The sequence below is a fragment of the Bufo gargarizans genome, chromosome 4 (genome assembly GCF_014858855.1).
Source record: "Bufo gargarizans isolate SCDJY-AF-19 chromosome 4, ASM1485885v1, whole genome shotgun sequence".
Lineage (NCBI taxonomy): Eukaryota > Metazoa > Chordata > Amphibia > Anura > Bufonidae > Bufo > Bufo gargarizans.
Window position 1 is genome coordinate 503673513 of NC_058083.1, and position 72089 is coordinate 503745601.

The following is a 72089-nucleotide window of genomic DNA, read 5'->3' on the forward strand; positions in this document are numbered from 1 at the left end:
CGTTACCCTGTATTATACATGTGTAATGACAATAAAGTTAAATCAAATCAAATAATATATTACAGGCAGCTCAGTCCTATTCTGAGTGACAAAATCAATATGTTCTTCTCCCCCCTCCCCCACCATATCAAAAAGTCAACCACTTGAATAGACTCTAGATGCATAAATTGTAATATTTTTTTAATTAATAAAGAAAAAAAGGCATTTGTTCCCCATCGTTCCCTACAGGCACATCCCTAATGCCAAACTATTAACTGTGGTCTCCCGTCACATCAGTGGAGCCCCCACTGATCTAATAGTTACCACTGACCCCGTTAACTATGCAAAACCAGACGTCTCCTTTATAGACCCTCTATAACACAATTCCCACCCTATTAAATTGTCTTGCCTTACGATGACATCCCCATCTTGAAAATAAAGCTGCAGGAACCCCTAAAATAAAAGCAGATCTAGGCTTACATTTCTCCGACACCATCTGCAGATATATGGCTGTCCATCTAATATTTGGCCCCGGTGGTCTACCAAAGTGGAAGCCGGTCTTACAGACCCTGAGATAACCCCTTTAATTGTGTGAATCCCATGGTTACAGGTAGCCCCCTAACAGCACACCTCAGTACCTATGCTGATTTATTCTAGTTTTGACCGCCGTCAGTACCAAGTATAGGGAAGTGTCTACCGGGGAAATGAGCAACACTCCTATCAGGACTAGGATGACAATGAACGGCTCTGGGGGACATTGCACAATGATAAATGCATTAGGAGGCAGATGTAAGGAGATCAATAGACTGTAAGGAGCCTGCCGCCTCCCTGATAAGAAAAAAGATGGTGGATGGGCGATGTGCAACAACTGTTAAAGGACAAGAGAAAAAAAGAGGGGGATGTGTAAACTAGAGGGTGACAGATAGGAGGGGGAGGTGTAACTTCTGCTATGGGTATTGTGACACAGTGAAGGGTATGGTGATGATCTGGGAGGACAGGTATTTTCCTCCCAGTGTGTGCTGCTGGGCTAATTTGCAGCCAGGTGGGGGCAAACACCAGACTGGATTTTAAGTGCCGGTCGGGGTTTTGACAACACCTAGCTGTCCTCAAAAGACAGCTGGGCCTCAGCAGCAAAGAGTCTCTGTTTTAGGATCTGAGGCATGGTGCCGTGCTAAAGGGCTGAGAGCGGCACGCTGGGAAACAGGCCCCCTAAAGCCTGCTGTGGACCACTGGGGATAAAACGGCCAACAAAGTTATATTTTTGTTCTGTGGACTTTGCATTGTGTGAACTAACACCAAGACTGTACAGAGTCGTTTAACTTTTGCCTTATGTGTGAATAAACACTGAAGTTTTGCTTTACAAACTTGTTTTCGCCTCTGTACTGCGTCCGCTTACCCTACCTACCAGAGGGAATCCCAATTGGTGGCTTGGAGCGGGCACATGCAGTGAGGCTGGCGTAACATGGCCGAAATATATATATTTTTTCGGGTACGGCTGGATGTCCTGGATTAAACCAGTTAAATTTAAACCTGTGTCACGTGACAAAATGGAGGCTGTAATGAAAGCTCTTGTGGAGGCTGACCAAAACCAGCAAGAAACAAACCAGCAGCTGTTACAACACGTAAATGGTTTTACAGACGGCAGGAGCATCCCAGAGTGTCCATGATGTCTGGAAAGCAGTCATTGCGGCGATCCCCAAGATGACACCATCAGATGATGTCAAAACCTACTTGGCGATGTACAAGAAGGTGGCCACAAGGGAGAATCTACCTCGAGAGCAGTGGGCTGAGGTCGTCGCTCCATTCCTGACATTCTATTCCCAGCGGGTGTATTTCGACTTGCCAGACGATCATGCGGCCGACTACCAGAAAGTCAAGGGTGAGATTCTGGCAAGACTGGGCGTGAATGTGTTGGTCCGGGCCCAGCGGGTGCATCAGTGGGGGTTCAACGCGGCTATGAAAGACTATCCCACCGCTCTGGTGTCTCTAATTACGGGGGCCGGCAGGTGGACTCACGAAGTGGCAGTTGCCACAAACTTACACTATGAACTTATAATCGGGAGAGACTCCCCAGGTTTCCCGGCACTGTGGCCTGCTACGAGGGTGACTGGTGCCCATGAGTCAGGGGTAACTCCAGCAGAGTGGCCTTGTTCCCGAGGGAGGCCAGAACCCTGGGAACCCGAGGCCAAAGGGCCAGTGGTAGGGGTGACCGCCACTTCAGTGGAAGAGGGGGAGACAGCCCCACTGAGTGTAATGGTGGAAGACGTGGAGGACTTGTCGCCGGGGCCTGAGCTGGCAGACCGCAATGTCTCCGGGGATAATTTTGGTACTGCACAACACCGGGACCCAACCTTATCCGGAGCTTGGAAAAGTTTATTAATGATAGATGGTGAACCAAAACAACCGGGGGCTGAGTCTATGTTCCCCTGTTTTGTGGTTCAACAGGAAATGCTGTACCGGATAAATCAACTACGGGGTGAACATATTGAACAGTTGGTGGTGCCCAAGGCGTATCGCAAGCTCATGTTGGAGTTAGCCCACCAACATGTTCTTGGGGGACACCTGGGCCAACAGAAAACGCAGGACGGGATTCTACAGTGTTTTAAGATAAGATAAGATGCCTGTATAATACAATGTAATACAATGTACAATACAATGAAATGTTGTTTGGAGCAATCCTAGATGCCATGGACAGGGGAGCAAGAACTGACATTTAAACTAAAGCATTACACTAGAAAAAACTAAACATTGCACTAGAAAGCATTACTGTTCACAGTTCACAGCATATATATATAGCAAGAGCAAAGTAGGAAGTGCTTATGAGTATATATATACACACTGATTCAGACACCACTGCAGACTGGCCCAGTGTGTTCAGAGAGGTAGAAGAGTATTGCAAGTCTTGCCCAACCTGCCAAATAACCAGCCCCCAGCCACATTTCCATAGTCCCCTGGTCCCTCTCCCGATTATTGAGGTTCCATTCGAGCGGATCGCTATGGATCTCATAGGCCCAGTACCGAACTCCACTAGAGGGCACCAACACAACGATTTTCCTGGCCTATGCCACTCGGTACCCCCAAAATCATAGCCAAAGAGTTAATTGAGATGTTTTCCCGAGTGGGCCTACCTAAAGAGATTCTAACCGACCAGGGGACCCCTTCTATGTCAAAAGTCATGAGGGAACTCAGTAAACTGCTACAGATAAAACAGTTATGGACGTCCGTCTATCACCTGCAAACGGACGGCCTGGTAGAGAGGTTTAATCAAACCTTGAAAAACATGTTAAAGCGGGTGGTGTCTAAAGATGGGAGGGACTGGTATCTTCTACTGCCCTATCTCATGTTCGCAATGCGAGAGGTGCCCTACTCCTCTACTGGGTTCTCGCCCTTCGAACTGCTGTATGGCAGACATTTTTGTGGTTTGTTGGACGTAGCCAAAGAGGCATGGGAACAACAACCCACACTGCATAAAAGTGTGATTGAGTATGTCACTCAGATGCAAGAGTGGATGGAGACAGTGTTGCCGCTGGTTAAGGAACATATGGAGGCAGCTAAGCGAGCCCAGAGTAGAGTCTATAATCGCCAGGCTCGGGTTCGGAATTTTACCAGAGTTTTGGTTTTGGTACTGACCCTGGACAATAAGTTCCTGGCCAGGTGGCAGGGGCCCTACGAGGTTCTCGAGAAAGTTGGAGAGCTAAATTACAAGGTACACCAGCCAGGAAGGCGAAAGCCGGAGCAGGTTTACCATGTTAATATACTAAAACCTTGGAAAGATAGGGAGACCTGTACTAAAGACAGTCCGCGGCCGGGTTTTCTAGCGGAAGAGGTTCAGGCCCCTCTGTCTGATGCAAGGGAAGCGGTTGCCACAGTGAAAATTGCTGACAGCCTCTCCTCTTAACAGGCTCAGGAGGACAGGGAGTTCATTAGTCGGAACACAGATTTGTTCTCAAACCTCCCTGGACACACTTCCGCAATCCGGCATGACATTGTCACTGAACCTCAGGCAAAATTCCAGTTAAAGCCATACCGGGTACCCGAGGCTCAGTGACAAGCCATCTCAGAGGAAGTGCAGTGAATGCTGGGGCTAGACGTCATCGAGGAGTCAAAAAGTGAATAGGCCAGTCCTATAGTCTTAATACCCGAGCCGGACGGAACGTTACATTTTTGTAACGATTTTCGTAAGCTGAACGAAATATCTAAATTCAATGCATATCCCATGCCCCGGGTGGATGAGCTAATCGAGAAATTAGGACAAGCCCAGTATTTTTCTGTTTTGGACCTCACTAAAGGGTACTGGCAGGTGCCCTTAACGGAGGCTGCCAAAGAGAAAACTGCCTTCATCACGCCTGAGGGGCTGTATCAGTATAAGGTGCTACACTTTGGTCTGCATGGCGCCCCCGCCACTTTTCAACGTCTAATGGACATTGTGATTCGTCCACATTGGCGGTACGCCTCGGCTTATCTGGATGATATTGTCATACACAGTACCGACTGGGAAAGTCACTTAACCAAAGTATCGGCTGTAGTGGACTCCCTTCGGAAGGCTGGACTAACAGCTAACCCAAAGAAATGTGCAATAGGGTTAGAGGAGACTAAATACCTAGGGTATGTCATTGGGCGTCATCAAACCCCAAGTAAACAAAATAGAGGCGATACGGAATTGGCCCCGACCTGTCACTACTAGGCAAGTAAAGTCATTTGTGGGGATGGTGGGCTATTATATGAGGCTCGTCCCCCAATTTGCTACGATAGACGCGTCATTGACAGGACTCTTGAAGGGACATAAGTCCGTGATGGTTCACTGGGATGATCAGGCGGAAGAGGCGTTCTCCGCTTTGAAGTCAGCCCTGTGTGGGTCCCCGGTTTTGGTGACCCGACTTCAAGCGGGAATTTATAGTACAGACGGATGCCTCCGAAGTAGGCCTCGGTGCTGTACTGTCCCAGGAAGTCAACGAGGAGGAGCATCCCGTTGTCTTCCTCAGCCGTAAGCTTCACCCCAGCGAGACCAGGTACAGTATAGTGGAGAAGAGTGCCTGGCTATCAAGTGGGCACTTGAGTCTCTCCGCTATTATTTGTTGGGGAGAAAATTCCGCTTGGTGACCGACCACTTCCCTCTCAAGTGGATAAGCCAAGCCAAAGACAGAAATGCCCGGGTCACCCGATGGTTTCTTTCCCTACAGAACTTTAAATTTACAGTGGAACACAGGGCAGGCCAGTTACAGGGCAACGCAGATGCCATGTCCCGAGTACATTGTCTGGCGAGTGTTCACTCCCCCAGGGTTGAACAAGGGGGGGTATGTGACACAGTGAAGGGTATGGTGATGATCTGGGAGGACAGGTATTTTCCTCCCAGTGTGTGCTGCTGGGCTAATTTGCAGCCAGGTGGGATCAAACACCGGACTGGATTTTAAGTGCCGATCCGGGTTTTGACAACACCTAGCTGTCCTTAAAAGACAGCTGGGCTCAGCAGCAAAGAGTCTCTGTTTTGGGATCTGAGGCATGGTGCCGTGCTAAAGGGCTGAGAGCGGCACGCTGGGAAACAGGCCCCCTAAAGCCTGCTGTGGACCGCTGGGGATAAAACGGCCAACAAGGTGATATTTTTGTTCTGTGGACTTTGCATTGTGTGAACTAACACCAAGACTGTGCAGAGTCGTTTAACTTTTGCCTTATGTGTGAATAAACACTGAAGTTTTGCTTTACAAACTTGTTTTCGCCTCTGTACTGCGTCCGCTTACCTTGTCTACCAGGGCGAATCCCCCCAGTATATACCACAGGGCGGGTAATACAGAGACGGCAGCAGTACAGATGAGGTTTACACGTACAGTAGCCATATTGGATTGAATATGTTAGGCGCTATATCTCGGTATACTTTTTCTTATAGGAAAGCATAGTCTTTGAGAGATACCATAAAAAGCATATATTAATGGTATACATTTTTGGGGTTCTGTGAGTGACGTATGCCTATACAGTGGCACATGTAAAATAAATGGAAAAAAAAACCACGATCTACACATCTGAAAAAAAAAATATATGAAATGTAAACAGAGCCGAAAACCGACAGCTATGGTCATTCTGCTCTGTATCTGTCAGGAGATCTTCTCCTCTTATCGCTGGCAGCGCGGCTCCTTATCAGGGGTGACTTTAAGAGAAATGTTTGGGTGTAGCCCCGTATCTCCACATTACATTGCACTTTCTTTGTGTGGATTTGCAGCTCAGCATTTTCCAGCAAGTTGTAAAATCAATATGGAGACTTGTAACGAGGGATTAGAGGGTGAAAGAGTCAGAAATGGCAAATTACTGTCCCGCGTGATTGAGGGTCGGGAACACAAGTGTCATGGATGAAGTGATGGAGCGGCTCGTAGAATTTATTGTGCAGATCCAGGGGCTGACGAGGCATATGGCTCAGGTGTGTGGTGCCAACGTATAAGTCCCTCAATCAAACCTTCACCCCTGTTTAATGGAAACCTGTGAAAAGCGTGAACAGCTTTTGATAATTCCTACTTGGTAGAAAGGTCCGTTGCCAATAAACCAATCATGTGCTGCGATCATCTGTAGGGAGATCTGGCACTAAGTGGTTACGTTCCCTACAGCGCCACCTCTGGTATTACACTGTACGCATGCACATCATTGGGTTTTCTGTATAATGCAGGTCAGTAGGGGTCCTCCAGTCTGAGAGAGGCTCTTTGTGACTTTTTTCTATACCATATGCAGGGGCGGATTGGCCATATACTTTACAGGGAAATTTCCTGGTGGGCAGATGCCCCAGGGGGCCACCCAAGCCCCCATCTCTGCCGCTAGGTGGGTACATAATGAGCTCTTAGCGGTAATTAACTCTGTGAGAATCATGTACCGGCCAGCAACATGCCCTCCTGAATTCAACTATGTCCCACATCTTACCTCCTAAGCCCCCTGCTCCATATCTTAGGCCTCATGCACACGGCGGTTGTTTTGGTCTACATCCGAGCCGCCGTTTTGGCGGCTCGGATGTGGACCCATTCACTTCAACAGGGCCGCAAATGATGCAGACAGCACTCCGTGTGCTGTCCGCATCTGTTGCTCCGTTCCGTGGCCCCGCTAAAATAATATAACATGTCCTATTCTTGTCTGCGCTTTGCAGACAAGAATAGGCATTTATATTGAAGGCTGTTCGTACCGTTCCGTGTTTTGCGGATCCGCGATTTGCGGACCGCAAAACACACCATGAGGCCTTATTTAGAGACAACTGGAGAAAAAGGACAGAAAATGGCACCTATTGATGGCCACCACAGATTTTGGGACAGAGGGACAGCTTTTTGGGCAGTGTATTGTGCTGCTGTGCGGTACAGTATATGGTTCTGCTAGGATGGTATATTGTGCTATGATATTGCTACCCCCGCCTACTTTTGCCCCCCTACAACATGGGGCCACTTTAAGTTCCCAGTCTGCCCCTGACCATATTATATGTTCTTTTGTGCTAGCAACTGTATAGGAAAGCACAATAGACTATACATTTCTATACAATAAAAGAATAAAATAAAAAAACTATCCCTGTACAGCACTGCAGAATATGTCTGTGCTATAAAAATATAATCCAGTCTAGACAATCCTCTGTGAGCTGAACACATCAGCTTCACAGATTTCTCTTCTGTTGGTTTGTTACAATGTATCAATGAGCTTCACAGATTTCTCTTTTGTTGGTTTGTTACAATGTATCAATGAGCTTCACAGATTTCTCTTCTGTTGGTTTGTTACAATGTATGAGTCAGGGGTGGACTGAGAACTTAAAGGGGTTCTGCACTTTCATTTAACTGATGATCTATCCTCTGGATAGATCATCAGCTTCTGATCGGCGGGGGTCCGACACCCGGGACCCCCGCCGATCAGCTGTTTGAGAAGGCAGCGGCGCTCCAGCAGTGCCTCAGCCTTCTCACTGTTTACCGCCGGGCCGCCCGCCCACTGACGTCACGACTTGTATCAACTAGAGTGGGCGCGGCTAAGCTCTGTTCACTTGAATGGAGTTTAGCCGCGCCCACTCTAGTTGATACAAGTCGTGACGTCAGTGGGCGGGCGGCCCGGCGGTAAACAGTGAGAAGGCCACGACGCTGCTGGAGCGCCGCTGCCTTCTCAAACAGCTGATCGGCGGGGGTCCCAGGTGTCGGACCCCCACCGATCAGAAGCTGATGATCTATCCAGAGGATAGATCATCAGTTAAATGAAAGTGCAGAACCCCTTTAAAGTGGCCCTGGAAAAAAACTAACTAAATGTGGCCGATGTTGTAGGCAGGTCCAAAATGATAGAAGGCAAATAGGAGGGGCCAACACAAGTAGGTGAGGCCAGCAGTACCATAATGCGGCACAAAATACTACCTCAGCCAAGCCGAATACTGCTGTTCGGCACAATATACTACTCCAGCAGGAGTCCCAGGACCAAAATAATCACAGCACAAAATACCTTCCCGGAAGCTGCCCCTCTGTGGTGAAGGTCAGAGCAGCTTACCCCCTGCAAAGGGAAGACGCAGGCCCTCGTCCCTGCTGGACGAGTCTGCAGAAGTGAGAATAGAGTACCCCCTGCAAGGGGAAGGCTGTGTTCCAGCCAGCAGAGCCTGTCTGCTCTGTTGGGCCCAGAGGCCAAAGCTGAATGCCTCCAAAGCCAGGAAGAAAGATTCCCTGGATAAAGACAAAAAGATACAGATCAAGACAAAGACAGAGTCGGACTACAGAAAGCTAAGTTGCAGCCTACAGAAGAAAGGAAAAGTTTCTATTTAATCCAGTTATCACAGCAGAGCTAGAGAAAGTGACAGGTGTAGCAGAGCTGAATGTGTTTGCCTGCCAGAATATATGCCAAAGCCTGCTGGTAACCAAGATAAAGTTGGAAGATTGTTCCCTGATGCAAGTTTATTCAAGTAAGGCCGAATGCACATGGCCGTGTTCCGCGGCCATGAGCGGTCCGTGGTAACACGGCCTGGATTCCTGCTGAGAGCAGGAGCGCACGGCGTCATTGGTTGCTATGACACCATGCGCTTCATGCCGCCGCTGCACTACAGTAATACACTTGTATAGATCATACGAGTGTATAACTGTAGTGCAGCGGCGGCACGAAGCGCACTGCGTCATAGCAACCAATGACGCCGTGCGCTCCTGCTCTCAGCAGGAATCCAGGTCGTGTTACCACGGACCGCTCACGGCCGCGTGCATTCGGCTTAAAGCTGTTTCAACTTCAATACAAGTCTGGACTCAATTTATTCTACTAATCCCTCAACTGTTAAACCTATTTGACCTGCTTCAGACGACTACGCCTGAGGTTCCAGGATATTCAGGTAGGAGCACTGTGACACGTGCACAGCCACATCTAAAGGGACATTCTAGGCTATCCTTACACCACTCTGGCATTCCTACACCTGGGTTCCACCATTACCACCTACTTAGGGGGACTTAGTCCCTTTTGCTGAAATGCAACTGGCGTCATGACAAAAATCTCTATAACATTAAAGGGACCCCCTTGTCGGCTCGTTGCAATGACTTATCTTGCCTTTGGCTGTGAGGAGGGCCTAGGTGGCTTCCTGGGCATCGGCCAACCAGGAAGGTTCCCTGTAGGATCTGTGGCCAGTCCACCCCTGTTAACAATGCAGAGAAAATGTATCAGTCCAAACCATTTTGATCACAGAGGATTGCCTAGACTGGACTGGATATATTGTATCAAGTTGTGGATGTCAACATGAATAATTTGTCTCACCTGGAACATTAGTGGCATATGGCTAAGATATGCCACCTATCTCTAGAATGGAAATCCCAAATCGAACAACAGCACATGCGTGGCTGGCCTCCGTTGATTTCTATGGGACTTTCAAGAGCACTGCTCTCAGCTGTTTTTGGCATTCCCGCCCATGCAATCTTGTTCACTAGGATCTCAATTCTAGAGGTCCCAGGGAGACTAAGCGATATGCCACCAATGTTTGAGGTGTTTAAAGGGGTTGTCCCGGTTCAGAGCTGAACCCGGACATACCTCCATTTTCACCCAGGCAGCCCCCCCTGACTTGAGCATCGGAGCAGGGCAAAGGCATTTTTTTGAAGATCCGGTGACGTATCGGGCTCTCCATCGAGCTGCCAGGAAGCCCGGTGACGTCACCGGCACTGATGGGCGGGCTTTAGTGCTGCCGTAGCCAGTAAAACGGCTAGGGTAGCGCTAAAGCCCGCCCATCAGAGCCGGTGACGTCACCGAACACACCCCACTGCTGGGCGGAAGCTTCCGCCCGGCAGTGTGTGATTGTAAACAAAAGAGCCCTTTCCCTGCGCGATTTAACGCAGGGCAAAGGAGAGCATCGGAACATGAACGGCTCCGATGCTCAAGTCAGGGGGGCTGCCGGGGTGAAAATGGAGGTATGTCTGGGTTCAGCTCTGAACCCGGACAACCCCTTTAACTGAGAAAATTCAGAGATATTGAAGCACAAAGTACAGTAAAATTCCATTAATCTGGCAAATGATGGTCCAGAAATCCCGATAGCTTGTGACAGAAATATTCCATATGTCACGTTATTGCAATACTTCCTGGATAGTGTGATATATTGCAGGGCTCTGCAAATAAAGAATAAGAAGCAGTGTAAAACTTGTGTCATTATCTATACTGTCCATATGTACAGTCCGCTGATGGAGGGCCATGTGACCAGGCATATCACCTCCACGTGATGTCCATCCAAACACACTGCACCTGCTATCTGCCCTTGTTCTGTTGGGAGTTTAGTGCAGTTTGTTTCAATGGAGGAGACATCACATGGAGGTGATGTCCGTTCACATGATCCTCCATCAGCGGCCATTTTATGGACAGGACCTCTGTGTGGTCAGCACAAAAGACTTTGTAAACAAGGAGGACATACCTTATGAAATATAGAAAATGGTGCAGAATTTCAACAAAGGCTACATTAGTAAGTGTCATATAATCATCTCACAAACACATCGGTGAACAATAACCAGTAAGTGGCCAACCCCTTCTAGTCCAAGTCTGTAATAAGGCTGCAGGAACATCCACATCATGATATGTTGGTGCCCCTGTCCTAGAGCGGACATTTTCATGCCATATAGGAAGCTGTCCTTTTAAAATTCTGGTCTGGGGTATGACAGATTATTGGAATGTTACTGTATGTTAGGAACTCACTTTTTTTATTTTTTTTTTATTAAACAATGAATAAGCATTTTTATCCGCATAAAACTGGAAACTCCCTTTGAAGCCGAACTCCAGCCACTGCTGAACCCAGTGACCTGCTCATTACAATAAAGTATGTCTCTTACCGCCACCTAGTGCTCAATTTTTGCATACCATTTGTTTTACATTTATTGGTCGGCAGTCACACAAACCTCCAGCTGTTACCGCCTGTCAGCAGAAAATAAATGAAGATGTAGGAGAAAACAGATGCTAACCCCACAAAAGCAACGCTGAAAAATACACTGCAATATATGAGTTCTTTTTCCCCCTCTTTTAAGGGCACTAATATTAGTCTCAGATCAGTGGGTCCAGTAATTACATATAATCTCATCATCTGAATATGGTACTTAAAATAAATATACTAATAGGAAAGTCAGCATATATACACTCCTCAACACTGAAGTTGCAACAACAAGAAAGACAAGCTGTAAGGTTCTGCAAATCAAGAAAACAGCAGGTGTTGCCAAGATCTGGAGATGAGCACATTTTGAAGCACCTAGCTCCAATCTGTGGCATAAAAATCAGATTGACGGCAAAGTTTTTTAGCCACATAAAACTAAAATATTCAATTAAGTCACATAGGATGATTTTGGGATGCCTCCTTTTCATCGACGTGCCAGTTATCCGCACTTGTCACAAATTGAGAGGGACAGAATCCTTGAACTGAGAGGCCTTGGTTTATCACTTCAGAAGATTGCTATTTGTATAGGCCAAGATGTGGGCACTGTTCAATGTTGCATGTCCCGAAGGTTGGGAGAACGACGACAAACTGGAATGACAGCAAGAGGTGCACAGAGAAGAACTTCTGCATGGACGGATTGTCTGTTTAGTAGAATGGTGTGTAAGGATCCATTCTGTACTGCAAGTGAAATTGAACATCACATCCCAAACCTAGGGCGGTAAACAGTGTCTACACAACCATCAGAAGGCGTCTACATGACATTGGGGTACAGGTGATCCATGGACCTGACGCCACCGCTCTCAAAGGCTATCATGGTGCACAGCAAGACAGCAATGGAGGCTGGAACGGAGGTCTATATTCTTCAGTGATGAGTCTTGCTTTTGCCTTGAATCCAGTGATCGCCTGAGATTGGTCTGGAGACCACGTGGCCAACGCCATGAAGAGTCCTTCACAGGGGAAAGTCACACAGGTCTTACTCATGGGATTATGGTGTAGGGTGGCATAATGTACAGTAGATGGACCCTTGTCTGAATACCTTTGTAATATGATATAGCTCTACAATACGTTTACTTACATTGCAGATACTTCACTTTACCTTTTTGTAATCAGTTTGGGTTATTTTTCCAATTTTTATACAGATCTTTATAGATTAGATGGAGATATCTATTAGCTTATGCGTATCTCATTTGTATGGCCTTCATTTGGGTGGGCAGACCTTAAAGAGGCTGTCCAGCTTTCAAACCCTTTTGGCAAGTCCCCCCCATACTAGACCTATGGAGGGGCTCACTTCCGCCTCCTTTGGTCCACTACTGTGTTTCCCACGTTCGGGTCCCAACGTTTCCTAGTTATATACCACTTGGGGTACAAGTCCCTGCTATGGCCAGTGATTCCAATTTTTTATTTGAAATTTACAAGTTGGAACCGGTGTGCACTAAACATAGCGGTGGTGGACTGAATGAGCCAGAATTGAGCGAAGGGGAGCAGGTAAAAACGCTACTCTCCATAGATCTAGTACAGAGAGGGGAACTGCCCCAAATTGTTAGAAGGTGTGAATCGCCAGGACTGCCTACTTATAAGAACCCATCTCCATTCCAGTCCAACAAAATGGACTAATCCCCAGGAAGTCTCTTGAACTATCTCCATGCATACTTTTTTCCTCTCATTCGCTTTACGGTGAATCTTCACTTTCTTCATACTGTGTAATTTTTAGGTCCAACATTCTGTGTTGAGCTATTTTATTCGAATATGTTTGTAGCGGTTAGGACTCCATTTTTTCTAACCTGGATCTCTGAATCAAATAATGGTCGGATGCAGCCACCACTAGAGGGCGCTTCAGACATGCTGTGTTGTTTATTGAGTTCAATGTATTGTATGAAGATTATGCGGTAAACTTCTAAGCTCCCCCTAGTGGGGTTACAGGTAACCAGAACATTATCATTCTATGGCTGTGAAACCTGTATCAAAGCAAAACTTTGTATCAGAAAAAACGGAACTCTACTGGCCATAAAGAAATATTAAGAAATTAATCAGACCTAACCCTGTGAGTTATAAGATTAAGAATCAGTTCTGTTCTCACATTATTCTAATGGAGGGAGCGGTAACTGAAGCTCTCCATTGCCCTTTGACCCTGAGACGGACAAAATAAGATGAGTAAAATGTGTGTATAGTTTTAAATACCTACACGGCAGTAGAGTGCCATGGTATAATGGTAACTAAACCATATACACTATATATAGTATGGGAAATTAACATTTATTTCTCAAAGAGGTTTTCCGGGAACCAGTAGGTCCCATAGACCCACATTTATTACACATAGCATGCTTGTAGAAGAAAGTTTATATACTTACCATCTCCAAGTTGAGTGGATCGGCTTCCTGGTCAAGTTTCGCTCCTCTCCTGAAAATTCTTCTTCTGCCGACGTCACATCCTTTACCAGGCTTTTGGCCTGGGCCATGGATGGGACGTCACTTCTCCTGTGGATGGGGCCATGGAAGAGACGTCCATCGCTCAGGGTGGAAATCTGTAAAGGCTGTGACGTCAGTAGAAGCTAGATTTTCAGAAGAGGAGTGTCATGTGACCAGGGAGGCCAATACATTAATTTCAGAACGTTAAGTATATTACAAACTTTATCCTACAGGCATGTTATATGTAATTAAGGTGGGTTTGTGGGACTTGCTGCATCCCAGAAAAACTCTTTCAGCACCCTGTCAGTAGGCTGCCTGTAAAGGCTCAGCGATCTGTATCACTTGTAAAGATTAACCAGTCCCCTAAAATGGCTCCAGAATGTAGCAACATATCAAAATGTGAAAGGTATTACATACAGCTTAGCTAGCCCTAGAAGGCATTGCGCTGGTTTGGCTATTTCCACAGCAGCAAATGGAGAGGATGTCGCGATCGCTCCGCTTTTTCAGAACTCCCATAGCAGTGAATGGAGAGCACGCTGTGCATGTGTAGTGTGCTCTCCTTCGCTTTGTGTGCCCAGTTCTGGAGATAGGAGCAGGTCTCAGAGGTGGGACCTGCACGTACTTGAGATTGATGGCATACCCTCGCGATGTGCCATCAATGTCCCAAATGACACCACCCCTTTAAATATTTCACCTATAAGAACCACAGCCTCACTGAAAACCGCAAAGTTACACCCTAAATGTCCAAGACTTCATTTTGATTTCTGAAACCTGCATATATACCACTAGGAAAATAAAAAAACAAGATTTTTGTATAACTTACCAGTAAAATCTCTTTCTCGCTCTTCCTTGGGGGACACAGGAAACCTTGGGTATAGCTCAACTCCCTAGGAGGCGTGACACTAAGTGAAAACTGTTAAGCCCCCCCTCCAGCAGCTATACCCTTAGCCTGGAGCGAGAGACTTACCAGTTGCGTGTCCAAGTAGTGAAAGAAAGGCAATGACCAACCATGTAAAACCAAATAAGTCAACTACCCGACAGGGGCAACTAAACCGTAACGGTAAAGCAGAACAATGTGTGGGTGCTATGTCCCCCAAGGAAGAGCGAGAAAGAGATTTTACTGGTAAGTTATACAAAAATCTTGTTTTCTCGCCCAATTCCTTGGGGGACACAGGAAACCTTGGGACGTTCAAGAGCAGTCAAAGAGGGAAGGGACTACAGCCCAAGGCGAAACCACCGGAGGTATCAAGAAACCGCCGCCTGCAAAACCAGGCGGCCCAAAGCAGCATCCGCCGATGCATAGGTGTTCACCCTGTAGAACTTGGTGAAGGTGTGCAAGGAAGACCAGGTGGCCGCCTTACACAGTTGTTCAACCGAAGCCCGATGCCTCTGAGCCCAAGAGGCACCTACCGCTCTGGTAGAATGAGCGCTAACACCAAAAGGCGTCTCCTTGCCCTTTTGGGCGATAAGCCTCGGCAATAGCCATCTTGATGAAGCGGGCAATAGACACCCTGGACGCCGCCAACCCCTTGTGCGGACCTTCCAGAACCACAAAGAGAGAGAGAGTCTGTGCTCCGAAAGGGTCCGGTGACTTCCAGGTAAATCTTCAGGGCCCTAACAACATCTAGGCGGTGAAGCTCCCGTTCCCGAGGATGAGAAAGAGACGGACAAAGGGAAGGGAGGACAATGTCCTCATTGAGGTGAAAGGCAGAGACCACCTTCGGAAGGAAGGAACCGGACGGAGAACCGCCTTATCCTGGTGGAAGACCAAAAGGGGCTCCGTGTAAGAAAGTGCTGCCAATTCAGATACCGTCGAAGGGACGTAATGGCCACAAGGAAAATGACCTTACAGGACAAAAGGCGAAGAGAAACCCTCCGTAAGGGCTCGAAGGGAGTAGACTGGAGCGCCGAGAGCACAAGATTAAGGTCCCAGGGCGGAATGGGAGAGCGATACGGGGGAACAGAGTGAGCGACTCCCTGGGTAAAGGTTTTGACAGGTCCGAGAGGGGCCAAAGGCCACTAGAAAAGAATGCAAAGCGCCAAGACCTGACCCTTTAATGAGCTGAGACCCAGGTCCAGACCAGACTGCAAGAAGGACAAGACCGTGGGAAGGGAAAAACGCAGAGGATGAACCTCCAGATTTTTGCAAAAACCCAGGTAAGACCGCCAAGTCCGGTAGTAAATCCTGGACGAGGCCGGCTTCCGAGCACGGATCATGGTACGAACCACATCCGCCGAAAAACCCAGCGGTCTCAATAGCCATGCCGTTAAACGTAGCGACCCTAAATGCTGGTGGAAGATCGGCCCTTGAGAGAGGAGGTCTTCTTTTAGAGGCAGACTGTAACATTTTACAAGGCACGTCTCCCAGGAGCAGAATTAAGGCGGCGTACCAAGGCCGGCGAGGCCAATCCGGGGCTACCAGGATCATAGGCACGCCCTCTGGCGCGATTTTCTGGAGAACCCACGGCAGAAGAGGGAGGGGCGGAAACACGTACAGGAGGGAAAATTCCGTCCACGGAAAAACGAGACTGTGGGCGCCGTACGCCCTCGGGGCCTTGGACCTGGACAGGAAGGTGGGGAGCTTGTGGTTGAACCTGGAGGCCATGAGATCCACATACGGACGACCCCAACGGAGGCAAATGGACTCGAACACCTCGGGATGCAGAGACCCCTCGTCCGGGTCGAGCGTCGTCCGGCTGAGGAAGTCCGCCGCCCAGTTGTCCACCCCCGGAATATAAATTGCCGATGGCCGGAACATAAGTTTCCACCCAGTGGAGGATGTGAGACACTTCCCGCATAGCCGCTGCACTGCGAGTGCCCCCTTATATACGGCACAGCCGTGGCGTTGTCCGACTGGACACGAACGGGATGGCCCCGAAGCAGTGGAGTCCAATGCCGGAGCGATAGGAGAATCGCCCTCAGTTTCAGAATGTTTATCGGCAGTTTGGACTCCGAGGAGCAAACACCCCCCCAACCCTGCAGACTTGCATCGGTGGTAACCACCAACCAGGACATCGGCAGAAAGGAATTTCCTTGGAGGGGAGTCCGTAACCACCAGAGGAGGGAGGTCCGAGCATGGGGAGGAAGGGGAAAGGGCCGGTCCAGACTCTCCGGAGACTTGTCCCAGGCAGACAGAATTGCCGTCTGGAAGATGCGGGACTGATACTACGCGAAAGGAATCGCTTCGAAACAGGACACCATATGTCCCAATACCCGCATACTGGACCGGAAGGACGGCCGGCGGTGGAGAAGCAGGGTCCGAACCGAACGGTGAAGGAGCTGACGCTTTTCCGGTGGGAGCCGAACCATTGCCGCTTCTGTATCCAGTAGCATCCCCAGGAAGACGAGTTGTCTGGATGGGATAAGTGAGGTTTGCAGCGTGAGGTTCACGCTGGTGGACGTCTGGGAAAAGGAGGGTGCCTTGATGAGCAGATCGTCCAAGTAGGGAAGTAGAAAAACGCCCCTGGAGCGGAGCAAGGCCAGGACAGGGGCAAGGATCTTGGTGAACACCCAAGGAGCCGTCGCCAGGCCAAAGGGGAGGGCGACAAATTGATAATGGTCGTTCCCCACCGCAAAGCGAAGGAAACGCTGGTGACACCGACCGATCGGGACGTGGAGGTAAGCATCCTGGATGTTGATAGATGACAGAAACTCCCCTTTTTCCAGAGATGCCACCACAGATCTGAGAGACTCTATCCTGAACCGCCGAAGATGGAGAAAACGGTTTAACCGCTTGAGGTCCAATATTGGTCTTACCGAACCTTCTTTTTTGGGGACCACAAAAAGGTTCGAGTAGAACCCCTTGAAACGGTCCCTTAGAGGAACAGAAGTGATCACTCCTTTTTCCAGAAGGGTGCGAATGTCTTCGGAGAAGTCGGCCGCACACTGAGGGTCCCTCGGGACACGGGAGCGAAAGAAGCGAACCGGAGGGAGGGACACAAATTCGATTTTGTATCCGGAAGATACAACTTCGAGAGCCCAGGCGTCAGAGACATGCGCCTGCCAGACGTGCCTGAACAGGAGGAGTCGTCCCCCCACCCAGGTGGGTGGGGGCACACCTTCAGGCGGGGGTCTGCTTGGCCGAGGGAGGGCAAGCAGGCTGGGACTTATGCCAGGAGGGTCGGTAATGAGATGGCCCACAGCAGAGGCCAGCTGGGACGGTAAAGCCGAGTCCATATTCCAATCCGAATCCACTAATTCTCCCTCTGAGGGCATGTCCTGTGAGGAGGAGGGGCCCGACTGAGACCGTACCCTTGGAGATGACGGGGATGCATCCGAGAATGACACGCACTCCGCCCTGGACCGCTTCTGGGGGTGCCGGGCCCTGGAGGCGTCACTGGGACCCAGACGGGTCGGCTGAAGTAGCGGACCCGGAGGGTACGGCAGGGGGTGTATCAGGCTGCGTGGCAGGTTGTGCATTTGCAAGGCGGCCCACGACATTAGTGCACCTCAGGCGGTGCAGGCGTGATACCAGGGCCCAGAGGCCCCTGAGGGATCGGACATGTTGGCTAGAATGGTATGGCTGTCCAGGCTAGGGGCTACCAGACTGAAGACCTCAGGGCTGGAAGCAAACAGCAGACAGCAGGGACCGGAGCAGGAGCACGATCCCTCCTCAGGGAAGGAGCGGCAGCAGATATTGCTGGTCTCCTGAAATGATCGGAAGGCGGGGATAGAGAGAAGCAGGAAGTGAAGCCCCGCCCCCCGCTAGCTTCGTTCGCGCGCCAGCGCGATTTAAATACACATAAGGCCGGAAGTGACGGCCTGCAGCGCAGTAATGGCGCCAAAGTGTGAAGATTATTTCCATTCTTCCCCCCTGTATACTGTATGGGAAAGGAGCGGTATGCGGCGCAGTAATGAACCGGCCGCTGCAGAGAGGAACCGGCCGTACCGGCACAAGAGCGACGCAGTGATTTCTGTGCTGCCGGCCGGCAGTTAAAGGGTGCTGGCCGTCCGGTGCAGAGGCAGGCTTAGCCTGCCGGTGCTATCTGGGTGCCGCTGCTGCAGTCCCTGCGGCGATTACAAGGGACACTATCTCCCCTGTATATCATCCCACTTCAGGGAGTGGGGCTCCCTGTAGCCCCAGAACATCTGCATCTAGCGCCAGTGAAGGAGGCTTTGGGTGCAGGAAGGAGGGGGGGGGGGAGAGCAGGGCTGGAACAGCCACTCTCACCATCCTGATGTCTTCACCCTCTGTCCCTTCCAGCAGGGTCGCCCCTTCAGCAACTGGCACCGCAGTGGCAGGAAGCTGGAGAGGGGCTTGGTGTGCGGGTGACCCTTACGCTGGCGGGATGCAGGGGAGCTGGGCTACCCTAGTCCTCCTTGTCTTCTGTGGGGGAGGCAGCAGTGTGGATGGCTGGCACTGGTGCAGCTCGACCCCGGGAGAAACAGAGAGGTCCAGGCGTCTCTGTTGTCCCTGTGAAAAGTAGAAAAATAAAAATAAAAATAAAAAATATTAAAATGAAGGAGAAAAAACAGCCCTGCAGAGCAGGGAGTGTCTTGCCTCCTTGGACACTAAGCAAAAACTGGCAGTCTCTCTCTCCAGGCTGAGGGTATAGCTGCTGGAGGAGGGGCTTAACAGTTTTCACTTAGTGTCACGCCTCCTAGGGAGATGAGCTATACCCAAGGTTTCCTGTGTCCCCAAAGGAATTGGGGCGAGAAAGTCTTCTGCTGCCCCCCTCCTTTGAAAAATACGCGCACACTAGACTGAGGCAAGCGAGCATCTACTTGAGGGAAATAACTGGCATCGGACAGCTATTTTTGGGCTTTGCTAGCATTAGGGTTTGCCTACATGGCGATCTTGGTCGTGACCAGGGATTGCAGTTCTAGTATAGAAATGAATGGGGTCACAGCGAGGCTCACACGTGTGCCACAACCCCAGATTTGCAAAAAAAATCCAACACTGCTGGATTTTTTGTGATTCTGGGGTCAAGGCACACGTGTGAGCCTCGCTGTGACCCCATTCATTTCTATACTAGCACCACTATACTGTTATTGTAACGGGTCTCCCATTAGCCGCAGACCTGCTGCTTAGCTTCGGATCTGTGTTTGGCCTCGTTCCCAGGGCGGCCTTGCTAGCTGGGAGGCTCCCTGCTCCTAGGTCTTCCTTGAGCGCCGAGCTGATCAGTTGGTGCTCGACTTGTTTGTCTGTTGGTCATGTGATGCTGGCCACGTCACATGACCCTCACTCCCCACTATCAATACAGACGGCTGATTTTCGTCCTATAGGCTGTGTACTTTATTGTTATTAAGCTACCTCTGGAATTTAACCTTGATCCGCCTCTTGACACCTCTTCTGCCTGCTCCCTGTACCTTGACGCTACCTCTCGGATTTTGACCTCGGATTGTTTACGGATTTGTCTTTGCCTCTTCCCTTGTTCTGACGTGACCTCGGCTAGTTGACCCGCCTCGCCTTCCGTTTTTGTTCTACCTCTTGTCCACTTATTGTAACTTCTCAGTGGCTGTCCTCTTCCCTGCTGTCTCTTTCTCTCTGCTTGCACTTAGTAGGTTAGGGACTGTCGACCAGTTGCGCTCCGTCACCTAGGGCGGGTGGTGCAAGTAGGCAGGGACAGGGGACCGGGTGGCAGCTCAGGGGGTGCACCTCCGCTCTATTTTGATTCCCGTGACTCTACCCGTGACAGTTATCCCTGGGTGCAATAGATGTTGCACAACCAAGATCGCTGTGTAGCCAAACCCTTAGGGCTCATGCACACAAACGTGCCGTGTTTTGCGGTCCACAAAGTACCAATCTGCCGAACATGGATGCCGCCCGTGTGCGTTCACAATTTTCGGACCGGTCAGCCCATTATAGAAATGCCTATTCTTATCCACAAAACAGACAAGAATAGGACATGTTCTATTTTTTTTTTGCGGGGCCATGGAATAGAGCAACGTATGCGGACAGCACATGGAGTGCTGTCCGCATCTTTTGCAGGCCCATTGAAGTGAATAGGTCCACATCCGAGCTGCAAAAAATGCAGCTCGGATTCGGAACCAAACCAAATTCGTGTGCATGAGCCCTTATGTTGGACCTCTCTCTGAAAAATGTGGGAAACTCCAGGGCCTCTTTTCCACTTCAGTCAGGACCCTGTACTTATTTGGTGTCTAGGGCCAGTTTCCCTCTCCTACGATTATGTTCCTCAAGTGTCCCAGAAAATTACACAACAGTTCGTTTTGCATTACATAAGAAGCTTATACAATACCTGGCATGTTCCAGATCTCATTTATTCATCTTTGATTTCATAAGCCTGGCTGAATAAAAAAAAATATAGGAGGCAGAGAATGGAAAGCTGCACCGACAGCTGGCACATTCACTAACATGTGTGGCCTTAGTAATTGCCAACCCTGCCCTAGAACGGCAGAAGAAATGAATTAACACCCTGAAATGAGTGGAGATGACAGGTGTGCAGGTTCTGCTGACGTGATCTAGGCTTGTGCACTCTTGAAATCTCTTTTTAAATATATACTGTCAGTAGTGTTGAGCAAACTTGTGTTTTCAAGTTTGGCGTACAGGGTTCGGGTTATCTAAGAATTCCGTTATGGATTCCACTACCATGGACTATAACTTATGGTCTGTGGTAGCAGAATCCATAACCGAATTCTTAGATAACCCGAACCCTGTACGCCGAACTTGAAAAACACAAGTTTGCTCATCCCTAATTGTCAGCTATCCACAAGATAGGGAATAACAGATCGATCAGGGTCTCACCACTGGGACCAATCATGACCAAAGGGATCTCTTGCCGCAGATGACCAAGCGCCTAACTCAGCTGTCTTTGACAATCCCATAGACTGGAGTAGTAGTGCACAAGCTCAACCATCGCTCCACTTATATGAGGGATGCAGGATTCCCCATTTTTGCAATTAGTTATCCACAATGATAGGGGTTAACCCCTTTATGCCAGCAGGTCCAGTCCGTTTAGTTAAGGTCCATAAATGAACCACCCTCCATGCCTCTTGAAACAAGGGTCTGACAGGTCGGATTTTCATGTCATCGTTTCCTCTGGCGATCTGTTCATTTCCTCCCCTCTGTTGAAGCAAGAGTGAGCTGTTGGCTCTTAAAGGGACAGTGTTCTATTTGTTGTTGCCACACAGCCGTATGTTTGGTTCAAATTTCTTGTGGATAGGATGTGGACCAATTCATGGCAAAAAAGACGGAACATGTCCTATTCTTGTCTGTTTTGCGGACAAGGATAGGCATTGTTACAATGGATCTGCATAAAAAAAATAAAAAAAACTGATGCACCACATATATCATCCGTATTTCTTGCAGATCTGCATTTGTGGACAATGTACCTAAACCTTAAACTGTTACTTACTAAGGCTACTTTCACATCTGCGGCATGTAATCCTGAAGAGAACAGCCTGCTGAAATTCTCCGGATCTGGCACTGCCAGATGCAACCAGAATCCCCGCCAGCCTGGGGCCCGGCAGAGATCCGTCTGCATTCCAACAAAAATGCTGCATACTGCGGTTTGTGTCCAGCCGATTCCTGGCATTCTCTGCCGGATCAGATCTCTGTGCCGCAGATGTGAAAGTAGCCTAAGCCCATTGCCTCTGAAAACAAAAACAAAAAAAAGTGTCACTTCGAAAAGACATATCAAAAGTTGTGATTGATGGGGGTCCGAGACACCCTCTAGTCGCTAAAACGAGGTGAGACAAGCACTTGTATAATCGCACTCTCCAAGTCGCAGGAGACGGGCCCATAGACTTTCTATGAAGTTTTTAAGCGAAATATGCAACCACTTCTATCTCTGCATTCCAACAATCAGCGGCGGTCTCAGCTCTCAGACCCCCACTGATTGAAACCTTTGCTCTATCTTTATGACAGATCAAAAGTTTTCTGAAAACTTAATGACTCTTTAATTTACAACTGTGTCTGCCTGATCCTTTCGCCATCTTCGAGTGAAGGGCCACTCATACCACTCAGGGCCCGATTGATTCTTTTTGTAAGGTCTGACTCTCTTACTAATTGGTAACACCCAGTTGTCAAATTAGTGACAACCGAGGAAAGACACAACATAGGGATCCTAAGAAAAGGTGCTCCAAAACTGCAAAAAAAAAAAAAACATCAGGGTATATTTATTAAGCCTAAGGCCTTATGCACACGACCGTAGTTATGGTCCGCATCCAAACCGCAGTTTTTGCGGCTCGGGTGCGGACCTATTCACTTCAGTGGGGCCGCAAAAGATGCGGACAGCACACTGAGTGCTGTCCGCATCCGTTGCCCCGCAAAAAAAATATAGCCTGCCCTATTCTTGTCCGTTTTGTGGACAAGAATAGGCATTTCTACAATGGGCCACCCGTTCCATTCCGCAAATTGCGGAAGGCACACAGGCGGATTCCGTTTTTTGTGCATGAGGCCTAATTCACATGTCAGGGATTTCCATCAGTGATTTTGAGCCAAAACCAGGTGCGGCTCTAGACACAGAACAGTTGCAGATATTTCCCTCATCCCTTATATCTGTTTAGGCTCTAGTCCATGTTTTGGCGCACAATCACTGATCAAAACACGGACGTGTGCAGGAGGCCTTAATGTCATAAAACAAACCTGACAGAAGAGTCCCAAAACCTACTCAACCTTTGGATGCTCATTTTGTCTTCCATAAGGGGCAGAGGAACATTGAGGCCGTGGCTTGTTACTCGAAGCTGTGAAGCACATGTACTACAGGTCAGAATCGGATCGGACCTTGCGCCGGGTCACATATTGCTCAGATTAATGATCCTATAATAGCATTAATATGCAGCTCTATATTTCAGATAATATATCAGAGATGTCAACAAGCCTCAGTTTTATGACCGTTCTATCTAAATCTCTGACACTACCGAGAAGCCAACCCTGTGTGAGCCAAGATGCAACTGATCAATGTTCCTTCAGGCACTAAAGATAAGCCGCATGTCAACGTGCCCTGAGATGTGGCAGGTGAGAAAAATGTTTTTTTTTTATTCATACATCTACCAAAGGGCCCTTAAATGTGTATTAATGAACGTTCTATCTAATCTCTGACACTACCAAGAAGCCAACCCTGTGTGAGCCAAGATGTAACCGATCAATGTTCCTTCAGGCACTAAAGATAAGCCGCATGTCAACGTGCCCTGAGATGTGGCAGGTGAGAAATTTTTTTTATTTTTTATTCATACATCTACCAAAGGGCCCTTAAATGCGTATTAATGAACGTTCTATCTAATCTCTGACACTACCAAGAAGCCAACCCTGTGTGAGCCAAGATGTAACCGATCAATGTTCCTTCAGGCACTAAAGATAAGCCGCATGTCAACGTGCCCTGAGATGTAACAGGCGAGAAAAAAACAAAACAGAAAAAAAATAAAAACTCATACATCTACCAAAGGGCCCTTAAATGTGTATTAATGAACGTTCTATCTAATCTCTGACACTACCAAGAAACCAACCCGGTGTGAGCTGAGATGTAACTGATCAATGTTCCTTCAGGCACTAAAGATAAGCAGCATGTCAACGTGTCCTGAAATCTCATCAGCTGTAAAAAAAAAAAAAAAAAACTCATACATCTACCAAAGGACCCTTTAAAAGGGTTTTCTGAGATTTTTATACAGATCACCTATCCTCAGTGTCTGCTCAGTGGGGGTCCGACGCCCAGGACCCCTGCTGGTCAGCTATTGGAGAAGCACCAGCATTTTTCTAAGCTTTCCCTAGGCCAATGAAGTGATGTTTAGGTCACGCGGCCTAGAAGCAGCTCAGTTCCATTCAAGTGAATGGGGGCTGAGCGTGATAACGAGCACAGCTGCTATATAATGTACGGCGCAGTGCTTGGTGACAGGAGCGCCGATGCAGTCTCAAACAGCAATTCGGTGGAGGTCCCAGGTGTTGGACCCCCACCCATCAGTATAGAAATCTCACTAATGTGCATTCGTTTTTCTTTTCATATAACTTTCTGCTGAGATAAAATCACTTTAAGCGGATTGTGCCAACATTAAATGTTTTCATATAATTCAGCATGAAAAACTAGTTTTGAGATGATCTCTCTACTTGATTATAATGGCGCCCCTTAGTGTTTAATTGGTATACTAATGTGCAGGTCGCACATTCTCAGTTCTATCCTGCACCTGCCTCTACTGTTAGAGTCCAAAAGGACATGCACCAGAACTGTTATAGGAAAGAGCTGCAGCAGAAAGGACATGCCCGCGCGCTGTTATAGGGAGATGGCTGCATCACATCATGGAAGGAGGACCACCAACTAGGAGCGACTGAATCTTGCGGTAATTCTTGAAGGTACAGAAGTATTTGAAGTATCTCTGAACATTGGCTTACAAATATACAGTGTGTGCAATTGTAATGTGTCTGTGACTGGCCAATCTGTGCAGCAAACTGGGGGAGCGCAGATCCCAGCCCCAGGCGATTTATTACTTAACTGTATTCACTATCGGGCTGTCTTGCAGCACCGCTCTAGTCTATAGTACTATCTACCTGTGGCAGGATGAGCCGCTCCCTTGGGCTGCGGGCGAGGGTTCCATTTTCCATTACTGTATGTACAGTACCAGCCCAAAAACTTCTACTAGTACAGTATAAAACGCAGAGTGTGAAAGAAATATGGACACTAGGTAAAAAAAAAAGGTAATACATGTTCCTGGACAGTGGAAGGAGCCACAGCATACACAAATACAGCACATCCACAATAACGCACATGTAAGGCACTGTAGGATTTTCAGACTACAAAACAAAAAAACAACTGGAAGTTTTTACCAATGTGGTAAATGCAACCGATGGTGGGAGAGTGCAAGCAAATTAGATTTTAGGTGTTTTATAGAACAATGGGGACAAAACCGACCTAACAAAGCTTTTAAAAATCTGTATCAGCTACAGAAACCTCACATTCCTTAAACACATTGCAAACCATTGACCTGACTCCATGCAAGCTACAGTAAGAGACCAGCTACTGTATATATTAAATCTATAACCGCATATATCAGCGCATCCCCAGTAGCTGGCGGCTTTTCAGCTGAAAGTTCTTCTCCAGTTCACACAGAGCCTGCGCCCGCACATTGGCCGCCTGCAGCCGCTGCTTTAGTTCTGTGCACTTTTCTTGGGTAGGGGGATACTTGCTCCCATTACGGTTCTCCTTGCTCTCTGTACCAAAGTGGACGTTCTTCTTGCTGCGTATAGAAGACGATTTCTCCAAGGTAGGATCTGTAAATAGAAGGGAGAGGGTGATACAAGGAAAAAAAATATGTATATATTAAAGGGGTAGTCGTATTAAGACAGAATAGGGTATTTAAGTGTCTGATAGGAGAGAGGGGGGGGGGGGGTCTAGCGACCATCCATGGCCCCCCCCCCCCCGATGATCACAAGAATGGGACCCTCATTTGAATGGCGTGGGAGACCTGAACGTGTGTCCACCTATCCATCCAACTTTATTGGACTGTCGGAGATAGGCGAGTACATGCATGATAACTGCTCCATTCAGAAGGGGAAGCTCAGTGCACTGGGAGGCTACAGCGGCTAGCCCTCCTCCAATCAGGCACTTATCCGGGGATGGGGGGGGAGGGGGGGGGGGAGAAGTTGTCTTAAAAGGGCAAACACAATAAAAAAAAAGAAAAAAGTCTATTCATACATGTTAGTCTATGAATGGATTCTTAGAGCTAAAAGGGCTGCAGAACATGGTAAAATGCTCAATAAGCTCCTGTAATGGACAGCAAGTTCCATGAAACTGAAATTCAGTACTTTGAGACATTAAATCCCTTTTTTTTTTGGGGGGGGTATTTCTGATCAGGAGATGACACGCACCACCCCTTCTTTCTGAGAAGCAGCAAGTCTAAAGTCTTAAGGGCATTTAGGGAAAGTTTAAAGGACTCTATAGAAGAGGCGCTCTCCAAATTAATTCCCCTGTTGTGTGTCAGTGAATGACAACATTCTTCTTACCCTTCAGAGGCTGTTAAGTTTTAACCATTAGAAATGGCTTGGCCTTGAATGACGTGTTAGATTGTTCCTGAAACGCACCTGTTGTCAGCTGCGACGTATCAGTCAAGCCGACGTGACCGCTGAGGATTGTGCTTGGCTGCAGCGGTCAAGGGACCAAGCTGTTGTCCGGTCCTTTGGGGACTTGAAGTGGCCAGGAGCTGAGCAGCGGTGGGACCACTGCCTGGTGAGTTTTTTTATTTAGACACACAGGGGTAGTTGGCTGAAAGGCCAGACAACCCCTTTAATGACACCTTTAAGATTTAGGACGATGAACGTAAGAGGCTGGCAGGTTTTACTTTTTTTCCCTTGTAGGTCAGGTCATTCTCTCTCCCCCCCACCATACACTAGTCGCCATAAATTGTTAGAAGAACACACTACAAAAATAATTTATTCAACATCACAAATACTCAACGTAGACAAGACACATACTAACACAAAGGGTTAAAAAGGGAGACTACTCAGGATAGTTCTGCCAATCAAGTAAAGCTTCGAGAGGCTTTCTGTTGGCTCTCATACCTAGTGCATTCTCCACACCAGCGCCATAAAACCGTTGCTCCTTAAGGAGATTGAAGTTCTTCATCAAGTTTTCTGACCTGAAAACATAAAAAATGAGCAAAAAGTCAAAATCTGAACAGATATATTAGTATCAGCCATGTCCAGTCTCAAGGGGTGGACTGGGAACTTAAAAGAGGTCCTCTTATTTCAGTAAGTGGCATTTATCATGTAGAGGAAGTTAATAGAAGCCACTTACTAATGTATTGCAATCATCCATATTGCTTCTGTTGCTGGCTGAATTCATTTTTCCATCACATTATACTTTACTCTGCAGGGTGGTCTGTAACCATCGATAAATCTATCAGTGGTGGTCGAGCTTGCATCATATATGAGAAAGCACCAGCCTATGTGCACTCCCACAGTCCTGGCCACCAGAGAGGCGGACTCTTTTTCCTATAGTGTGCAAGCACGACCAACACTTATGGATTGCAGGGTGGTTTGTAGCAGTGTATAATGTGATGGGGAAAAAAAATGAATCCAGCCAGCAAAGAAAGCAATATGGATAATCACAATACATTAGTAAGTGCCTTGTATTAACTTTCTCTACATGATAAAATGTTTATTGCTTAAGTGAGACAACCGCTTTAAAGTGGCCCTGGAAAAAAATATATATATATACTAAAAGTGGCCCCGTTTTGTAGTCTGGTCCAAATAGATGGAAGACAGCGTCAGCAATACCATATTGCAGCACATTATACCACCCCAACAGAGCTAAATACCACAGTCCAGCACAAAATACATCCCCAAAAACTTCCACTGGCCGGCCGTGAGGAGGGCTCCGGCGGCACCCTGGGCAATTTCCCCGTAAGGTCTATGGCCAGCCCACTCCTGCCAGTCTCTGAACACAGATGTTGAATCTAGGAGACTATGATGTGAAACACATGCAGAACTCTGAATGAGACCATCACTTTAAATGTAAGTTTTGGGCAGAGGGCGCAATGTGGCTGTTCCCAAGCCACAAATCCCAGCCTGACCACAGGCTTTACTTTTGGACCATTAGGCTCCCCATTAGACCAGGATTTGTAGCTGTAGTGTGGACACTGAAACACTCCAACATTATGGCAGTCTGAATGAGGCCTTAGTATATTTTTGTAGGAATACCACAAAAAACAAGAATATACAGATGGGCCAACTTACATAGTCAGATAACCTCCTAGTAGATCTAATATGAAGCGGTCAGACTGTGTGACCCACTAGGAACAAGAACTGATGTGAGAAATGACGATCTCTTCACAGCTCCGTGGAAGATGTTGGCGCAATAGGGTTAATTACTCTTACCGGTAATTGGATTTTCCAATAGCCTCCACAACGGCACTCACAGGAGGGTGCCCCCCACCTCCCCAGGACAGGAAACAACGTAGAAGCTCAAGTTTAAAAGGCCCCCTCCCTTTTCCTGCAAAGAAAGTGTACTGAAATATTCTAATAATACATGATCACAATTATGGAGCATATCCAATTTGTAATGTCTGAAAAAGGTACTAGGGTTCGCCCAGTGGCTGCCCTGCAGAATTGATCCACAGAAACCGCCCTTGTAGAATGTGCCTTTATCTCTTTAGGGGGGAGTAAAGCCCTTCTGAATGGAGCATAGTTCAAGGATATTTCTTATCCACCTTGAGATGGTACTCTTGCTTGCTGCAGATCCTTTTAGAGTTAATCTCAAGGATACCATGCACTTATCTACCTCGCATATCGTGTGGTCCTCCCTATTGGAAAGGTACCCACAGTAATACATTGACTTCGGTTTCCAATAGCTTCTATTTACCTTACGGCTGAAGTCCTTCTCTGTCCAGGTGTATATCTCTTTCTACCAATTCGGGACTCACTTGCACGGATCCGGTATTTAGAGCTCACAGCTCCCGCCCCGGCGCTCTCACAGAGCAGCCAGTGACGTCACTCCTGCAACTATGGACAGTTGCAGGTTCCAAAATTCTACCAACGCGTTTCAGGCAGATCGCTGTCCTTCCTCAGGGAGAATTACAAGGCAAATCTTGTTAGGTGTCCTCTTAATGTGTGCTCGCGCTTAGGCCTCTTTCACACAGACGTCCCGGATGAGTCACGTGTGCATTGCAGGAAACCTGCGCGAGTGCGCACACAATTTCAGTCAGTCAGTTTTGACTGCGATTGCGTTGTTCAGTTTTTTTATCGTGTGGGTGCAATTTGTTTTGCACGTGCATGATAAACTGAATGTGGTACCTGGACCTCATCACTAAAGTTCAGGTTAGGTGTTCCGTAGATTTTATTATTTTCCCCTTATAACATGGTTGTAAGGGAAAATAATAGCGTTCTTAATACAGAATGCTTACTAAAATCAGGCTTGAAAGGTTAAAAAAAATAATAATAATAATTAGCTCACCTCATCCACTTGTTCGTGCAGCCGGCATAGTCTTTCAAGACCTGCAAAAAGGACCCTTGATGACAATCGCCCTCACGTGGCGACGTCAGCGCAGGTCCTGCTGAATGAAGATAGACGATGCTGTCTAAGACCGTGAGGTAAGGTGGTCTGCAGGAAAAGGCCTGGATTTCTCCAACTCTTCTAGCCGACGCAATTACCAATAAAAAGGTGGTCTTAAGCGTCAGAAGTTTTAGCGGAATATCCCGTAAAGAGTTCAAAGGGCGCATCCATAAGAACATCAAGCACAAGGTTCCAATCCCAAAGGAGGCATGTTAGAATGGACAAATGGACATAGTCTCATTGCCCCTTTTAGGAACTGTTTTATTAGGGGGTAGATCCGTGAGTTTTGTTTCTAGAAAATTACCGGTACTTAACGCTGAAACTTGTCTAAGTCCATCTTGTAGGAATTTCAGTATTAGGGGAATATCAGGATCTCGATAGTGACACCATCTATTTACTGCAAATTTCGATAAGGCTTTCCATGTTCTTATATAAATCTTGGAAGTTGTGCCCTTTTTACTGAACCAAAGGATGGATATTACTGGATCTGACAGACCCTTTTGTTTCAACATAACTTGTCCAGCCTCCAAGCTGATCAGTGTAATTGAGACACACGTGGATGAGATACCGGACCCTGATGTAATAGGCATCACATGAAAATTATCATATGACCTAACCCCTCAGGTGAACACCGTATATAATAAAAAAATAAAATAAAATTTGTTTTGTCTCCCTACATCACAAAGAGTAATACCAAGCTATCAAAAAGTTATATGCACACTATAATAGTCATCTCATACCAAAAAACATGAGCCCCTACCCAAGACAAATCGCAAAAAAATAAAAATTATTATAAATGATTACTACATCATCACAAAAAGTGTAATATAGAGCAACCAAATATAGTACCCTAAAAATAGTACCAACAAAACTGCCACCTTAGCCCGTAGTTTCCAAAATAGGGCAATTTTATTGGAGTTTCTACTCTAGGGGTGCATCATGGGGTCTTCAAATGTGACATGGCAACTTATAATTATCCCAGTGAAATCTGCCCTCCAAAAACCATATGGCGTTCCTTTCCTTCTGCGCCCTGCCGTGTGCCCGTACAGGAGTTTACAGAAACACCCTATATGCGGTTGTAAACTACAGAATCAAGGCAATAAATATTGAGTTTTGTTTGGCAGTTAACCCTTGCTTTGCTACTGGAAAATAAATAAATGGATTTAAATGGAAAATCTGCCAAAAGAGTGAAATTCTAAAATTTCAGCTACATTTTCCTTTAATTCTTGTGGAACGCCTAAAGAGTTTAAAAAAAATAAAAAGTTGGAAAAATCAGTTTTTAATACCTTGATTGGTGTAGTTTCTAAAATGTGGTCATTTTTGGGTGGGTTCTATTATGTAAGCCTCACAAAGTGACTTCAGACGTGAACTGGTCCTTAAAAAGTGGGTTTTGGAAAGTTTCTGAAAAATTTCAAGATTTGCTTCTAAACTTCTAAGGCTGGGTTCACACGGGCGTGTCCGGATTAGGTCCGGATGCGTCCCGGTGTATTGCAGCAAACCCGCGTGATTAGGTACGCAATTGCAGTCAGTTTTGACAGCGATTGTGTGCCGATGTTCAATTTTTATCGCGCGGGTGCAATGGGTTTTACACGAATGTGATAAAAAAACGACTGTGGTACCCAAACCCGAACTTCTTCACAGAAGTTCAGGTTTGGGTTCAGTGTTGTGTAGATATTATTTTCCCTTATAACATGGTTATAAGGGAAAATACTATCATTCTGAATACAGAATGCTAAATAGGTGATCAACTGAGGGTAATGGACCATGTGATCTGACGTCACCACAGGTCCTGGCCGGTAATTTATCATTAAAGTAGTAAAGAAGAGACCGGGAACTACGCGATCAAGAGGAGAAGGGGAGTTAATTTTTTTTAACCCTCAATTGATCACCTACTAAGCATTCTGTATTCAGAATGCTATTATTTTCCCTTATAACCATGTTATAAAGGGAAAATAATACAGTGAATAGACTGTCACCTAGCAACCATGCGTGAAAAATCGCACCGCATCCGCACTTGCTTGCGGATGCTTGCGATTTTCACTCAGCCCCATTAACTTCTATGGGGCCTGTCCTGCGTTAAAAACGCAGAATATAGAGCATGCTGCGATTTTCAAGCATTGCAGAAGTCATGCATGAAAAAAAAAAAAAACGCTCATGTACACAGCCCCATTGAAATAAATGGTGCCGGATTCAGTGCGGGTGCAATGCGTTCACCTCCCGCATTGCACCCGCGCGGAAATCTCGCCCGTGTGAACTCAGCCTAAGCCTTCTAACTTTCACCCTCATCAGAGTCTGGATCACATGGGAATTCCGATATCTGTGAGGTTGATGGTTGGGGGGGGGGGGGGGGGGGGGGGGGAATAAAAAAATCACTGCGAAAGGTGCACCACAATGATATGCAACTGACACTGGCCAATCCCTCAAGCTGATGTTAAGAACTGAGACAGGAATACATTGGCTAAAGACTTGGTTCTTAAGATCAGCTTGAGGGATTGGCCAGTGTCGTCAGTTGCATATCATTGTGGTGCACCTTTTGCAGTGTTTTATGTATCTTTGCTAGAGGTTTTTTACGATGATGGCCTCACTGCCCTATAAAGCAAGATACATTTGTTCTGCACAAGCAAGACACTGATGCGCTCCATGCTGCCAACATTCCCCTGATATCTCCCAGGCCTCCGACATCATGAGCCAGCGGAAGTGACGCACACGAGAGTTCCGGCCTATTAAGCACATGCACGCGATACTTCGCTTCCCGCAGGTGCTGTAACCGGGGAAGCGGATGCCGGGGCCACCTTCACTGAAGGGCTTATGCCAAAAGGAACGGGACAGACGTGCCAGGCTCTCTTCAATCCCCGTCCCCTGCACAGACCCTCCCGGATGGGACAATCTACCAGGCCGTGCGAATCTTCACTTGAACTCCCGACTCTGCAGGAGTGGCTTCCATGCGAACCCTGAGGGCAGGAAACAAGTGAAGCGGGTAAAGGGAGGGAGCCCTTTTAAACTTGAGCTTTTACGTCGTTTTCTGTCCTGGGGAGGCATGGACACCCTTCCTTTGAGTGCAGTTGTGGAGGCGCCGGGGAAAATAAGCATGAATTTTAGCAAAGCATGATATCTGTATACTTAATCTCTTGTTGAATTCCCATTGAAAGTAAATGTAAGCGATTTTATTGGCCCATGTTCGGAATAGCGACGTTTCAGACCATATACAAGGGATTTTTTCATTTTTAGATACCAACTAAAGAGATATAATGTCTTACCTTGTTAGTTTGTCTTCTGCAAGTCTCTCCCGTACACACAGCTCTCGCTCTCGTTCTAGGAGGAAAAAATAAAATAAAATGCTGAGCAAATCCTACTACAAATGTCATGCCTTGAGAACTTGTGACTGAATATTTACACATCTGATGGGGTGGTGGGTGTTACAACAGTGCCTAGGACCCAAGTGATGCTTAGATTGAAACAACTATTTGCAGGGCATAAATTGAGTGCAAGAAAACACCAAATCCCCATATACTGCCGACAGTGAAAGCTAGCTGGTGCGATAGTAGGGAAAGCCTCCGCCTGCTGCTGCTCGGGTCCCTCTACGAGTTCCTGATACCAACTCAACACAGGAAATTCCAGCTCGGTCAGCACTTGAGGCCTCTGAAAGGCTGAGTGGGCATTTCCAGTGTAATGAGATGGGAGGTAGGGACCACAGGCAGTACCATAATAAGAGCACAGGGATCAGTGATCGCCGATTTTATTTACTCTGCCATTAGCAACCATTTTCCTGCTGGAAAATTATTTAAAGGGGTTCTGCACTTTGTTTTAACTAATTATCTATCCTCTAAATAGATCATCAGCTTCTGATCGGCAGGGGTCCGACACCCGGGACCCCCGCCGATCAGCTGTTTGAGAAGGCAGCGGCGCTCCAGTAGTGCCGCGGCCTTCTCACAGTTTACCGTAGGCCCACTGATGTCACGACTAGTATCAACTAGTGTGGGCGGGGCTAAGCTCCATTCAGTGAACAGAGCTTAGCCCCGCTCCATTCAGAAAGACAAGACAGACTACCTAACAAGAAAAAAAAAAAAAAAAAAAAGCCAAAAGCATATTTCCCTGTAGGCTTTCAGCCAAGAAATGGAGCTGGCAAAAAAAAAAAAAAAAAGCCAGCAAATGTGAATCCATCCTAAAAGCGCTTCCCAGGATTTTAATACGGATGTCTTATTCTCAGGATAGGCCATTAATATTTTATCAGCCGAAATCAGACACCCCCCCACCGATCTGTTCCAGAGTAGCTCTGGAACTACTCCATTACAACTGATCTGCGGTGTGTCAGAATGCGGCCAAACAGATATTGCAAGCCTATCAATATTAAAATTCCAGGAAACCCCTTTAACGGCACAAGATTTTTCATTGTTAGATTCCAAGAGCCATATTGTATTTATTTTTTTACACTTTACCATCAGTGCAGTAAAAACAGCAGTTCCGCCATGGTTTAGTTTTTGCCACAGTGGGGGAAAAAAAAACACATTCTATGGATCATTAGTGGTGCCAACTGTTTTAGTTAAGAAGTCCGGTGAGCGGCCACCTTAAAAACAGCGGTTGTGAAGAAGTTAGCAACATAAAACGCTCCTAAAATAAAATTATAACATTTATGGTGGAGGGGAATGCCGCTTTGAGGCACCTCACTATTATCATGGAGTTCAAACTGAGCAATACTTTACACTGAGGTGTATGTTCTTCCGCTTATACATTTGTTTGAAGTGAAGCCTAATTTAAGGACATGGAACTTGGCTTTTGAACCACACATTTGGCTGAAGGGTATGGTAGTAATCCCAATGGCGTATATATTAAAATGATCGTACGCTCTAGTAGCTCCTCTCGTTCCTTTAAAGCCTTCTCCCGCGCCAGCAGCTGCTGTTCTTTTAACCGTAGCTCAGCGAGGACTGGATCCGGCTGGAGAAGTTGGTCTTGTTCTGCAGATCGACGAACACGCTTCTCACTTATTCTGTTTTGTTCCTCTAACACCCAGTCTGCTAATAGGGAGTGCTGCAATATCTCCTCAATGGAAGGTCTTAAGTAATCCTGTAAGAAGAAAGAACCACTAAGTCACAAAATGCACATCTACAAAGCGAGACAGACACTGGTGGAGTAGTAGAGTGCAATGTACGACTTCTGCTCCATTCAAACTACTCCAATTTTATTTTTGAGTGGTGATAAGGAACGATGGCTTAGGACGTCCATTCCAGTGATCGATGGGATTCTCAACCAGATATTTATCAATTGTGATTATTTGACAAATGTTCCCTGTGGGAAAACCCTTTTAACATGGGAAAGAAGTAACTTCAGCGTGTCATGTATAGTCGAGTACTCAGCAAGGGAATCCAGGGGCCGCAGGGAGGCCAAGAGCCCACCACTAGTCTATAGACTCAACTACACAGGTCTGTTTAACACCGTCCAGGGGCACGAACGCCTGTCTGTAGGTGAGCACTTTACCAACTCATGCTTGTTCCAGGGCAGTTACTCAGGGCTCCAGATGGCGACTAAAATGGTCGCCAATGCGACTTAGAATTTACAAATGGCGACAAGACTTTAGTCTTGTCGCCATTTGCGACTATACCCGCCGCCGCAGCTGAATACAGCGGCGGGGCACAGGAGATGATAGTTCTCTGCCCCGCCGCCGATGTTCTTCTCAGCAGCGCAGTGGAGGAGTCTCTCCCTCCCCCCCCCTGTGCTGCTGCCGCCGCCTCCGCCAGTAAGGAGAGAGACGGGAGGAGGAGGGGAGGGGCTGTGGCCACTGCGCCACCAATGAAGAAAACTGACCTGTTAATACAAATACAAGAGGTGGGTGCCGGAATCAAATAGCCGGTCACTTGGACCTTAGCGTGTCTCTGCAGCCTCTCTGACTAGTATTACTAAAACTAAATCTTTATTATGAATACATTAAAACAAACTTCTTGGGAACAAATTATTAAAAACGCTCAGGAATCGGTTAGGTCTGGGATGTGATAACTTGTGCTTATGAATGTGTAGTTTCAATATTTCAATCCATGTCGACCCCGAGGGGTTAACTACTCTCTAATTCTCGAGCTTCTTAGATTGATTCCTATCTACCCTTCCTGACCTAAAAATTTAAGAGCCTGTATCCCTACATGTTTCACCAAACGATTCGGCGTCTTCAGGGGATACTATACAGGTTCTGAGTTGGGGGCGGGGTCAGGGCTTTTAAACCCTCGGTTTGATTAGGATTTACCATACAGCCAATCACAGTCACCTTAGGGTGGACCTACATGAGTGCCCACCAATGAGTTAGGCTGCCTGGACATACGTCACCACTACATCAGCGACGACGTCCTCCTGTTGGGCCGTGAGCCGCCTACATGATCTTCCATCGCCCGTGATGTCACTAGAAGTGCGCCGTGCATGCGTAGTTTCGGCGCTCGAATCAGCTATCGATTCTTGCCGTACTCGCCTGTCGCCCGAGCACATTCTACGGCGCGTGCGGCGACCATCTGCCCTTCATTCGCCGTATTGTTATATTGCGCATGCGTCCGCACTTAGGATTTTCTCACGGATCCATATTATCCCCAATGGTAGGTGTCCCATTTGTGGAGAGAAATTCTAGATAGTCCGCATGAATTTATTATTATTGCATCAGTACGTGTGGATGATGTTTCTATCCCATCATATATATTAAAGGGTTTCTACCACTTCGTTTTCACATAATTAGGTGTCAGACACTAGCGATCCGCTAGTGTCTGCTCTGCCAAACAATCCTAATATAATAGCTTTTGGGGCAGCCGTTTCGCTAAAAAAAGAGCTTATATTGATATGCTAATGACCCTCTAGGTGCTATCGGGGCGTCATTAGCACCTAGAGGATCGGTCTACCTTCACAAAATGCCGCCGCCCAGCGCGTACCTCCAGCCCGCCCATCTCCTCCGGAATGCGATCAAGCGGACGAATTCTTGCGCATGCGCCGTGCGAGTCTGTATTCGGCGCATGTGCAGTGAATGTCCGACCGCTTCCCTGCTCAGACATCTCCACTGCGCCTGTTCCTCGGAGCACTATGACGTCATCGGCGCAGTGGAGATGTCTGAGCAGGGAAGCGGTCGGACATTCACTGCACATGCGCCGAATACAGACTCGCACGGCGCATGCGCATTCCGGAGGAGATGGGCGGGCTGGAGGTACGCGCTGGGCGGCGGCATTTTGTGAAGGTAGACCGATCCTCTAGGTGCTAATGACGCCCCCATAGCACCTAGAGGGTCATTAGCATATCAATATAAGTTCTTTTTTTAGCGAAACGGCTGCCCCAAAAGCTATTATATTAGGATTGTTTGGCAGAGCAGACACTAGCGGATCGCTAGTGTCTGAAAGTTAATTATGTGAAAACAAAGTGGTAGAAACCCTTTAATTTTTAAGGGCTCAGGGGCATTATAGGTAAGGCTGCTTTCACACTAGCGTTCGGGTTTCCGTTCGTGAGCTCCGTTTGAAGGAGCTCACGAGCGGACCCGAACGCAGCCGTCCAGCCCTGATGCAGTCTGAATGGAGGCGGATCCGCTCAGACTGCATCAGTCGGGCGGCGTTCAGCCTCCGCTCCGCTCGCCTCCGCACGGACAGGCGGACAGCTGAACGCTGCTTGCAGCGTTCGGGTGTCCGCCTGGCCGTTCGGAGGCGTGCGGATCCGTGCGGATGCGTCCAGACTTTCAATGTAAGTCAATGGGGACGGATCCGTTTGAAGATGCCACAATGTGGCTCAATCTTCAAGCGGATCCGTCCCCCATTGACTTTACATTGAAAGTCTGAACGGATCCGCGCAGGCTACTTTCGCACTTGCGCACTTGCGAATTTTTTTAAAGTTATTAATGCAGACGGATCCGTACTGAACGGAGCCTCCGTCTGCATTAATATGAGCGGATCCGTTCAGAACGGATCCGCCCGAACGCTAGTGTGAAAGTAGCCTAACAATGTTGCTCAAAATTTTTTGGGTATATTGCCCATTCTGCAATAGTAGTTATTAGCCTCACCTATCTCAATGGAAAGGCACATGCATGCATCATGTATATTGTAAAATCCCCACTGTGATATACTATATAATGTAGAAATGTGGATATCTTTTTATCACAATTTGATATATGTACATATGTCTCTTTAGGAAATACTCTACTATGTAGTGTGTACTCTCGACAGAATTTATGATTTTTTATATATTTTGTTTTTTTAGGATATTTACAGTGATTATCTACTCTTAATGTTTTCATTTCTATCCATAGGACCATTACTCCAGAATTCTCACCCCATATATACAGGACCCCCACCAGAAAAACACGGCCCCCCAGGCGAGTGATATCTACATTGCTGCCTCCTATAGCCATTTTAGATGCATCTTGATGTGGGCCCATTTATTATACACCTCTACCCCCTCCCCCTTCCTTTAAGAATTTTTTTTTTTTGGGGGGGGGTTGGGGAGAATAACTATACTTGTCCATTTTATTATTAGAATTATATTAGTTATGCTCTTCTGAATTTTGTAAGGAAGCCCGTTTAGTTCAATTTACAGAAATGAAGCGAAGGTAAAACCTTCATTAAGCCCATTCGGGGCTAAAGAGTGGAGACGATAGATCCATTTGGTCTTTTTGTTGTAACTTACGGTCCACGCTGCCCTGCCTAGGAGAACTCTGCATCTTTTGTATCCCCCAAATCTTCAAACCATTATGACATCTCTGTAGATGTCTGGACAGAGGTGTCTCTTCACTTGTGTCGAGAATGCTGAAATGTTTGGAAATCCTCCTCCTCAATTCTTGAATGGTTTTTCCAATATAGAGTTTGTCACACTTGTAGGATCCTGTTTTGAGCCATGTTCCCTTACTCTTAGGGGTTCTCTGAAAGTGACTCCGGACCAGCATTTATTTTAGATTGGGGCCTCGTCTATGTGTAATACTTGGATTTTTTGGAAGTATCTGTCTCAGATCTTTATCCGTCTTCAGGATATGCCAGTGTCTTTGAGGACCCCGTACACCCTTTTATTTTGCACGCCGAATGTGCCTATACACCTCACAATTTTCTTCTGCCTTTCTCTTAGTAAGCAGTTCCTCTCTATCAGCATTGATTGCCCTATTGTACGCTCGGTGCAAGACCTTCTTGGGGTAGCCCCTTATTTGAAATCTGAAGTATAGAATGTTACTCTCTTTATGGAAGGCCTTGATTCCTCCTTTCCCATCCAATGTAATTTTGAGATCTAGAAAACTGATACCCTCCGTTTGAATCTCTGTAGTAAAAAGGAGTCCTAGTTTATTGTTATCCAACCCATCTGTGAATTCTGTGAACTTCGTGGCCGTGCCATCCCCAAAAATTTAAATGTCGTCTATGTAACGACCCCGGAATAAAATTAAATCAGTGTACTGCGTATTCTCATCTGTGAAAATGTATTGATCTTCCCACCACCCAAGGAACAGGTTAGCAAAACTTGGTGCGCCAACCATCTCCATTGCTGTGCCATGTGTCTGCAAATACGTGCCGTCAAACAAAAAATAAATTGTGAGTGAGTAAAAAACGTAAAAGGTGGATAACAAAATCATTGTGATTATAGAAAATGTGTCCCCTTAGTGTATAGTGTTTTTGCCGCTCGTATCCCCATTTTGTGTTCTATACTTGTGTATAGGGCCTCGACATCAAGGCTGGCTATTAGGGTATTGGGACCTACGTGGATGTCCTTCAATTTTTTTACCATATCTAACGTATCTTTTATATAGGATGGGAGGATTTCAACAAAGGGCCTTAAAAATAGGTCCACATATGTGCCGATTCCTTCTCTTACATCGTCAGATTGTTACCTACTTTGAGAGCAACATTGTTACCTATAATGCCCCTGAGCCCTTAATAAATTAAATTGATGGGATAGAAACATCATCCACACGTACTGATGCAATAGTAAAAATAGTAATAAATTCATGCGGACTATCTAGAATTTCTCTCCACAAATGGGACACCTACCATTGGGGATAATATGGATCCAAGAGAAAATCCTAAGTGCGGACGCATGCGCAATATAACAATACGGCGAATGAAGGGCAGATTGTTGGCGCACGCCCCGTAGAATGTAAACGGGCTCGGGCGACAGGAGAGTACAGTGCAGGCGCGGAAGAGAAGAATCGATAGCAGATTCGAGCGCCGAAACTGCGCATGCACGGCGCACTTCTAGTGACATCACGGGCGATGGAAGATCATGTAGGCGGCTCACGGCCCAACAGGAGGACATAGTCGCTGATGTAGCGATGACGTATGTCCAGGCAGCCTAACTCATTAGTGGGCACTCATGTAGGTCCACCCTAGGGTGACTGATTGGCTGTATGGTAAATCCTAAACAAACCGAGGGTTTAAAAGCCCTGACCCCGCCCCCAACTCAGAACCTGTATAGTAATCCCCTGAAGACGCCGTATCGTTCGGCGAAACATGCAGGGATACAGGCTCTTTAATTTTTAGGTCAGGAAGGGTAGATAGGGAATCATAACCTAAGAAGCTCGAGAATTAGAGAGTAGTTAACCCCTCGGGGTCGACATGGATTGACATGTGAACCTACACATAAGCACAAGTTATCACATCCCGGACCCAACCTATTCCTGAGAGTTTTAATAATTTGTTCCCAAGAAGTTTATCTGAGTTTTAATGTATTCATAATAAAGATTTAGTTTTAGTAATACTAGTTAGAGAGGCTGCAGAGACAGGCTAAGGTCCAACCTTGCGTGGCAACCTCCTGCGGGATCCTATCGTTTGTTATAATATTGGAATCAAATAGCCGGTTAACTTCCGCAGCTCCCCGTCAGAGGTTGGGTGCCGGCTATTTGATTCCGGCACCCGCCTCCTGTATTTGTATTAACAGGTCAGTTATCTTCATTGGTGGCGCAGTGCGCCCCCCCCCCCCCAGTATAATAAACATTGGTGGCACAGTGGGCAAAGCCAATGAGGGTTTATGAGGGTTAAAAAAAAAAATAATAATTAACTCACCTCCTCCAAATGATCGCGTAGCTGCCGGTCTCCTGTTCTTTCTTCAGGACCTGTGGTGACGTCACTGAGCTCATCACATGGTCCATTACCATGGTGATGGATCATGTGATGTACCATGTGATGAGCACAGGCCCAATATAATAAACATTGGTGGCGCAGTGGGCAGTGCCAATGAGTGTTAAAAAAATAAAAATTAACTCGCCTCCTCCAATTGATAGCGTAGCAGCCGATTTCCTGTTCTTTCTTCAGGACCTGTCAAAGGACCTGTGGTGACGAGAGCAAATCAAAATTTTGGTATTGAAACAACCCTTCACCGATCTGATCGGCGTAGCGTTGTCACGATGCCAAAATTTTGATTCGATTTGGCGACTAAAAATTTAATTTGGCTCCTAAATTTTTCAGTTCAGGAGCCAATGGCTACTAGGTATTTTTTTTAGTCTGGAGCACTGTTACTACCCAGTTTCTGCAGCAGAAATGGCTGCCTGTCCAGGGGTGAAAGATTCCCAGGAGAGAGTTTTAGAAACATGGCTACATCACGTGGCTACAGAACATAAGGTCCGTTTTTTACCAATAAAATTCATGGACAGAAGATTTTGAATGACAGTAAATACGTGTTGCCCGGGTCACAATTATCATTTCATTACAACTCAATTCAACATACGCTCACCTTCAGATTCAGCATTTTTGTAAGAACTTGGTTCAGTTCTTCAGAATATCGATAGGGGATTCTCCGAAATTTTCCTATTCTGATTTTTTCTGCCAACTCTTTTTGGTTAAAGGCAGTAAATGGCGGCCTAAAAACAAAATAAAAAAAAAGTATATATAATTGAAATAAAATAAACACACTACACACACCTTACTACTCACAAAAAGTTAAGGATATTTGGCTTTTGGGTGAAATTTATGGAAAACATAAAAAGTTCCCACTCTAGTGATTTTATTATATCATGAAAGTCGGGCATTTAAAGGGCTAATCTGTCACCCCACTAAACTTTTTTTTTTGGGGTACTTATAATCCCTATACTGCGATATATCTATACATTATGTTATTAATCATTTTCGTTCTGTAGATAATGCAAAAAACTGACTTTTATAATATGCTAATTACCTGTCTACCAGCAAGTAGGGCGTCTACTTGCTGGTAGCAGCCGCAAAAAAACGCCCCCTCCTCTTGTTGATTGACAGGGCCAGCAGCGATCTCCTCCTCCCGGCTGGCCCTGTCTGCATTTCAAAAATCGCGCGCCTGTCTTGATTCGGCACAGCACTCCCTCAGTGCGCCTGCGCCGATGACGTTTTCTCTTTCGGTGACGTCATCGGCGCAGGCGCACTGAGGGAGTGCTGTGCTTTTCTCAGAGCGCCTGCGCCGAATCAAGACAGGCGCGCGATTTTTGAAATGCAGACAGTGCCAGCCGGGAGGAGGAGATCACTGCTGGCCCTGTCAATCAACAAGAGGAGGGGGCTGTTTTTTTGCAGCTGCTACCAGCAAGTAGACGCCCTACTTGCTGGTAGACAGGTAATTAGCATATTATAAAAGTACGTTTTTTGCCTTATCTACAGAACGAAAATGACTAACATAATGTATAGATATATCGCAGGATAGGGATTATAAGTACCCAAAAAAAAAAATTAAAAAAATTTTTTGTGGGGTGACAGAAGCCTTTTAAGTAGAAGCAGCAATGGTGATTTCCGAGTCAAGATGCAGCCTGTAATGGCTGAAGAAAGTATGGGGAGAGCTCCAAGAAGCGGCTCTACATATCTGGGCCAGAGAAGCATCAGCCCAAGAGATCGCAATGGCCCTGGTAGAATGAGCCCCAAACCCCGCTTGGAGGGGGCAGACTAAGGGAAGAATAGGCAAGAGAAATAGAATTATTTCACTGAACGCATCCTCAGCCAATCCGTATGATTCGTGTAAAAGGCCTTAGAGAACAGTAAGTTGTGCTAATGGACATGTGCATTCAAAAGTTTAGAGAAGGTCACCTGTAAGGCCAAATATCCCTAACTTTTAGACAAAAAAAAAAAAAAAAGCGATCATTGGAATAGTACAATCATTATGGTTAAAAGGGGTTATCCAAAGTACAAAACATGCCCCCCATAAAGATTATACCTACCCCACTCCCCGCGTCGTTCCTGATTGCTTCACGGCCACCGCTGCATCTCCCTATCGCGCAGATCAAAACACCCAGCGACGGTGAGGAGCAGCCAATAGTAGGCCGTGACGGGGACAAGCCTTCCTAGGGTCACCCGAAATGCTCGATGTCAGACCCCTGTCAATCTGATATTGACGACCTATCCTGAGGATAGGTCATCAATAAAAAATAACTTTGACAACCCCTTTCAGTCCTCCTGCACTTCCCGCAGTGCTGCTCCAATGCTTTGCTTACTCAACTGCAGTGATAACATTACATCAATATGTGACCGCTGCAACCAATTACAGCCTCAGTGGTCACGTGTCGTTATTGCCAAGTCCTCGCTGCAGGAATTTACAGGCAATTATGGCAATTATTATTTTAATGCTTCACTCTCAGCCAGTTATTTTAAGGCAAGGTGGAGAATTTATTAAAACGGTCTAAAAATAAATAAATCTTTGTTGCCAACAGAAATTCTACAACTACCTAAATGCTTTATTCACTTCTGTGGCAGTTAGGCCTCTTGCACACGGTCGTTGTGCTCCCAAGGGCGTTTTGGGTGCCGCATACAGCGGTTCTGCAATACATGGGGCACTGGCCGTGTACATTCCGCATCACGGATGCGGACCCATCACGGAGATGCGGCGCGGAACGGAAGCACTATGGAATGCTTCTCTGGGATTACGATCCGTGCTTCACTTTCGCAAAAAAGTTCTATATTTTTTTTTTTATCTTTTTGCGGAACGGACGGATCATGGACCCATTCAACATGGACCGTAAATTGGAGGTCCCCAATGCATGGAACAGAACCACAATGGCCGTGTGCAAGAGGCCTTTGAAAAACAGGCCTTAAAAGGTTGTGATTGGTTGCTATGGGCAACAAAGACAGTTTTCCTAACACTGCCCCAATGTGCTTACCTGTTAATTCCCTGTCATTCCAGAGCTGCCACTCTGGTGCGCCCGCTGATCTTCGTATACTAGGCAATGACATGAAACTGACAACATGTGACCACAGATTGGCTGCAGTGGTCGCAAGTTATCAACGTAATATCGCTGCAGCTGAAAAATACAGCGGTTTATTATTTTTTCCACAATTTATCCTCACCCCCAAAGCAAATAGTTTTTTGTTTTTTAAACAAAGGATCCCTTTCATTTGAAAGGGCACCATGTAATACTAGATCTCTGTGTGGCCATTAAAAAAATAATTGCCCGACTACTTTGCCACAGCACCAGGGTGGAAATAGGAAAATCCTATTAGGAGGCTAGAGAACTGAGGAAAGCAGAGGACATGGTACTTACGAAAGAGCGCACAGCTCATAAAGAAGGCAGCCCAGGGACCAAATATCCGACTTCTCATTGTAGGACATTCTGTTCATCTGCTCCTAAACAAGAGGAAAATATTAAGTCCATCCCAAACTGGATGTACCCTGAGGAACGGTGCCTACTGCTCCGTCAGGACAAGGAGAACGGTACAATCGATTTCTTTACAAGATCTGATGAGTACGGTGTACCACGACCTGTAGACAGGTTCCAAGTGTCCATTATCTATACAGTAATACCAGACCCTATCAGGGAGCCACATACCGAAAATACCCGACGACGATAGATGCGACATGGATAAAAGGTACTTACAGGCGACATGTAATAGGGAGTGCCGACAAAGGTTTTTGCAAAGCTGGTGTCATGGTGCAATATCCTAGCTAAGCCAAAGTCACCGAGCTTCACGTTCTTCTTGGCATCGAGGAATATGTTGGCAGGTTTCAGGTCCCGGTGGAGAACAGTAAGACCGCCATCACCTCTTTTGTGACAATCCTTTAGGGCTAAAGCAAGCTGGGCGAATACTCGCAGTATGAAGTCCTCTTCTAAATACTGCCTGTGGGGAACAGAAGAAACGAAGGCAAGAACATTTAGGAAGACCTGTAGGCTATAGAGCGATAGCGACGCCAGTGGCTACAGTCTATATACAGCACCGTATGACGGCATACTTCATGTACAGCTGCAATATACACAAAGTCATCTTCCAAGGAGCCCCACAGGCTAAAACTGCCACCTACCTCTCCTTGGTGCATTTGGAGATCAGGCTGGCCAGGTCTCCTCCCTCACAATACTCCATCACAATATAAAGTGTAGTATTGGTTCGGTCTATTATACGGTCGTAGTAGCGCACAATGTTGGGGTGTTTAAGTTCCCGTAACAGGTTCACTTCGGACACTAGCATCTGCTTCTCAGACTCGCTCATGGTGCCGTAGTCCAACTCTTTCCACACAAGCACCTGCAGGACATACATTTGTACTGTTACATATACACATTTATAGCTGGTCTATCCTGACTTTAGGCCCTACTGAAAGTCAGCAACCTTACAGATTACAGCCACAGCAAGTGGGCTGAAGTGGTTGTTTAATGTTTGAGCAGACATCCCCTAGGGACCTCCCCTGAACATTAAGGGGACAAAAAAAAAAAACACTTACCTGTCCGTTGCCAGCAGCTTCTAGTCCTTGCAGGTCCAGGAAGCGGCTTGGTCCCATGACTGCTGCAGCCAATCAAAGGCCTCAGTGAACACAACGGCAAAGCAGTGTTGTACCATTCAAGCTACCATGACTGCTGAGGCCTGGGATTGGCTGTAACAGTCACAGGGGACCAAGCAGCTTCCTGGTCCTGCGGGAACCGGAAGCAGCAAGGGATGGAGCTGCGGAAGGACCACAGACGGGGAGTGGGGTCTGTTATGTCCAGGGGAACAGGGCAGGACCCCAGGGATTGGCTCCAAGGACAACCAACCCCTTTAAGACAATGTTAGGCTGTGCTACAGTGTTCTTCACAGTGGGAATGTGGAAAGAAGCATACCATCGCTTTCTAGCATTAGAAAATTGCTTTAACGGTGGATACAAATGTCTCAGATGCAGATCTATCTCCAGAAGGGGGGGTCTCCAAGTCCCGCCTCACTAGTCACTGACCACCACATGCAGGGGGAACGAATGGACAGGTGACTCAAACGTTCCTGTGATTCAAGTAGCCGCCTCTCCATTCATTCTTTATAATGGTGAAGGGACGACTTCTGGAAAAATGAAGGGACGACTTGCGCTACCCCAAGTGAATGCAGCTGTGCACAGCGGGAAGACCGGGAGCGGCGCAGTGCTGAACCCTAGTCATAGGTCGTCACTATGAGAGGAGAACACGACTTTAATAGGTTTACATCCCTTTTTATTTTACAGTTTGGATCATTTAGTGCAGACGGCACAGGCCAATCAACCGGTGCAGCTTTCTTACCGTCGGCGACACTGCAACAGATGTGAATGAGAAGAGTCACGTACAGGACATCAGCCATCTGTACAGGACTCTCAAAGGTTTCTATTGCAGAAAATCTAACACCGCTGGAAGCAATGCCCTAGAGCAGTGATGGCGAACCTATGGCACGGGTGCCAGAGGCGGCACTCAGAGGCCTCTCTGTGGGCACCCGCGCCTTGGAAAAAATCTATGGCGTACCAATATGCTTTAGACTTTTCCTGCCATTCATCAGCACAGGACGCACTATGAACAGCACAGGCAGCACATTGTATGTAGGCTAGTAAGCTATTATAGCTAAATGATAAAGTACATGGAAGATATACTATATTGGTATTCAGGGTAAATTGCCGTGTTGGCACTTTGCAATAAATAAGTGGGTATTTGGTTGCAGTTTGGGCACTCGGTCTCTAAAAGGTTCACCATCACTGCCCTAGAGTCTAGTCAAATCAACAGCCCTTGGCTTAGAACGGTGTCAGATTAGGGATCTTTCATTCATTTGGACTGGATCTGAAGTGCATGACCCGGCCTGACAGATTTACCATTGCTCAGTCAGACAGATTCTGCAGGAGCTTTATAAAACTGCCATAAGTGGAGTCTTTGCTCATAGAAACCTGTCAGTCTAACTTAAATGTCCAGTGTCCCTTTACATGAAGGTAATAACCAGATTGATCGCTTTAAGCAACTAATTCGCTTTCCCTACGCAGCAGTTTTGATAAGTTACCCCCATTTTCTCGCACTGGTTATACACAGTCACACAGACAGGGGGCGCTGCCCGAAGAAGCGCAGGTGAGCAGCTCAGCACAAGGTGAGGCCCTCACGTGATCAACAACGGTTTCATCCACAGCGCCACCTAGTGTCAAGGTTGTGAACAGCTCTACAGACAGACAACCCTCGCCACGAACACCAGCCCGCACTGACCGTCCCGCTACCTCGCAGCCACCTACCTTCCCGTCGGTTCTCCTACGGATCTTCTGACATTTCCCATAGGAGCCAGAACCTATCGTGTACAGGACCTCGTAGTCCTCCACCCTGGACGGCATGCTCCTGGAGTTTCCTACTCGTATACGTCCCCCCTACAGCTCTTAGGTCCGGGTCGGAATAACCGGACACAGAACAGTCCCGGCCCCTGCAGCCAAACCCCACACAACCCTAGAAACCGTTTGAACGTAGTGCCTTCCTAGTGTCTTGCGCGGTGATTGGCTACAGGCTATAAACTTCCCGTCTGCTGATTGGCTAACGGCTCCTGGCATCTCATTCGCTGATTGGTCGTTGCGATCGACACAGCACGCGGCCTCCCAGCTGTTGTTGTCAGAGTCAGCGGTGGAGTGGGCGGGGCTGGAAGCTGGTTGCCAAGCGACAGACGCGGCGCGATTCGAAAGCGGGTGTTTGAAATGGAAGTTGGTCTTAGGTCACATGAGCCCTACTGTATCGTAACAGCGCCACCTATCAGTCAGAAGTGGTACAACAAGCTGTCAGGCAGATGTCAAGCACTATGGGGGAGCCCATAGCAACCAACCGGATTTTTTTTCTTTCATTTTTCAGAGCCCTTTTGGAAAATATTGAGTATAGAATATTTCGAGGGGCACTCTAACTTCTGGATATATTTGGACAATTAAAATTTTGAAATGGAATGTTTCTAAAACCTGATAGAAAGTGAATAAAAATGTATTACCAAAACATATATATATATATAGAAAACTCCTCGAGGTGATGGGTGGGTGCTGGATGACGCTGCCACGTCAATCAAACATCCACCTCCCTCATTTGATGGTTCCTGGATAATACACAATCACAGAAATATAGTGGCAAATCTGGGGGAACTGCTCAAACCCCTAACACTGTAGCGTGTTTCTCATTGGGGGAGCACTCCCACCGCATGTGGACCGCAGCAAACGACCATCCCCAGCTAAAAAATGCGTACAATGGAGGATGCCGGCGCGGTCCACATGCACCACAAAGGCATCCTACACAAAACGGAGCATTGTGCGGATGAAAATATAATATAAATCACAGAAAAAAATGCACCAAACGGATATGCCACTGACTATACTGGCTAGTCATACAAGAAGATATTAAAAGCTGAGACTTTTGCCAATATATTCCTGTCAGGAAGATATCGGAGCCCATCATGCACCACGTCACGGTTCTCAGCATGGCAAGGGTCCTACCACTGCGCTAACTATGGTGTGAACAAGGTCTGAAGGTGATGAAATCCAGCTCACAGCCAAGCTTCCACACAACCGCACAGCAGGTCAGCTAATGCAATGTGAACACAGCCAGACTGTAAGCCACAGCCATATCAGATCATGTGATGGAGGTTTCCAGGTGCATGTTGGGCTCCGATATCTTCCTGACAGGAATATATTGGCAAAAGTCTCAGCTTTTAATATCTGCTTGTATGGCTAGCCAGTATAGTCAGTGGCATATCCGTTTGGTGCATTTTTTTCTGTGGTTCCTGGATAATACACAATAAAATAGTGAACATAAAATAAATGATAAAATGCGCATAGAGACGGGGTCAAGACATGCAATAAAATGTGTAGAAAATGTAATATTGAGCCCCTCTCACTGGATGTTATATGCAGCACGGACCCCTAAAGTTGACGATATATAGTCTCTATTTTTCGTTGATGTTTAGCGGCCTCAAGGGACGCTGCTTTTAAGTCGTTGATAGGTCCAGTTCATAGAAGTAATACAAAGTGCCTAGTGTCGCAAATGGCATAAATGCTGAGGGCCCTTCGTCCGGTGTGTGTATAACACTTTATTTTAACGTCTCGATCAACCTCTATATTTATGCATGTTCTTACTTTTCTATTATGGGATAGAAGTATATTAGTACTTTACCAGTCTTGTAGTACCAGTGTATCCCCGTATATGACAACCGTCCGTCCTGCTTGTAACCGTGCCCGCTTACTTCTCTTTGCAGGATCCGACTTGGCGTCCCACGTGATCCAAACCTCCCGCGTGGCCTCCCACGTGATATGGGTAGGTTGGTTTCAGTCAGGTCCTAGTGTCCGGGCTATGGGAAGGCGGTTCCAGGGGCGTAGCTGCAGGGGAAGCGGCTGTTTTAGGGCCCTGACCCAGAAGGGGCCCATCCAGGAGGAGGAGGACTAAACGATTTTGTCAGGGCCCCTTCAACAGTATTACACAATGAAATTATATACAGTGACAGTATAGACAGTGTAGAAAACGGATGGAACAGCTGCCGGGCCTGGTCTGAGAGAGCGATCTATACTAGCCACAGGAATGGGGACAGCATGAAAGGAAGGGGTTGCAAAAAAATTACTGCGGGAGGGGGGCCCCATTTAATAATTTGCTGTGGGGCCCAGTCATTTCTAGCTACGCCGCTGGGCAGTTCTTTTGTATGAACGGAGCATAAAGATGAAGAAAGATATATATATATATATATATATATATATATATATGTGTAGAAATGGACAGCACATCCAGTAGAGAAATATATTCAAAAATTTTTATTCAGCCACAGTGGCACAAGAGGCGACGTTTCGGCTCAAAATCCTGAGCCTTGAGAAAGGCTCAGGATTTTGAGCCGAAACGTCGCCTCTTGTGCCACTGTGGCTGAATAAAAATTTTTGAATATATTTCTCTACTGGATGTGCTGTCCATTTCTACATACAAATGTTGGGTAAGCAGTGATAACCCTGGACATAGCACCCGCTATACTGTTATGTTTTGGTGCTGCCACATTTTTCCATTTTTATATATATATATATATATATATATATATATATTATATATAAATATCCTTCCTCTGTCAATTAGAGGTTGACGCTTTGCACGGTTACATATACGGGGATACACTGGTACTACAAGACTGGTAAAGTACTAATATACTTCTATCCCATAATAGAAAAGTAAGAACATGCATAAATATAGAGGTTGATCGAGACGTTAAAATAAAGTGTTATACACACACCGGACGAAGGGCCCTCAGCATTTATGCCATTTGCGACATTAGGCACTTTGTATTACTTCTATGAACTGGACCTATCAACGACTTAAAAGCAGCGTCCCTTGAGGCCGCTAAACATCAACGAAAAATAGAGACTATATATCGTCAACTTTAGGGGTCCGTGCTGCATATAACATCCAGTGAGAGGGGCTCGATATTACATTTTCTACACATTTTATTGCATGTCTTGACCCCGTCTCTATGCGCATTTTATAATTTATTTTAAGTTCACTATTTTATTGTGTATTATCCAGGAACCATCAAATGAGGGAGGTGGATGATTGATTGACGTGGCAGCGTCTTCCAGCACCCACCCATCACCTCGAGGAGTTTTATATATATATATGTTTACATTTTTATTCACTTTTTATCAGGTTTTAGAAACATTCCATTTCAAAATTGCAATTGTCCAAATATATCCAGAAGTTAGAGTGCCCCTCGAAATATTCTATACTCGATATTTTTCTTTTTTTACGGCACGGGGTGAGCCGCGGGGAGTCCACCTACTATTCCTGAGGTACTTTGGTGAAGCCACTAATTAATTTTCTTTTTACACCCTTTTGGAAAATGTTAGATGACATGTGATTGGCTGCTATGGGCAACTAAGCCAGTTCTCCTTTACAGGAGATTTGGTAAATCTCTCCCTGTGTGTTCTCTATGGTCATTTAATCAACTGGTTGTAAATAAAGTGTATGCAATTAAAGGGGTCTTCCAAGACTCTGATCTCCGACACGGAGACCCCCACCTATCAGCTGTTTGAGAAGGCACTGGCACTCGCAGTAGCGCTGCGGCCTTCTCCGTGCTCACCAAGCACAGCGCCGTACATTGTATAGTGGTTGTGCTTGGTATTGCAATTCAGCCCCATTTACTTTTATGGGGTTGAGCTGCGCCTAGATCAGGTGACCAGTGAACGTGATGTCACAGGCCTAGGAAAAGCTGGGGAAGGCTGCAGCACTACTGCGAGCACCTGTGCCTTCTCAATCAGCTGATCTCAAAGGTGTTGCTACCAAGTACTAACCATGCAGGGTGCCCAAAATTTTGCTTCGGGACATTTTCCTTTTTTATTATTTTTAAAATGTAAAAGATGAAAATAAAAAATTGTTTTTTCTTAAAATAAGGCCTCATGCACACAACCGTTGTGTGTTTTGTGGTCCGCAAATTGCGGATCCGCAAAACACGGATGGCGTCCGTGTGCGTTCCACAATTTGCGGAACAGCATGGACAGCCATTGATAAAACTGCCTATTCTTGTCCGCAAAACGGACAAGAATAGGACAGGTTATATTTTTTTTGCGGACCACGGAACGGAGCAACGGATGCGGACAGCACACAGAGTGCTGTCCACATCTTTTGCGGCCCCGTTGAAGTGAATGGGTTTTTAACAGAAGAGAAACTTCTATGATGTTTTTCAGCACTGACATAGCATTGAGCACTATAGCCCAGTGGTTAAGGTTCTTCATTAATGTAGAAGGTTGTGAGTTCAAATTCCTACAGAAACTTTTTAAAAATAGAGGCAAAATAAAACGTAAATACACAGGGTGTACCAAACAGTGAAAAATTTGATTTTATTGAGAAAAAATGGAGCAAAACGTAAAATATGATCAAATAACACCCGCATTAGCATTAGCCTACACCAGGGATGGGCAAACTGCAGCTCTCCAGCTGTTGTAAAACTACAAATCCCATCATGCCCCGCTGTAGGCTCATAGCTGTAGGCAAACTGGGCATACTGGGAGTTATAGTTTTACAACAGCTGGAGAGCTGCAGTTTGCCCATCCCTGGCCTACACCAACCTTTTTAACTTGTGTAACAAGTATTTTTAAAATGTTTCTGTGGGGATTTGAACTCACAACCTTCTACATTACAGGTAAAAACCTTAACCACTGGGCTATAGAGCTCAATGCTAAATTACTGTGTAACCAGTATTTTTTGTTGGGAAAGGTGGCAACCCTAACAGAGTCCCCACTCAGGACCTCTAGAGGCCCACTTACTGCAGCAAGCTAATCCTCATGAGGACTCACTTCGTAAAAAAATGTTTTTTCTTTTCATCTTGATATTCTGACCGTCATAACTTTTTAATAGTTATGTCCATGGAGATGTGTGGGGGCTCATTTTTTGCGGGACAATCTGTCGTTTTTGAAAATACCATTTGGGTTGTGTATGACTTGATCACTTTTTATTTAATTTTCTTGGGAGATAAAGTGATAAAGAAAACTTGAAACGGCTATTCACCATATGGGCTAACTTTTTTTTCATATTTTAATAGTATGGGCGCTTTCGCATGCGGCGATGCCCGTAATTGATATTTTTTTTTTGTTTCTTTTTATTTTGGGGAATGGGGGTGATTAAAATTGTTATGGTTTTTTATATTATCAAACCTTTTTTTACCTTTTTTTTTTTCTTTTTGTAAGTCCCCCAAGCTTACAATTATCATATGTAAATTGCTCCATTAGGCCTTATACACGCGGCCGTTGTTTGGGTCCGCATCCGAGGCACCGTATTGGCGGCTCAGATGCGGACCCATTCACTTCAATGGGGCCGCAAAATATAGCATGTCCTATTCTTGTCCGTTTTGCGGACAAGAATAGGCATGTCTACAATGGGCCGCCCCTTCCGTTCCTCAAATTGCGAAAGCCACACGGGCGGCTTCCGTTTTTTGCGGATCCGCGGTTTGCGGACCGCATAAAACGGAACGGTCGTGTGCATGAGGCCTTAGTCTGTATAGAAATCACTTTATCACAGTTCAGTGCTGCCATCTAGTGGCCTGAACTGTAATATACTAACAATGAGCCTGGAAGCCTAGTATAGAAGAGGGTGCTTTCCCTGATCTCCTCTGGGGGAAAGCGTGCCTGAAGAGAAATCCTGCGCTTCCACATACTAATCTGAGTGACGGTACATGCATTCCTTTATATACAGTGGCTATAAAAAGTCTACACACCCCTGTTAAAATGTCAGGTTTCTGTGCTGTAAAAAAATTAGACAAAGATAAATTATTTCAGAACTTTTTCCACCTTTAGGCTTCCTGCACACGAACGTGTGCGCCCCGGGGTCGTGCTGCGACGAACACCGTCCGTAGGGCAGCCACAGCGGATTGCGGACCTATTCACTTTAATGGGTCCGCGATCTGGCCGTTCCGCAAAAAGATAGGACATGTTCTACCTTTTGGCGGAACGGAAGTACAGGACAAAACCCCATGGAAGCACTCCGTAGGGTTCCGTTCCACACCATTACACATCTCTGGATTTGCAGACCCATTGAAGTGAATGGGTCCGCATCCGTGATGCGGAATGGCCACGGAACGGCGCCCGTGTATTGCGGATCCGCAAATGCGGTCCGCAATACGGCAACGGGAAGCACACGTTCGTGTGCAGTAGGCCTTAATGTGACCTATAAACTGTACCACTCAATAAAAAAAAAAAATATGAAATCTTTTAGGTGGATGGAATTAAACTAAAATAATGTGGTTGCATAAGTGTGCACACCCTCTTATAACTGGGGATGTAGCTGTGTTCAGAATTAAACAATCACATTAACAATCCTGTTAAATAGGAGTCGGCATACACCGGCCATCATTTAAAGTGCCTCTGATTAACCGCAAATAAAGTTCAGCTGCTCTAGTTGGTCTTTCCTGAAATTTTCTTAGCCGCATCTCACAGCAAAAGCCATGGTCCACAGAGAGCTTCCAAAGCATCAGAGGGATCTCATTGCTAAAAGGTATCAGTCAGGAGAAGGGTACAAAAGAGTTTCCAAGGCATTAGATATACCATGGAACACAGTGAAGACCGTCATCATCAAGTGGAGGAAATATGGCACAACAGTGACATTACCAAGAACTGGACGTCCCTCCAAAACTGATGAAAAGACGAGAAGAAAACTAGTCTGGGAGGCGACCAAGAGGCCTACAGCAACATTAAAGGAGCTGCAGGAATATCTGGCAAGTACTGGCTGTGTGGTACATGTGACAACAATCTCCCGTATTCTTCATATGTCTGGGCTATGGGGTAGAGGGCAAGACGAAAGCCTTTTCTTACGAAGAAAAACATCCAAGCCATGCTACATCTGAAGTCTCCCAAAAGCATGTGGGAAAAGGTGTTATGGTCTGATGAAACCAAGGTTGAACTTTTTGGCCATAATTCCAAAAGATATGTTTGGCGCAAAAACAACACTGCACATCACCAAAAGAACACCATCCCCACAGTGAAGCATGGTGGTGGTAGCATCATGCCAAGGGGCTGTTTTTCTTCAGCTGGAACTGGGGCCTTAGTTAAGCTAGAGGGAATTATGAACAGTTCCAAATACCAGTCAATATTGGCACAGAACCTTCAGGCTTCTGCTAGAAAGCTGAACATGAAGAGGAACTTCATCTTTCAGCATGACAACCACCCAAAGCATACATCCAAATCAACAAAGGAATGGCATCACCAGAAGATAATTAAAGTTTTAGAATGGCCCAGCCAGAGCCCAGACCTGAATCCGATTGACAATCTGTGGGGTGATCTGAAGAAGGCTGTGCACAGGAGATGCCCTCGCAATCTGACAGGTTTGGAGTGTTTTTGCAAAGAAGAGTGGGCAAATCTTGCCAAGTCAAAATGTGCCATGCTGATAGACTCATACCCAAAAGACTGAGTGCTGTAATAAAATCAAAAGGTGCTTCAACAAAGTATTAGTTTAAGGTTGTGCACACTTATGCAACCACATTATTTTTATATTTTTTTCTTCCCTCTACCTAAAAGATTTCAGTTTGATTTTCAATTGAGTAGTACAGTTTATAGGTCACATTAAAGGTGGAAAAAGCTCTGAAATGATTTATCGTTGTCTAATTTTTTTTACATCACAGAAACCTGACATTTTAATAGGGGTGTGTAGACTTATTATATCCACTGTATCTTAGCTTGGGTTCATATAACGTTTTTCCCATCCTTTTAACATAAACAAAAAACGTATACGTTAAACGGATGCATCAGACAGATGCCATACAGTGTCATCCATCACCATAGAGTATACCATAAAAGTATACTTTTTTTTTACTGGACTCTGCAGGATACAAGAACATAGTGTGTTGCGTTTTTGTATCCTTTTTTTTTCTAACGTATATGTTAAACGGAGGCATAAAACGTCATGTGAACCCTCCCTTACACTTAGGGCTTGTGCACATCCCCGTATGTATTTTGCGGTCCACAAAACACAGATCTGCAAAAAAAACGGATGACATCCATATTGCATTTTTTTTGCGGATCCATTGTAACAATGCCTGTCCTTGTCCGCAAAACGGACAAGAATAGGACATGTTCTATTCTTTTGCAGAGCGGACATACGGAAACGGAATGTAGATGGAGTAATTTCCTATTTTTTTTAACGGACCCATTAAAATGAATGGTTCCACATACGGACCTGTAAAAAAATCGGAACGGAAACGGAAGAAAAATACGTCCGTGTGCTTGAGCCCTAATAATGAGCCAGATTACATTTTCTTCTCTATTCACGTCAAAGGGAAGAGAAACATTCTGTTGGTTCCTTCATTGGTAAGCCTCTGATATCATCATACATAATCCGACAAAACCCCATACGGTGCCATATTTCACTGGAAGCAGCATTAGGCTACAATCACACAACTGTATATGTTGTGCAGTTCTTAAACCAAGGATCGGCAAAATACGGATACTGGCCTTCCCAAATTTTTCTCGGAAAAGAACAGGACATGGCCGCTCTTCACTGACATCTACAGGAGCAGGGCTGCTGCCAGGAATTTCAGGGCCCAACACAGACAAGTTTTGTTGACCCCAGCCCACCCACATGTACCCAACCCCTCGCTGCACATTCCAACCTTCTGCATGGTGCCTGCTCAAACAGGTAATGCAGCACCACATACCTCTTACATCCAGTGATGTCTCCTCTTATTTAGATGTTCTCTTTCCTCATGTTCTCCATTTGGACCAGACCGCCATGATGATTTCTTTTAGCCATGTATCATCTCTGCAGAGTTTGTTACATAGGCATTTTAGTTTCCTTGCTTTTCTCAACACAAACTCCCCATCCTGGTGCCACCCCAACACTGTGCCCGCTATGCTCCGAAACACTATAGTGCAAGAAAAAAAATGCCCTTTAAGATGCCCCCAGTAATAATAAGGCCTCCAGTAATAAGGCCCCCATATTGCCCCAGTAATAATAATGCCCCTTTATGGACTACAGGTAACTATATTTATAATAGTGCCCCCAGTAATGCCCTATAATGCCCCCTATGGTAAATTTCTTCAAGCCTGCGTCTTAGCGTACAAAGTTATGATGACGTCATCATGGTGCCTATGTCCAGGTGCACGGTGGTCATGATAATGTTGTTTAATGACTGGCTGCAGCATTATTCTGCCTTATAGGCTTCAGGCCTAGTGGCCTGTGAGGGTGACCGGCAGGGCAAGGAGCCATTGGCTCCCATGCCCCAATGCAGTATGTAACTGTATCGCCGTCCAGAGGATCCATGGCGGCCAGCCATATACAGGGAGTGCAGAATTATTAGGCAAATGAGTATTTTGACCACATCATCCTCTTTATGCATGTTGTCTTACTCCAAGCTGTATAGGTTCGAAAGCCTACTACCAATTAAGCATATTAGGTGATGTGCATCTCTGTAATGAGAAGGGGTGTGGTCTAATGACATCAACACCCTATATCAGGTGTGCATAATTATTAGGCAACTTCCTTTCCTTTGGCAAAATGGGTCAAAAGAAGGACTTGACAGGCTCAGAAAAGTCAAAAATAGTGAGATATCTTGCAGAGGGATGCAGCACTCTTAAAATTGCAAAGCTTCTGAAGCGTGATCATCGAACAATCAAGCGTTTCATTCAAAATAGTCAACAGGGTCGCAAGAAGCGTGTGGAAAAACCAAGGCGCAAAATAACTGCCCATGAACTGAGAAAAGTCAAGCGGGCAGCTGCCAAGATGCCACTTGCCACCAGTTTGGCCATATTTCAGAGCTGCAACATCACTGGAGTGCCCAAAAGCACAAGGTGTGCAATACTCAGAGACATGGCCAAGGTAAGAAAGGCTGAAAGACGACCACCACTGAACAAGACACACAAGCTGAAACGTCAAGACTGGGCCAAGAAATATCTCAAGACTGATTTTTCTAAGGTTTTATGGACTGATGAAATGAGAGTGAGTCTTGATGGGCCCGTGGCTGGATTGGTAAAGGGCAGAGAGCTCCAGTCCGACTCAGACGCCAGCAAGGTGGAGGTGGAGTACTGGTTTGGGCTGGTATCATCAAAGATGAGCTTGTGGGGCCTTTTCGGGTTGAGGATGGAGTCAAGCTCAACTCCCAGTCCTACTGCCAGTTTCTGGAAGACACCTTCTTCAAGCAGTGGTACAGGAAGAAGTCTGCATCCTTCAAGAAAAACATCATTTTCATGCTCCATCACACGCGTCCAAGTACTCCACAGCGTGGCTGGCAAGAAAGGGTATAAAAGAAGAAAATCTAATGACATGGCCTCCTTGTTCACCTGATCTGAACCCCATTGAGAACCTGTGGTCCATCATCAAATGTGAGATTTACAAGGAGGGAAAACAGTACACCTCTCTGAACAGTGTCTGGGAGGCTGTGGTTGCTGCTGCACGCAATGTTGATGGTGAACAGATCAAAACACTGACAGAATCCATGGATGGCAGGCTTTTGAGTGTCCTTGCAAAGAAAGGTGGCTATATTGGTCACTGATTTGTTTTGTTTTTGAATGTCAGAAATGTATATTTGTGAATGTTGAGATGTTATATTGGTTTCACTGGTAAAAATAAATAATTGAAATGGGTATATATTAGTTTTTTGTTAAGTTGCCTAATAATTATGCACAGTAATAGTCACCTGCACACACAGATATCCCCCTAAAATAGCTAAAACTAAAAACAAACTAAAAACTACTTCCAAAAATATTCAGCTTTGATATTAATGTGTTTTTTGGGTTCATTGAGAACATGGTTGTTGTTCAATAATAAAATTAATCCTCAAAAATACAACTTGCCTAATAATTCTGCACTCCCTGTACATAAGTATGCAGTGTCCCACTCCGTGCTAAAAGTGGACACTTAAAACCTTTGTATATGAGTCCATTCACACATCCGTATGTGTTTTGCGGATCCGTAAAACACGGACACCGGCAATGTGCGTTTCGCATTTTGCGGACCGCACATCGCCGACACTCTCAAGGAAAATGCCTTTTCTTGTCCGCAATTGCGGACAAGAATAGGACATGTTCTATTTTTTTGAGTAACGGAAGTGCGGATCCGCAAATGTGGATGCGGACAGCACATTCCGACCCCATTGAAAATGAATGGGTCCGCACCTGTTCTGCAAATTCCTTACAACAGGCTGGTGACTGCAATTTATCCACACACCACTAGGTGGTGTTATCACACCTTATTATACACTCACCTAAAGAATTATTAGGAACACCTGTTCTATTTCTCATTAATGCGATTATCTAGTCAACCAATCACATGGCAGTTGCTTCAATGCATGTAGGGTTGTGGTCCTGGTCAAGACCATCTCCTGAACTCCAAACTGAATGTCAGAATGGGAAAGAAAGGTGGGCTACAACAGCAGAAGACCCCACCGGGTACCACTCATCTCCACTACAAATAGGAAAAAGAGGCTACAATTTGCACGAGCTCACCAAAATTGGACTGTTGAAGACTGGAAAAATGTTGCCTGGTCTGATGAGTCTCGATTTCTGTTGAGACATTCAAATGGTAGAGTCCGAATTTGGCGTAAACAGAATGAGAACATGTACAGGGGCGGACTGAGAACCCTCAGGGCCCCCGGGCAAAATAAATCAAGGGCCCCCTTACAGGCCCCAACCATGTTCTGCTGCAAGCCCCACCCTTGTCCCGCCTCCATGCCCCGCCTCCAGCCACACCCTACACAATCTTTAATAAGATTTTAAAGTTAAAGTGACACAAAAGGCACCCAGAGCACTTCAGCTCATTGACGTGGTCTGGGTACAGTGTCCCTTTTGCAAATCGAGCTGCAATGTTCTAGAGAAACTGCATTGTTTACGTTCCAGCAATAAGTCAGCGTCTAGCGGCCGGCAGCCACCTGAGGGCTTCCTGGATTAAAGAGACCTTTGGTCCGGTATCTGACGCTGGACGTCCTCACACCCTGCATGACGACCTCCAGGGTCAAATTTTTCCCCATAGGAAAGCATTGATTCAATGCTCTCGAATGGGGTGATCTAATCTCAGCGTTCATTAGTGAGCCTCTGTTAGAAGCAGTGTGGGCATAACTACTGTGAAGGGGGCCCATATCTGGGCATAACTACTGTGAAGGGGGCACATATCTGGGCATAACTACTGTGACGGGGGCACATATCTGGGCATAACTACTGTGAAGGGGGCACATATCTGGGCATAACTACTGTGAAGGGGGCACATATCCCCTCTTCACAGTGAATGGGGGACTGCTGAAAGGGGTTAATAACTACTGTGAAGGGCCTAGCCGTCTGGGCAACCCCACAAATCATCCCCTCATCCCCTTGTACTTGTTCCACTGATCCGCTACTTGCGGGCTACATGGGCATGAGTTCAGTCACTTTGGTGCGCAATCCCATCCTGTGGCACGTGATCCCGCGAGACCCGTGACCTACAGCGGCAGGTCTTGCGGGATCACGCGCTGCAGGACGGGATTGCCCACCGAAGTGACTGAACTCATTCCCGCGTGCTATATATGTGTCATCCACAGATCCCCCCATAACAGTGTCCCTGTGAGTGAATGATCCCCAACACAGGGACTGGGGGCCGACATCTGTGGTTGTAATGGCAGCGGGGCCCGGTGCAGTCACTGTATTCTATTACACCGGGCCCCGCTCACTGTAATACTAATATTCATATGTGAACAACTTGAAATCCTCTGCGATCCTCTCCCTCTCTGTACTCACAAACTCAGTAGCAGGCAGGGAGGCAGCGCAACTCACTGACGTCACGCGCCTGCTCCTCCCACTTCATTCATAAAGTGGGAGGAGCAGCCGCATGACGTCAGTGAGTTGCGCTGCCGCCCGGCCTGCTACTGAGTTTGTGAGTACAGAGAGGGAGAGGATGGCAGAGGATTTCAAGTTGTTCACATAGGAATATTAGTATTACAGTGAGCGGGGCCCGGTGTTATGTTATTCTGCGGCGGGCCCCCATCCCGGCCGGGCCCTCGGACCATGTCCGAAGTGCCCGACCGGTCAGTCCGCCCCTGAACATGTATCCATCATGCCTTGTTACCACTGTGCAGGCTGGTGGTGGTGGTGTAATGGTGTGGGGGATGTTTTCTGGGCACACTTTAGGCCCCTTAGTGCCAATTGGCCATCGTTTAAATGCCACGGGCTACCTGAGCATTGTTTCTGACCATGTCCATCCCTTCATGACCACCATGTACCCATCCTCTGATGGCTACTTCCAGCAGGATAATGCACCATGTCACAAAGCTTGAATCATTTCAAATTGGTTTCTTGAACATGACAATGAGTTCACTGTACTAAAATGGCCCCCACAGTCACCAGATCTCAACCCAATAGAGCATCTTTGGGATGTGGTGGAACGGGAGCTTCATGCCCTGGATGTGCATCCCTCAAATCTCCATCAACTGCAAGATGCTATCCTATCAATATGGGCCAACATTTCTAAAGAATGCTATCAGCACCTTGTTGAATCAATGCCACGTAGACTGATGACTGCCGGTAGGGAGACCGCCCTGTTGATTGCCAAGTTGTGATAAGGTTCCAGATTCCTGAAGCAAGGTTTATTCAAAGATAGACGCAGCAAGTTGAAGCATTGGTCTACTCCAGTCTGACCAACTCCTGAACCAATTCAGCCCTGCTAAGGCTACTGTCACACTGGCGTTTTTACCGGGTTTAGCAAAAACGCTTCCGTTACTGATAATACAACCGTCTGCATCCGTTATGAACGGATCCGGTTGTATTATCTTTAACATTGCCAAGACGGATCCGTCATGAACTCCATTGAAATGCAATTTTCTATTGTGGCAGATCATGCCGGATCCGTCTTGCTCGCATCACAGGACATAAAGCAAAATGCAACATGTTGCGGTTTGCTCTCCGGTCTGGGAACGCAACTAAACGGAACGGAATGAATTTTGGAGCGCTCCATTCTGTACAGTTTTGTCCCCATTGACAATGAATGGGGACAAAACGGAAGCATTTTTTTTCCGTATTGAGCCCCTATGACGGATCTCAATACTGGAAAACTATGGAAAACTAAATGCTAGTGTGAAAGTAGTCTATGGCCTTATGCACACGACTGTTGTTTTATTCCGTGTCCGTTGTTCAGTTTTTTCATGATTTTCTGCGGACCCATTGACTTTTAAACAGGCCTGTATCACGCCGACTGCAGCTTGGCCACGATCCCTTGAGAAAGGTCTTGACAGGACCGAAACGTTGGGACACATTATGGCCTACAAATATATGTTATATATGCTTATATTATAATCATGGCGCGACTAGTCATATATTGACAACTCTTCTGAATCTTCTGTACCATACAAGGTGTGCGGACTCCACAATTTCCTCTAATGTCAGTATGTGTGGCACATGCCCGCTGTAGCCAGTAATTGTCATGTGACTCCATAAAACCTTCCTTTAAGGCTAAATGCACACGATCAGGATTGCGTGCAGATTTTCCGTAGGTCATGTACTTTGTATTCTATGAGAATTTGAAATTCTCATGTGCACGAGGCAGATATTTCCGTGCATGTCAATTTATTTTATCGGACCGGATTTTCTCCATTCACTTCTACTGATGCGGATTGTCCGCACGGACACCTGTGGATTTCAGTGCGGGTCCCTCTGCAGGGCTTAGTCCATATATAATGTTCGCATCTATTGTGTTAGTGTATTATTTTCCGTGATATTTTCGAAAGCCCCATAGCAATGAACAGAGGGTGGCTTCCCTCGCGCAGTGCTCTCTCCTTCACTTCGGGGGCTCCGTTCTGGAGATAGAAGTCGGTCCTACAGGTGGGACCCAAGGCTATCCGCCATTGATGGCATATCCTAGCGATATGGCATCAGTGTCTAAAATGGGAATATCCCTTTAATGACCCGGCGATTTTCCTTTTTGTTTTATTTTCGTTTTTTAATCCCAGCCTTCCCAAAGCCATACCTTTTTTATTTTTCCAATTATGCACCAGTATGGGGACTTGTTTTTTTGTGGGACAAGCTGTACTTTTCAATAGCACCATTTACAGTTGCATATTTTAAATCACTTTTTATTCAGCTTTTTGTGGGAGGTGGAGCAACCAAAATCAGCCATTTTGACTTTTTTTTTTCCCCCGTTTTGCTGTATGGGGTAAATATTTTTATATTTTAATAGCACAGGTGTTTTCGCACGCAGGGATACCCATGATGTTTATTTATTTTTTTAATTGTTAATGTATTTTAATTTTGGGGAAAAGGGGGTGATTAAAAAAAAAAGTAAAAAAAAAAATATATATATATATAGAGAGAGATATATATTTTTTTACACTTTCTTATCTTTTACCATAGGGAACAATGAAAAGTAATCATTGCTTCTCTCAGACTCTAGCGTGCACAGGAGTGAGAAGCGTTATACAAATCTGCCTCCTGTTTATAGTGTTGGGGGTGAGTTCACATCAGCGCTCCATATTTCCGTTGTTCTGCTGCGTTAAAGCAGCAGAACAATGAGAATAAAGGAAGTGCTGGATTCGGCACGTAAATGAAACAAAGAGCTGAACAGACTCCACTGACTACAATTTCCGTTCTTTTACCGAACAAAAAATTTATAAATAAATCAGTCCAGTCTTTTTGATGGAATCTGCAACGCAGATGTGAACAAACTCTCCTCGGCTGCTCGATAGCGTTTGTTGCAGTTACCTGAAGTATCCAGTAGATGGCCGCAGTGACTCACAATATGATTGAAAAGACATATGTCCAACCTCAGCTCTATGGAAGTGTCGGTTGTATCCCCCTGACAGATCATATGTGTATGACCAGTTTACACATGGTAGTATCATAATATTTTCTGCTGGGCCAGGGCACGAAACCCTCTGGTTTTACATAAAAATGCATTTTTAACATGACTTTGCAAAAATTATTGCAAAAAATAATAGAAAAAAATGCAATATGCATAGTCAAACAACTAATATCTAGTAGAAAACCTTCCTGGAAGAAGGCAGCTGATGCAGCAAGAGGGATTGACTCCACATAAGACATCCTTGTGCTATTGGCATTTTTTGTGGATAACGCAGTGACCCATTCATTTCTATGGGGCCATACAGTGTTTTTTTGCAGATCCATTTTTCTGTTACACAAATTATAGACTAGGGCTGCAGCTATCGATTATTTTAGTAATCAAGTATTCTACCGATTAATCCAACAATTAATCGAGTACTCCCCCAGTTCCACCAGTTGATCCCCCAGTTCCCCCTCCAATGCATTTAGTTCCTCCAGCAGTGCCACCAACTTCCCCATGTCATCAGTTGCTTCCCCTCTCAGTGCCATCAGCTTTCCTTCCAATGCCACCAGCTCCCCCTCCTAGCCATCAGTGCCCAGCCGCAGCGCCAGTGAACTAAAATGTCCTGACAATGTGTGTACGTCAGGATCCAGTGCAGCGCTATGCAGGCAGGTGGGTGACCACGGAGCATGAGTAATAGCAAGCTCTTCACTCAGGCCTCTTTCCAACGAGCGCGTGCGCCCCGTGACCGTATTTGCGGATCCGCAATACACGGGTGCCGTTCCGTGGGCATTCCGCATCACGGATGCGGACCCATTCACTTGAATGGGTTCGCAAATCCAGAGATGCAGAATGGTGCGGAACGGAAGCACTACGGAGTGCTTCCGTGGGTTTTCATCCTGTACTTCCATTCCGCAAAAAGATAGAACTTTTTGCGGAACGGCCAGATCGCAGAACCATTCAAGTGAATGGGTCCGCAATCTGCTGCGGATGCCTCACGGACTGTGCTCGTGCATTGTGGCCCGCAGCACGACCACGGGGTGCACACGCCCGTGAGAAAGAGGCTTCACACTGCATGGTCACATGGCACAAACCAATCATCGAGGATTTTTTTTGTATCGAGTTAATCGATTCATTTGAGTAATCGTTTCAGCCCTATTATAGACCATGTCCTATTCTGGTCTGCATTGTGGATGAGAATAGTGTGCACACGGAAGGTAACTGTATTTTGCTGATTCGTTGTTTTCTGACATCTATTTCTGCTGTGGGAATCTATTAGTAGACCTGTCCTCATTCGGACGGATATACAGTTGTGTTCAAAATAATAGCAGTCAGACACCACTAACCTGATCAATCACAGTTTTTGGTAGAAATGATATTTCTACATGGCAAATACTCTTCTACACCTGCTAGTAAATTAATAAAAATCCAACAGACCCAACAGTCATGACATGCATGCTGCTGATCCTGTGTAATTGAATCACTAAGTGAAAGGGGCATGTTCAAAATAATAGCAGTGTGGAGTTCAATGAGTGAGGTCATGAATTTTTTGAAAAACAGGTGGCAATTATTGCCCTTATTTAAGGAAGGAAGGCAGCAAACATTGTACATTCTGGTTACAGTGCATTTCTCTCTGAAATTCTGAGAAAAATGGGTCGTTCCAGACATTGTTCAGAAGAACAGCGTACCTTGAATAAAAAGTTAATTGGAGAGGGGAAAACATATAAAGTGCAGAAAATGATAGTCTGCTCAGCTAAAATGATCGCAGAAGAAAGCGAAAAGCTACAATTTGAATGGATAGAAGAATAGCCAAAATGGCAAGGACTCAGCCAACAATCAGCTCCAGGAAGATCAAAGAAGGTCTAAAGTTACCCGTGAGTACTGTTACAATTAGAAGACGCCTATGTGAAGCCAAGTTATCTGCAAGAAGCCCCCGCAAAGTCCCACTGTCGAAAAAAAGACATGTGCTGAAGATGTTACAATTTGCCACAGAGCACATTGACGGCCTAAAGAGACATTTTGTGGACTGATGAAAGTAAGATTGTTCTTTTTGGGTCTAGTGGTCGGAGACAGTTTGCCAGACGACCCCCAAACACTGAATTCAAGCCCCAGTACACTGTGAAGACGGTGAAGCATGGTGGGCAAGCATCGTGATATGGGGATGTTTCTCATACTACGGTGTTGGGCCTATTTATCTCATACCAGGGATCATGGATCAGTCTGAATACATCAGAATACTTGAAGAGGAAATGCCCTTGAAATGGGTGTTCCAACAAGACAACGACCCCAAACACACCAGTAAACGTGCAACATCTTGGTTCCAGACCAACAAGATTGACGTTATGGAGGGGCCAGCCCAATCCCGGATCTTGATCCAATAGAAAACTTGTGGGGTGACATCAAAAATGCAGTTTCTGAGGCAAAACCAAGAAATAGAGAAGAAATGTGGACTGTAGTCCAATCACCCTGGGCCGGAATACCTGGTCACAGGGGCCAGAAGTTGGTGACTCCGAGCAACACGGATGTATTACGGCTGTTTCTGAAAACCGCTGGACAACTAAATATTAGTAAAGTGATTCAAAGGAAAGCAAAATCTTCAAACATCTATCAGTTTATATAGTGAATGTTTGAGTTTGTAAAGAAGAATACAAACACTGATATTTTTTTTTGAACAGTATAATATTCACTTTTCTTAATTTTCTTTTTAGAGGAACAACACAAATTTTATAATTTTTTCTTCATGTTTTGATTTGGAATAGAATGTGTAGTGTTCCCAATGCATTTGTGTGTATGGAAATAAAAGCTATTTGAAGTTTTTTGAGCTATATTCACTTTTTTTTTTTTAAACACACTGCTATTATTTTGAACACAACTGTATTGTTCTCATGTTTAAAGGGGTTGTCTGAGTGTTTAAAGTCCATCTGTCAGCAGATTTGTACCTATGACGCTGGCTGACCTGTTACATGTGCGCTTGGCAGCTGAAGGCATCTGTGTTGGTCCCATGTTCATATGTGCCCGCATTGCTGAGAAAGATGATGTTTTAATAGATGCAAATGAGCCTCTAGGAGCAATGGGGGCGTTACCATTACACCTAGAGGCTCTGCTCTCTATGCAGCTGTCACGCCTGCACTTTGATTGACAGGGCCAGGCGCGATGATGATGATGATTACACTGTCAGTCAAAATGCAGAGGGCTCCGCAGTTGCAGAAAGAGCAGAGCCTCTGGTGTAATGGTAACGCCCCCATTGCTCCTAGAGGCTCATTTGCATATATTAAAACTTCATTTTTCTCAGCAGTGCAGGCACATATGAACATGGGACCAACACAGATGTCTTCAGCTGCCAAGCGCACATGTAACAGGTCAGCCAGTGTCATAGGTGCAAAACTGCTGACAGATGTCCTTTAATACTGATGACCTATCCTCAAGGTAGGTTATCAGTAGGGGTAAAACGCCCAGCGCCCCAGCTGTTTGAGGAGGCTGCAGCACATCCTCCTTTCAGCTTACTAACAGCAGCAATGTACATTGTATAGCGGCTCTGCTTGATACGGCAGCTCAGCCCCATTCACTTTAATGTGACAAAGCTGTGCTTATGCAATGTGAGCGATGAAAATGACATCGCCGTCCTAGAAAGAGGCTGCGGCACTCACGGAGCGCCGTGGTGTCTTCAAACAGCTGATTGGCGGGAGTCCTGGGTGTCGGACCCCCATCGATCAGATACTGATGACCTATCCTGAGGACAGGATATCAGCATTAATGGGGTATTCCTATCTCAGACAATGGGCGCATATCGCTAGTATATGCCCCCATTGTCTGATAGGTGTGGGTCCCAGAGCTGGGACCTGCACCTATCTTGTAGACTGAGCTGGCAAAGCGAAGGAGGGCGCAAAGCACATGCGTGGCCGCACTCCATTCATTTCTATGGGGCCGTCGAAAATAGCCAAGCACTGGCTCGGCTGTTTACGTCTGCCCCACAGAAATGAATGGGAGCGCACCGTGCTTGTGCGGCTACGGCTTCCATTCACTATACCAGGGATGGCCAACCTACGGCTCTCCAGCTGTTGCAAAACTACAACTCCCAGCATGCCTAGACTGCTTACAACTATCAGCCTACAGCAGGGCATGGTGGGAATAGTAGTTTTACAACAGCTGGAGAGCCGCAGGTTGGCCAGCCCGGCACTATACTAACGATATGCCCCCATTGTCTGAAATGAGAAGACCGGATTTGGCACCAGGATCCCCTCCCTCCGTGGTTCTACTGAACAGAACGTCCAGCAGAACAGATTCCTTTATTTCCATGACATCACCGCTCAGGTTATAATCAGATTGCTCAGCGTTTGGCTATTAAGGAGGAAAAAAAAAATAGGGAAACTGCAGAAAGCAGCATCACATGGCGAATCTACACGAGGCATGAAATCATAATCAGGACCATTGCACACACTGGCTCCCGGCCAAGGTGAGAGATAAGGAGCCATATGCTCACTATAATGTCAGTGTCCATATGGTCATGGTCATCTCCAGGTTAATGATTACAGTCCAGCATCCCACAGAACTTTGGACAGCAACGTGGAGAGACTACCAGCTCCGATAACAGGAGACGGTGCTCTCAGGTTGAGCTAAAACTAACATTTAGCAATAAAGTGGGTGTTGTGCGATATATAGCTAGATCATATGTAATAAGTTGGTTTACGTAAGCGAATTCTGGGAAAAGATTATAATAGTCCTCTAGGACTATAAAGAGATGGTAGATTGCTAGCACCTGCATTTTCTGAGGGTTAAAGGGGTTGTAGCACCATAAGAACTTCCCTATCCGCAGGTCCCTGCAGTTGGACTCCCACCAATCACAAGAATGAGGTGTCGGGGTCCTTGGAGTGAATGGTGGTCACACATGCTCGCTGCCGCTCTTTGGGACTGCTGGAGATAGTCAAGAACTGTGCTGGGCTTCCCTATGGCAACCCCATAAAGTTTAATGGGGTTTAACTGCCGATCCATTCACTCTGGCACTTCATTGCCACCAGATGGACCCCCACCGATCAGATACTTATCACTGAACACGTCGACAAGTAACTATTGTGGGACAACCCCTTTAAAGGGAATAAATAAGGTTAAAAAAAAAAAAAAAGCATGGCGGAGAGCATAGCACGCGTGTACGGCTAACGTCTGCTGGGATGCAGAAGCCTCCTGACTAGCTGAGTTGGGGGTCCCCAGTTCTCTACATAGGTGCAGGTCCCAATGGTGGGACCTACGTCGATCCGACGTTTATGGCATATTCTGTGGATATGCCTTAAATATCCAAGGTGGGAGCAGACAACACTTAAAAATGGCCAGCGGTGCATGGTACATCTCCTGTGTATAAGGACATGCTTTCCCAGGCCTGTCCTGATCACTGTCTCTAGAGGCATCAGGTCAGTTGCCATTGCACGGAGACCACCCATTGTGGTTAACAGGGTTGTCTCATTTCAGACAATGGGGGCATAGCGCTAGGAGACCTCATCTTTGAGATCTAATTAGATTTTATTTTTTTCTTAAACAGTGCCCCCCTCTTGTCCATAGGCTGTGTCAGGTATTGCAGCTCATCTCCATTCAGTAGTAGAAGGCATAGGATTCAGCAGCTGTACCCACTGCTATAAGTGAACTGGCATTGTGGTAGAATTATCATCATTGCAGGTCTATGGAATATGGGCTGTAGGGAGGTGGCAGAAACTAAGATTCAGGGGAACCACAAGTGAAAGAACAAAATCTGCAGACAGAGCTCAGCAACAAATTATTACTATAGTAGGACATTGTGGACGCCAGGAGTCAGCAGCTGTTGTGAAACTACAACTCCTAGCAGGCACATTTGCTATGCTGTTCTCAGAACTCCCATATAAGGGAATGGAGCATGCTGGGAGTTGTAGTTTCACAACAGCTAGAATGCCGAAGCTTGCGGACTCCCGGTGTAATGCTGTGTCACTGGACTGGCAGCAGCGTAAATGGTCGCGTTTGCCCTCTCGGTTGCTCCACACCAGCGTTTGTCACCTCCAATTTCCCCTTACATTTTATTTAAAGAAGCACTCCCACATAAAAATGTTTTCACAGACCTGTTAGAAAGGTGCATGATGTAAGTTGTAGTGTGGGTAATCTTCTTACCAGTGACTGTATTTGTCAGTTATAACCTCCCTTCTGAACCTCAGCTGTGTCATGTGACCAACACTTTGATCAGGACAGGAAGTCAGTTACGTCTCTGTTCAATCCTATGAGACTGACATTGAGGCTCCCATAGGAATACACAGAGAAACTGACTTCCTGTCCACACATGAAATGCTGTATTATTTGGAGAGTCAGAATGTTGGTCACATGACAGCTGAGGATCAGAAGGGAGGTTATAACCTTATCTTCACCACTGGTTACATCATGCACCTTTCTAACAGGTCAGAGAATAAACATTTTTGTATGAGTGCTTCTTTAACCAAAGTTGGATCCCAACAGGAGGTGGATGTGAAATAATTCAGTTTCCTTTCTGCTGCTGGGATCTGAAAAAAAGATAAAATAAAGAATAAAAAAAAATTGCAAAAAATATACAGTATAACAAAAATATAGCATAAAAAATAGGGAGAAAATAAAAAACGCACGACTTTTCCATTTTTTCTTTTCTATAAAACGACTTATATTTTCTGTCACAACGTACAATGCGAGTCGGATTGCGAGCAGCCCTTTACAGAATCCTTCTAGTCACTACATCGTATACATTCAGTCATTCATCACACGATATGTAGGTACAAAAGGAATAGCAATGTAAAATAAGAAAACATGGCATCACAGCTGTACAAAACCAAAATCTATAATTTTCTAATTTGTTCATTTTATAAAAAATCAATATTTTTTTGTATGGATCTACAGCTCCATTGTACGGGAATCATCACCTAAAAAAAAATAAAAAATCACAAACAAGCAAAAAAACATACACACAAAATAAAGCCAGTGTCATTATTTATAGACTTCTTTTAATGATAGAAATTGTTTTTTTGTGTTTTTTTTTGGAAGGTGGGGGGGTTTGAAGAAAATTACAAATATTTGGCAGGCTTTTCATTTGACAGGCCTTTGCAACCAGAAGTGCAATTGCTGCAGAAAGTGAAGCTCCACCCTTGCTTGTAGGGTATAATCAGCCAAATGCCAATTTGGCATCATTCTAATATACCTTTTAGGTTCCATTCAGACAGGCGATGCACGTTCCTGTTGTAATCATTTAGATATCAGCCTTTTTACGTGGAACGTGGCTCCAGAGCGTGTCCTACTTGGATCAGAATCTTGGATCAGAAGAGGCTATGCTACGGTGCAGTCTGAGATTTCCTTGGATTGCCCCCACAGCCATAAGGAATTTATCAGCGTTGGTTGTGGGCAAACCATGGCCAATAAAACACACGACCATCTCACAGCCTTGGGTCGCTTTCACACAGTCAGTGTTTGTTCAGTGATTGTGAGTAGGGATGAGCGAATCAACTTCGGATGAAACATCCGAAGTTGATTTGAATAAAACTTTATTCTAATACTGTACAGAGCAGGAGCTCTGTACAGTACTAGAATGTATGGGCTCCGATGAGCCGAAGTCTCACGAGACTTTGCGCAATAACTTCATAAATTAATTTGTACTGTAAAAAAAAACATTTCCAGAACTTGGGTTCGGTTCCAAGTGGGAATATGAATAGATAACCTATTATCCCAGGAAAAACCAATATAGGCAATAGTCAGTCAATGTAACTAGACTGCAAAAATATGAATGTGTTACTGAAAACATAATATAATGTAAAGAAAAACACAGTGGAAATAATAAGATCCGTCAACAGCAGCTATCTTAAAAACAACCTGAAAACTTTAGACAGATTTTTCAATTGCTGACTATCGATCCAATGATACTAAAAGGTGGAGCTTCACTTTAAACATAGCAGTGTCAGACATTTTATTAGACCCATAAGTACAGATTATTCTTATTTTCTATACAGCAGAGAAATCATAGAGGCGGACATCTTGTTTTTTCTTCAGAAAGTACCTTGACCATGTCAGGACTCGTATTTAGAATTCCCCCACAAAATGGCCTCCACTACGTGTTGATGAAAGGTAAACTGTAAAATGATTCATGTTAACAATTTAAAGGGACAATTTAAAGGGCCTAAAAATTAAAAAAGAAAAAAAAAATGTATTCCTGAAAACAATAGGACTATTGCTCCTATTTCCTTCAATCTTTGGGGAGGGGAAACATATGAGGTCTTAAAAGAAAGTCCAACGGGAGCACCAGCCTGAAGAGTGGGTGCAATATCCAAAGGGGGGCAATGGCAATCCCCAATAATATAATCGAGAAAACAGGACTGCACTCCAAGTTGTGATGAAAAATCAAAGCAGTTTTATTCACCCATGTTATGGCACATGGGTGAATAAAACTGCTTTGATTTTTCATCACAACTTGGAGTGCAGTCCTGTTTTCTCGATTATATATATATACACATATACACACACACACACAAATACACACACTCACACATACATAATTTTTTTTTTTTTTTCTCAGAAACAAGCCAATCTATTGCACCTTTGAAAATGTTAGTGGTCAGATGCAATACCAGGCAAAGCCTAAGGACAAGTGAGGCCCTGCTTTTGGGAAAAAAAAAGTAAAAAAGAAATAAATAATTAATAATTTCATAAACCCTTTGAAGTGTCCCTTTAAACTGGCACATAAAATTTGCAACAGCGAGCACATTTTCTTAGCAAATTACACATTGATTAATGCAGCTTTGGTCCCACGTGTTTCATGGTTTACACCAGCAATGCTTTATTTAGAAGCAAAACTGAACACATTATATGTATATATATATATAAAAAAAACAAAAACAAAAAAAATTGCAATAAATAGCTCAGGTTTGAAGTCTGGAAGAAATTAGATATTCCTATATTAATCTTAAATCAGTGCAAACAAAGCATGGCAAAGTAATTAAAAAAAAAAAAATTCTTCTTTTTTCAAGAATCCTAAAAAAAAATACATATCAGACAAAAAAAATATAAAAAAAAGGATGGCCATGACAATTACACTCATTCAGTGCACACTTCCATATAAAAAAAAACAACTTACAGTATAC

The 72089-nt window shown here is 45.7% G+C and overlaps 1 protein-coding gene across 1 annotated transcript; it reads right to left on the bottom strand.

Moving 5' to 3' along the window:
- Nucleotides 1-25315: 25315 nt before the first annotated feature.
- Nucleotides 25316-47238, bottom strand: NEK2 (NIMA related kinase 2). The gene is made up of 9 exons (XM_044290762.1): nt 47013-47238; nt 44841-45058; nt 44419-44659; nt 44086-44168; nt 41328-41454; nt 34520-34739; nt 32936-32990; nt 27188-27264; nt 25316-25900 (listed from the first exon to the last, which is right to left on the bottom strand). Exons 1-9 carry the CDS (start codon nt 47106-47108, stop codon nt 25680-25682), a joined length of 1338 nt encoding a protein of 445 aa, XP_044146697.1. The 5' UTR covers nt 47109-47238; the 3' UTR covers nt 25316-25679.
- Between the last annotated feature and the right edge of the window lie 24851 nt (nt 47239-72089).

What these genes read in the sequence shown, in the direction of transcription:
- NEK2 (XM_044290762.1), bottom strand. Translation starts at nt 47,108, where the DNA reads ATGCCGTCCAGGGTGGAGGACTACGAGGTCCTGTACACGATAGGTTCT. An exon ending in CTCCCTATTACATGTCGCCT is followed by an intron (nt 44,169 to 44,418) that starts GTAAGTACCTTT and finishes CCTCTTGTTTAG; the next exon opens with GAGCAGATGAACAGAATGTC. An exon ending in TGGTGTGGAGAATGCACTAG is followed by an intron (nt 25,901 to 27,187) that starts GTATGAGAGCCA and finishes TTCTATTTACAG; the next exon opens with ATCCTACCTTGGAGAAATCG.